This window comes from Nicotiana tomentosiformis, chromosome 8, assembly GCF_000390325.3.
Source record: "Nicotiana tomentosiformis chromosome 8, ASM39032v3, whole genome shotgun sequence".
Taxonomy (NCBI): Eukaryota; Viridiplantae; Streptophyta; class Magnoliopsida; order Solanales; family Solanaceae; genus Nicotiana; species Nicotiana tomentosiformis.
In genome coordinates, this window is record NC_090819.1 from 115,627,894 (window position 1) to 115,699,982 (window position 72,089).

The 72,089-nt window shown below is 39.4% G+C and overlaps 3 protein-coding genes and 1 long non-coding RNA gene across 11 annotated transcripts; 3 read left to right on the top strand and 1 right to left on the bottom strand.

Moving 5' to 3' along the window:
• The first annotated feature begins 8,661 nt into the window (after nt 1-8,661).
• On the top strand, nt 8,662-19,516 carry LOC104111183 (SNF2 domain-containing protein CLASSY 4). 5 transcript variants are annotated; one of them, XM_009620827.3, is made up of 7 exons: nt 8,662-8,862; nt 8,937-9,027; nt 14,474-16,004; nt 16,235-16,357; nt 16,751-18,622; nt 18,734-18,859; nt 19,205-19,516. In XM_009620827.3, the coding sequence occupies exons 3-5, from the start codon at nt 14,490-14,492 to the stop codon at nt 18,578-18,580; spliced, it is 3,468 nt and encodes a 1,155-aa protein (XP_009619122.1). In that variant the 5' UTR covers nt 8,662-8,862; nt 8,937-9,027; nt 14,474-14,489; the 3' UTR covers nt 18,581-18,622; nt 18,734-18,859; nt 19,205-19,516. The 5 variants fall into 5 exon arrangements, with proteins under 5 accessions (XP_009619122.1, XP_009619119.1, XP_009619120.1 ...); XM_009620824.3 differs by having other exon boundaries at nt 14,479-16,004; XM_009620825.4 differs by lacking the exon at nt 8,662-8,862 and having other exon boundaries at nt 8,881-9,027; nt 14,479-16,004.
• Nucleotides 19,517-20,088: 572 nt separating this feature from the next.
• Nucleotides 20,089-30,796, top strand: LOC104111182 (eukaryotic translation initiation factor 4G-like). 4 transcript variants are annotated; one of them, XM_009620820.4, is made up of 11 exons: nt 20,090-20,447; nt 20,532-20,801; nt 22,295-22,404; nt 23,716-23,838; nt 24,122-24,189; nt 24,303-24,359; nt 24,903-25,695; nt 25,791-26,161; nt 26,233-29,303; nt 30,060-30,251; nt 30,318-30,796. In XM_009620820.4, the coding sequence occupies exons 2-11, from the start codon at nt 20,608-20,610 to the stop codon at nt 30,619-30,621; spliced, it is 5,283 nt and encodes a 1,760-aa protein (XP_009619115.1). In that variant the 5' UTR covers nt 20,090-20,447; nt 20,532-20,607; the 3' UTR covers nt 30,622-30,796. The 4 variants fall into 4 exon arrangements, with proteins under 4 accessions (XP_009619117.1, XP_009619115.1, XP_033515871.1 ...); XM_033659980.2 differs by having other exon boundaries at nt 23,737-23,838; XM_009620821.4 differs by having other exon boundaries at nt 20,553-20,801.
• A 13,975-nt stretch (nt 30,797-44,771) lies between these two features.
• Nucleotides 44,772-48,302, bottom strand: LOC104111181 (uncharacterized). Its single transcript, XR_001972236.3, has 3 exons — nt 48,210-48,302; nt 48,060-48,129; nt 44,772-45,698 (listed from the first exon to the last, which is right to left on the bottom strand). It is a non-coding gene; the product is annotated as an uncharacterized lncRNA (long non-coding RNA).
• A 13,334-nt stretch (nt 48,303-61,636) lies between these two features.
• LOC138898028 (uncharacterized) lies at nt 61,637-64,409 on the top strand. Its single transcript, XM_070184058.1, has 3 exons — nt 61,637-62,014; nt 62,228-62,388; nt 63,845-64,409. The coding sequence occupies exons 1-3, from the start codon at nt 61,637-61,639 to the stop codon at nt 64,407-64,409; spliced, it is 1,104 nt and encodes a 367-aa protein (XP_070040159.1).
• The last annotated feature ends 7,680 nt before the right edge of the window (nt 64,410-72,089 follow it).

Here is a 72,089-nt window from a genome sequence, read left to right on the forward strand (position 1 = left end):
TCGGATGACCCCTCCACTGTACTTTTACTGAAGCAATGCTCTTCGTTCTCAACTTTCTAACCTGTTTGTCCAAAATGACCATTGGTTCTTCAACATAAGATAGATCCTTGTCCAACTAGACTAAACTGAAGTCTAACACATGAGATGGATCATAGTGATACTTCCGGAGCATGAAAACATGAAACACTGGATGAATTGCAGTGAGACTAGGTGGTAGTGCAAGTCTGTAAGCCACCTTTACAATCCTTTCAAGTATCTCAAAAGGCCTAATATACCTAGGGCTCAACTTGCCCTTCTTCCTGAATCTCATAACACCCTTCATAGGCAAAACCCGAAGCAAGACCCGCTCACCAACCATGAATGCAACATTACGAACCTTTTGATTCGCATAACTCTTCTTTCTATATTGGGTTGTACGAAGTCGATCCTAAATTAATTTAACCTTTTCCAAAGCATCCTAAACCAAATCCATACCCAATAGTCTAGCCTCACTCGGCTCGAACCAACCAACTGGAGACCGGCACTGCCTCCCATATAAGGCCTCATACGGAGCCATCTGAATGCTTGACTGGTAGTTGTTGGTGTAAGCAAACTTTTCAAGTGGCAAGAACTGATCCCAAGCACCCCCAAAATCTATCACACACGCACGAAACATATCTTTTAATATCTGAATAGTACGCTCGGACTGTCCGTAAGTCTTTGGGTGAAATGTTATATTCAACTCTTCTCGAGTACCTAACTCATGTTGTACGGCTCTCCAGAACCTTGATGTAAACTGTGTACCCCGGGGCCCGGTCAGAAATGATAGATACTGGTACACCATGAAGCTTGACAATCTCGCGAATGTAAACCTGAGCTAGCTGCTGCGAAGAGTAAGTAGTAACCACAAGAATGAAATGAGCTGACTTGGTTAATCTATCCACAACTACCCAAACTGCATCGAGCTTCCTCTGAATCCGTGGGAGTCCAACAACAAAATCCATAGCAATCCACTCCCATTTTCATTCAGGAATCTCTAACTTCTGAAGCAATCCACCCGGTCATTGATGCTCATACTTCACATGTCGACAATTTAGGCACCGAGCTACATATTCCACTATTCTTTCTTCATCTGCCTCCACCAATAGTGTTGTCTCAAGTCCTAATACATCTTTGTAACACCCCGATAAATAGAGTACCGCGAACTGTGAGCCTCATAGAGAATCAACTCACGCAATCCATCTACATTTGGTACACGTAACCTGCCCTACATCCGTAATACACCGTTATCTCCAATAGTGACTTCATTGGCATCACCATGTTGAATTGTGTCCTCAAGGACAAGCAGATGGGGGTCATCATACTGACACTCTCTAATACGATCATAAAGAGAAGACTGAGAAACCACACAAGCCAAAACTCAGCTTGGCTCGGAATATCCAATCTAACAAACTGGTTTGGCCAAGGCCTGAACATCCAAGGCTAAAAGCCTCTCTGCTACCGGTAAATATGCTAAGTTGCCCAACTCCCCGCCTTACAACTCAAGGCATCAGCCACTATATTGGCCTTCCCGGGGTGATAGAGAATGGTGATATCATAATCCTTAAGCCACTCCAACCACCTCCGCTGTCGCAAGTTAAGATCTTTCTATTTAAACAAATGTTGTAGACTTCAGTGATCGGTATAAACCTCACAATGGACACCGTACAAATAATGCTGCCAAATCTTCAAGGCATGAACAATAGCTGCTAACTCAAGGTCGTGGACTGGATAATTCTTCGTATGTACCTTTTACTATCTGGACGCATAGGCAATCACCTACCATCTTGCATCAATACTGCGCTGAGACCAATGCGCGACGCATCATAATACACAGTATAAGACCCTGAACATGTAGGCAATACCAATACTAGGGCTATAATCAAAACAGTCTTGAGATTTTAAAAGCTCTCCTCATATTCCTCGGTCCACCTGAACGGAGCACCCTTCTGGGTCAATTTGGTTATAGGTGCAGCAATAGAAGAGAAACCCTCTACAAATCGGCGATAATACCCCGCCAGGCCAAGAAAACTCTGGATCTCCGTAGCTAAGGATGGTCTGGACCAACTCTGCACTGCTTCAATCTTCTTCGTATCTACCTTGATCCCCTCGCACGAAACTATATGACCCAAAAATCCTACTGAATCAAGCCATAATTCACACTTTGAAAATTTTGCATATAACTTCTTTTCTCTCAAAGTCTGAAGCACAGTCCTCGGGTGCTGCTCATGATCTTCCTGACTCCGGAAGTACACCAGAATATCGTCAATAAACACAATGACGAATGAGTCAAGATAGGACTGAAATACACTATTCATCAAATGCATGAATGTTGTTGGAGCGTTGGTCAGCCCAAAAGATATCACAAGGAATTCGTAATGACCATACCGAGTCCTGAAAGCAGTCTTCGGGATATCTGGCTCCCGAATCTTCAACTGGTGATAGCCTGAACGCAAGTCAATTTTAAAGAACGCCCTCGTACCCTGAAGCTGATCAAATAGGTCATAAATACGTGGCAATGGATACTTGTTCTTCACCGTAACCTTGTTCAACTAGCGGCAATCAATACATATCCGCATAGAACCATCCTTCTTCTTCATAAATAAGATAGTAGCACCCCAAGGTGATACACTGGGCCGAACAAAACCCTTATCAAGTAGCTCATGTAACTACTCTTTTAATTCTTTCATTTCTGTTGGGGCCATACGATATGGTGGAATAGAAATAGTCTGAATGCCCGGTAACAAATCAACGCCAAAGTCAATATCCAAATCGGGCAGCATGCTCGAAAGTCCCGCTGGGAATACATCTGAATACTCCCTTACTATCGGAACTGACTTTGCGTTAGGAGTATCAACACTAACATCTCTTACATAGACCAGATACGCATCACACCCCTTCTCAACTATTCATTGAGCCATAAGAAATGAAACAACCCTGCTAGGAACATAATCTAAGATACCTCTCCACTCTAGCCACGATAAACCTAGCATAGCCAATGTCACCGTCTTGGTGTAACAATCAAGGATAGCGTGATAGGGTGACAACCAGTCCATGCCCAAAATAATATCGAAATCAACCATACTGAGTAATAATAAATCCGGTCTGGTCTCAAAACCACTGATAACAATCAAACACGACCGATACATGTGGTCAACAATAATAGAATCACCCATGGGTGTAGATACATAAACAGAAGAACTCAAAGAATCACGAGATACACCTAAATACGGGGCAAAATAAGATAACACATAAGAATAAGTGGAGCCTGGATCAAACAAGATTGATGCATCCCTATGACAGACCGGAACAATACCTGTGATAATCGAATCGGATGCAACTGTCTCCGTCCTAGTAGGAAGGGCATAATATCTGGCATGGCATCCCCCTCTAGGGTGACCTCTACTTGTCCGACCTCCACCTCTAGCCGGCTGTGCAGGTGGAGTAGCAACTGGTGCACTAATCATGGCTTGAGAAGCCTGAGGGCCCTGTGGAATAGGTGAGGCCTGAGAGATATGTGGAGGCGCACCCCTCCTAAGTCTGGGGCAATCTTTCATTATATGACGAGTGTCACCACACTCAAAACAAGCCCCCGGAGGATGTGGCTTGGGCATGATCGACTGGACTGACAGCTGAAAACACCTTGTGCAGGAGGTACAGTAGATTTTAACGGCGCATAATATGGAACCTGAGGTCTGGGTGTAGACGGAATACCGCTAGAAGCTGAAAATGCTGAATGAATAGGACAGCCCATATAGCCTCTACCATGACAGGCTGCAGCTGGGGCACGAGAACTATTATATGTGCCAGAATCTTGGGGTCTCTTAGCTTCCCTCTCTTCTCTCTCCCGGATCCGCATACCCTCTAATCTCCTAGCAATTGATACCACATGCTAGCATGCAATGTCCATCTCCAGCTCTAGGGCCATACCGAATTTGATATTAGGGTGGAGCCCCTCAATAAATCGACGGACACGCTCTCTGACAGTAGCAACCAGGGCTGGTGCATGCCTAGCCAAATCACTGAATCAGACTGCATACTTCGATACTGTCATAGAGCCATGGCGCAACTGCTCAAACTCGGCGCCCCATGCATCTTTGAGACTCTGAGGAACATAATCCCTCAAGAACATATCTGAAAACTGATTCCAAGTGAGTGAAGTTACCTCAGACGGACTATCCAACTCGTATGCTTGCCACCATTGGTAGGCCGCTCCTCTAAGATGGAATGCCGTGAAAGAAACCCCACTAGAATCCACAATACCCATAGTATGGAGGATACATAGACATTCCTCAAGAAAACCCTGAGTATCCTCTGAAGCCAAACCGCTGAAAGTGGGAGGATGGTACTTCTTGTACCTCTCGAGCCTGAGCTGCTCTCCCTCTGAAACTGATGCCCTATCCTCGGGCCGAACTGGGACAACTGGCAATACTGGTATAACCTCTAGGGCATGGTCAACCTGGGCCTGTGGCTCTGGGGTACGGGCAGCGGGAGTCTATGCTCCTCCCTCGACCTGAGATGTGGCAGGAGAAAGTGGAATCAACCCTGCCTGAGCTAGAGTGCCAAACATGCTCCAAAATTGGGAAAGAGTCTCCTGAAGTGAAGGAGTAGTAACAGGCATCTCTGGTGCCTGCTCTCTAAGTGGAGCTACTGGTGGCTCTGCTGCAGTAGCTCATGCAACTACTCTGGCTGCACCACGTGGTCTTTCCCGACCTTTGCCCCAACCCCGACCTATTGCGGCTCCAACATGGGGCGCGGATGTCTGATCATCGGATCCAGTTATGCGTGTCCTCACCATTTGTGAGAGAATAGGAAGGCAATGGTTTAGAATTTCGAAGTCAACAAATGCGCATGATAAGGAATCAAAGAAGTGAACATTTTCCTAACAATTCCATAGCCTCCCGAAGATAAGTACAGACGTCTCCGTACCGATCCGCGAGACTCTACTAAACTTGCTTGTGACTCATAACACCTATGAACCTAGAGCTCTGATACCAACTTGTCACGATCCCAAATTCCCTCCGTAGGATGTCGTGATGGCACCTAGCCTCTAAGACTAGGTAAGCCTATCAATGCGGAATAACATAACATAAATCTGAAATAAATAAAACTGCAATATAATTTCAACTGCCAAAACCCGGTAGAAATAAGTCACAAGCTCCTAAGAATTTATTTTAAGTGTCTCTATACATCAGAATCTAAAGAGAATAAGGAAAATAACATAATAAGGATAGAAGGGGACTCCGAGGTCTATGGACGCTGGCAGATGGTACCTTGAAGTCTTCGTGTACGACTAGTTCACTGATGCCCGATCTGATAGGAAGTACCTGGAACTGCACAAAAGATGTGCAGAAGTGTAGTATGAGTATACCACAGCGGTACCCAGTAAGTGCCAAGCCTAACCTCGGTAGAGTAGTGACGAGGTCAGGCCAGGCCCTACTGAAAATAATAAAAGACAGGGTGAAAAGTTTAATAATAATAATATAATAATAATAATTAAAAAAAATGACAATGGGAATGAATCAAGTAAGAAGTATGTCATAATTTAACTACAGAGAATAAGGGCAAATAATACCTAGTGAAAGAAAAACATAAATTTACAACTTCAAGGAAAACACAAAATAACCAAAGGCAAATGCAGCCATAAAGAAATATCAACAAGGACACTCTAGAGGTACCACCTCGTAGTCCCAAATCATAAATAAATTCACAATATCTCATTTTCTTATATTACCGTGGGAGCCTTCACATTTAATTTTAAAGAAAACATTTTCCCGAAATAGCATCCCGCATTTTAGCCACCATTATTACACCGCATGACTTCTATTAGTTCCCCTACTAGCCACACGTATCAAGACACCCTTATCTCACCGCATGCATTTCAACACCCACACCTTATACCACCGCATGCGTATTAATATCACAATATATCATAATTTGCACCTCAAGTGCCCAAATATTTTAACTTGCCAAAATAAATCAACAACAATATTATTTCCACAATAAGGAGTTCACGGCTCAATCACAATGAATACAAAATCTCACAAAATATTCGGAAGTGAATAACTCAACAAAAATAATATTTCACAAATTTAATACCTTGCCTCAATACCAAATTTTTATTGTCAAATACTTCATATTAATAATAATCCAATTAGGAAATTTAACTTTCAAATAATGAGAAAAGAATAAAAGAAACAAAGTTTCAACTAAACAGGTAAAGTAATTAGCAGAAAAAATGTCAGGCAAATTTAAAATATAAAATAGATCAATGATGATAAATATAACTGGATAAAATAATTTAATTAATGTGTAACAGAGATCTACACAATGTAAAATCAGAGTTTTTCACATATAGCATGTGTACACACTCGTCACCTCACGTACACGACTTTCAACACATCACAATTATCATATATATACCAAATCCTAAGGAATATTTCCCCCACACAAGGTTAGACAAGTCACTTATCTCGAGCCGGGTAATTCTTTACTCCTCTATGCCTTTGCCTCGCGAATTAGCCTCTGAAAGCCTCGTATGTATTCACAATTAATTCGATTCAATCAATACAAATTATTGAAATTTATTCCATATGAAAATACATATTTTTCAACAAAATCCGAAATTTAACTCAAAAATCGTCCGTGGGACCCACATCTCGGAACCCAACAAAAGTTATAAAATATGAACGTCCATTCAACCACGAGTCCAACCATACCAAAATTACTAAATTCCGACATCAACTCGACCTCCAAATCGTAAATTCTTATTTTGAAATCCCTAGACCCAAATCCTCTAATTTCACCTCAAAAACATGTAATATAGTCGAAATACTCAATGATAATCCAATATTATTGACTAACAATGATCACAACTGACTTACCTCAAGTTTTTCCATGAATTCTCTCTGAAAATCGCCCCAAAATCGTGTTAGAAATGTCCAAAAATGACAAAAACTCGGAACCCTTTGTTTTTGTACACTGCCCAGAGGTTCTGCCTCTACGGAATTTTTAACTGCATCTGCGATTTCGATTTTGCGATGAATCTCCCGCTTTTGCGACAACCTTCGCTTCTGCGGACAAGGAGTCCACTTCTGTGGACTCGCTTCTGCGGTCCCAAGCGCACCTGCGATCCTTCGTCCACATCTGCGGTCGCGCAGATGCGGAAGTTTCCTCCGCACTTGCGGCCATTACTACACTCTCCCTTTTCCGCTTCTATGCTCCCACGCTCGCTTCTGTGAGCTCGCACCTGCGAGCCAAATTACGCAGGTGCGATTGCATCAGATGACAGAAAGTTTCGAGCTTTGTTCTAAGTCCAAATTTTGATCCGTTAACCATACGAAACTCACCCCGAGGCCCCCGGAACCTCAACCAAATACACCAGCAAGTCCTAAAACATCGACGAACTTAGTCGAAACCTCAAATCACATCAAACAATGCTAAAAATACGAATCATACCTCAATTCAAGCCTAACGAAACTAAGAAATTTCAACTTCTACATTCGATGTCGAAACCTACCAAATCAAGTCCGATTGACCTCAAATTTTGCACAGATGTCATAAATGACATAACAGACCTATTCAAATTTTCAGAATCGGATTCCGACCCTGATATCATAAAGTCAACTCCCCGGTCAAACTTCCAAGCTTAAATTTCTATTTTAGCCATTTCAAGCCTAATTTAACTATGAGCTTTCAAATAATTTTTCGGACACGCTCTTAAGTTCAAAATCACCATACAGGGCTATTGGAATCATCAAAACTCTATTCTTGGGTTATTTACATATAAGTCAACATCCAGTGAACAATTTTCAACTTAAGTTTTCATCCTTGAGAGTAAGTGTCTTAATTTATTTTGAAACCTCACCAGACCCGAACTGACTACCCCGACAAGCCACAATACAACTATAAAGTATAAAATGAGCAGTAAATGGGGGAACGGAGTTACAACTCTCAAAACGACTGGCTGAGTCGTTACAATATGACTAATGAGAAGTTGTATCAAACTAACCTCTCTATTATCCAATTAATATGCCGAACACCATCCCTTACTTGTAGGAGTTTAAGTTCTATGCACAAGTAATGTAAAATATATCCATATAATCAGGTCACGTAAATGGTAATTATAGGTAACTCCATTTTAAAGCATTAATTGGTAACTTAAAATAAATAGCAAGTAACTTGTTATAAGATGTTAAATTGCATGTTAGCAACTTAAATCCTTATTTACATATTAATCTTGATAATATCATTAACCGTAAGAAATATCTTTACACCATCAGTGTTGTTTAACCACTTACAATATGTTAGCTACCTTATTATCAAATTATTAATTACTCCGTAATACTTATCGTAGAAATTTTTCGATAATTATTTTATAAATAATTTAATTGTATAAATATTTTTTACACTATCGACAAATATTGCACGTGTGATGTACATTGTAAGAATATACACGATGATAAAGTATGAGAAATAGGATTCAAGTTACTAATAATTAGTGCAAAATGTAGACATTGAAAATGAAGGATAAAATTCCAATTAGTCACTTACCAATAACAAAAATGAAGAAGCAAAGTTAGGCGCATTATTCCTCAATAATGAAACCATCAACAGGTAAATTTACCCTCAATGTTATCGAAATGTCTTTGTCCTGTGTTAGGACTAAGGAATCCAACTTTATCTTCATCCCAAAACCCACCACATTAACCCAAAACAAAGAGTGTATTAATTTGTTTTTTACTACTATTCACTTTTCGGTAAGAAATCCTTAGGTAAATTTTCTATGTTGAAATTGGAATGTATATAATTGGAAGAAACCTCCCCTGTGGCTCTTTATAAAAGGTACATTACTTTATTTTATGTTTCTTTCTCATTGACTAGTTTTCTTCTTCTTCTTACAATCTCTGAACTTTCAGTCCAAACTCCGGTGAACTTTCAGTCCAAACTCTGCCGCGTAAAGTGGGGGTGATCGCCGCCGGGAACCCTTCGCTTGTCTTCAAATCATCGGTAAGATAAATTATCTTTACTGAACTTTTTCCTCTTTTTTATTTTTTTTATTTTTTATATATATTTTTTTTCCTGCCCTATCATTGTTGGATTATATGCTTCTGTCTCTGTGGGCCCAAATGGGGTGGACCTCTTTGTCTTCTTTGTTGCTTTTTCTATTCATTTATTATTACTCCATTATTATTATTTTTTGTTTTTCCTTTTGTTGCATAGTGCTTTTTAAAAGATTATGTTTCTATTTGTAGTTCGTATTTATTTGTGTTGAGCTTTCTGAGGAGAGGAGAAGAGATGAGTTTTAAAAGTATTGATGAGTAACTATTAACTAATAATAAATGGTAAGTAATATAATAGACAAATTAAATTGTACTATGATGTAAAAATTCTTTGTATTGTAAAAAATATAGTAATTTAAAACTCTAATCTAATTACATGTAATGGCTAACTGGTACATTTCATAACTGGTATATATAAGGCAAAATCTATTTTTACCTCTATATATTAAGTTTTGAACCCTCTTGACAAAGTCCAAAGTGTAACTTAGTGGTTAAGGGGGTTCAAAATCTTTGAAAGGTCATAGGTTTAATTCCCACTAGCTACGATCTATTTTTTCTTGAACCCCTTCGTGGAGATCCTGCCTCCTGCCACTGCCCACTATATATATATAATTAAAGCTCCGTGCATTGGTATTTTCAAGGATTAATTATGCATGTTAGAAGCATTTTTTTAAGCTAAGTAAATTAATCGCGAAATGCCTGATTTTTTTTTATCACTTTAGGCGATGAAGTTATGAATTCCTTTTTTTTTTGGCTATAGAAATCTGAAAGTGATACTATGGGGTCGGGGAACAAGTTATATGACAGAATTATAATACGAGAATTAAATAATAGCGAGATTATTTAGTGACTGTATTTTTATTGGAATATGTTTGATTTATTGGACTAAAAATGGGATACACAAGGTATAATATAAATATGTGTTTGGTATATGCTAAATAAGTTCGGGGTTAACTTTTATTTTCAGTTTTAATTGGTTAATAGACTTTGGGGGAAGAGCCTCAGAGAAGGGCATTTTTGTCATTTTAGTTTTTATCCTAGGATTAATTAATTTTGAGATTATTATTCCACCCTCGATGTGAAATATAATAATACTCAATTATGAGATTAATTAAATCCGAGATTGCTAATTTCGAATTCAAAACTTCAAACAAATAAAATAATCCTTCATCTAATCCCAAAATTATTATATATTATCCTACGCACCAAACACTCCTAATAGACTAATGTGTCTACTATAGTTTTTGTACATGTGATACTTTTTTTTTTCTTTTATATCTTTTCAGTTTATATGTGACATTCACTTATATTGAGATTTTCAAAAGAAAGAAGATGAAGAAAGACAAATCTTTTTATTGAAAAGTAAACTCCATTTGTGTGCATATTTCTTTTTATAAATCGAAAAAGACTGAATAAATTACTTAAACTCTTTCATCAGCTAGATTGTGTAAATTTGCCAGGAGAAGAAATTTCATTTTCTTGAGCGGCATTTCCATTTGTGTGCATATCTTTAGACATGCACACAACGTAAGTATAGACAAATACACACACACATATATCCTATTAAAACGTACGCAATGCGTGCATCTTAATATGTATTTGCATGTACTCGACAGTTTTGTTATCTTATCTTAATACCATCTTAATTTTCATTGCGGAATACATCTTAAATTTCAATTCGAAGAAGTTAATACTTCATTGATTCTTCAAAATCTAATTTATATGTTTGTAATTGTTGTTTTCTAATATTTACTTAAGTGGATATGTTTGTAATAAGTGTCAATTAGCTACTCGGCACCTTGCATGAGGACTCATACAATCAGTTATTATATTATATTAGTTGGTCTCTCGGACTTTGCACAGGTACACAACTTAGGGGTCGTAGGTACGCAGGATAAATGATAATAATTTCGGGATTATTAACAAGATTATTTTATCCTAATTGAATATTTGAATTTTTGAATTCGAAAATTTCTTAGTACCACAATTGAATACTCCATTATTCTATCCAATATTGAGGGTGAGATAATAATCTTTGGATTAATTAATCCCGATGAAATACTAAAGCGAAGATTTCCTTCTCCAAGGCTCTTTTCTCAAAGTCTTTTAAATAATCTAAGGATAAAATTAAAAATAAAAGTTTATCCCAACTTATCTAGTATATACCAAACACATGTTTACTGTATATCTCGTAATATCCATTTTTAATCAAATAAATCAAATATCTTTTAATAAAAATATATTCATTAAATAATTCTGTTAATATCTAATTTTCATATTATAATCCATCATGGGTTTACTTGTTCCCTTGCCAAATAACCCCTTAAAGTATATACAGACTCATACATATATGTCCTATTAAGATGCACACATATGTATTTGAGTAATAAAAATTTGTGCGTTCTTATCTTTAGCATCATAAGTTAATTCAAAATGAAGAGTTAATACTCGGATTTATTTTCAAAATCTAACTTACTACAGTATGTCAATTTTTATTTGACTTTTGGTTCTATGGATATATTTGTAAGTATCACCTAGCGACTTGCACGTGCCATGCACGAGATCTTATTAAATTAGTTTTCTTTTGTACTTATGTGAGTTTATTTATGTAGATGATGTGGAGATTAATAACCTGTTTGGCTAAGCTTCTCCAATCCTAAAAGTATTTTTTTTCTTCAAAAAAGTATTTTTTTTGTTTGACCAAGCTTTTGGAAGAAAAAAAAAGTGTTTATGAGGAGAAGCAGAAGCAGAAAAAAGTAGTTTCTCTCAAAAAACACTTTTGAGAAAAATACACTTAGAAATAATTTTTAAAAGTTTGGTCAAATACTAATTGCTGCTTAAAAGTACTTTTCAAATTAGTTATTCAAACACAAATTGAGTCTCACCAAAAATACTTTTGAGAAAAAATACTTCTTAAAATAAGCTGATTTTTGCAGTTTGGCCAAACATGCTATAAATTTGTACTATTTGTTTGAGTAATTTGCTCATTCTCATCTTTCCTCATAAATTCAAAATTGAAGAACTAATACTAGGTGATTTCTTCCCATCTATCCAAGCCTTGGTGGATAGAGTTTTTACCTGATACCTGTTGCTGGTGGGAGGTGATAGGTATCCCGTGGAATTAGTCGATGTGCGCGCAAGCTGGCCCGGACACCACGGTTATATATATAAAAAAAAAAGAACTAATGCTTCATAGATTTTTCAAAATCTGTTTTAGTATATTTCAGATAATTATTCTCTGACTTTAATTAAGTGGATACATTTGTAATTAAGTATCAACTAGCTCCTCGCCTGTGCCCTTTCTTGAGATCTTATATAATTTTGCTGTAATTGAAGGGGTCGTTTAGTTACCTAGATAATGATACTAATCTTGACATAAATTTAGAAATTATATTTATTTTATATTTGATTGAGTATTGTTAAGGATTGAGATAATTTTATACCAAATCTTGATATTAGCTGTCCATATTGTATATGAATTACCAATATATTTCATTTTCCTTGACATCATTGTAACAAATTAATAGTATTGATTTGCACATGTAAAAGAACGAAAAATGAATAAAACAAATTAATATTTCATTTTCCTTGACTACGCATATTGAAAGTGATATTAACAGACTGATTTTCTATTATGGTCTTTGTGCACGTGACGCATTTTGCTCATCTCTTTTAATTTTTATTTTTTTCACTTTACACGTGAGATTCTGACTAGGATCAGATTTACATAGGGGAGCTAAAAAGCTTTAAAAGAAAAGAGCAATCCTTTCATTGGAAAAACAAAATTTAATTCTAAAGAAAAAGTTGACGTCCCTTAAAACTCAATTTTTAATTGAAAACAAATCCGAAATCACAAAAAAAATACTATTAACTTTATTTCATATCATTAATTCTTTTTTCTAATCTCTTTTTGAGTTTGTGTGTGTATATATATATATATATATATATATATATATATATATATATATATTATATTAGAAAAATATATAAATTTTATATATTTTTGTGACTATCGGGCTTAAATATTTTCAGCCGCGGACTAAAAATAATCTTTTGTCTTTTTTTTTTTTTTTTTTTTTTAATCTTTTTCCCTAGGTTAAAAATAAACACAAACCTTTTGGCTTTCGAAACAGATGGTCTATAACCTACCAAAAATGATTAAGCTACTCTACTCTGTAACCTACCAAAAATGATTAAGTTTCATTAGACTTTATTACTAGGGGGTGGGTGGTTTATTTTGTTGCGTGTTAACCCCCCATAATTATCAACTTTTTACAGCTGTAAAAAACAATAAATATAGGAGTAATGAACAAAGGAACCAAAACATTCCTTAAAAGCCCGTTTCAGTATATATGTATCTCTCTGCTTTTATACCTTTCCCTCTCTTTTCTGACTGTTTCTCTTCCTCTACAAAACCAAAAAACACCACCCACCCACCCGCCTCTCTATCTCCGCCTGTCTCACGCAAAAGTTTCTTCCCGAAAAAGTCTCTTTTCTGTTCTCTTTCTCTATCTCTCGTTCTATATTAGTGTATACATTCAAAGTCTATTTTATTGTATTAGTCCCTCAAGTTTTACTCTGTTTCAAGAACTCAAAAAGCTCTTGGTTCTTGATTTCTTCATTATACAAAAGTTCACTCTTTATCCAGGTGAGTGTCTCTTTGTAGTTTGTAAAATCTCCAAGTCTGTCTTTAATATACACTACTATATGCGTGACTGTTCTTTGATGGGGTTTTGGCTGGGTTTTAGTCTTTTCACTTTAAGAGCTTACCTATCGTATTGTATCGTATTGTTACTCTAAATATAATATTTATTTTGATTATTGCTTTAATTTTATTGTATCACATCGTTAAATTCATCGTTATGTAATGAGAAAAGTGTCACTTTATGAAACGACTGATTTGGTATAGTGGCGTCGTTTCTTTGCTTTTTTCTTGCATCTCGCCCTTCTTTATTATTAAATAATCATATTTTATTCTTTATCTTACTTTTTTATATAATAATTCTACTCTGTATCCTATTTTTTCTTAGTAATGTTACAAGTTTATTCTTTATATTGTTTGTGTGTTACATCATGAAACGTACGCCAAACGATACAATCTATCCAAACATTGTATTCATCAAACATACAATACAGTACAATACGATACATTATGAAACGACATGTAACATCAATCCAAACAAGCTGTAATTTATAACTTGTCTTATTTTAAAAATTACAAATCTCGCTTTTAATGGTGGCTTACATAGTGAAAAAAATTATGTACAACTGATGGTGAATACAACTTAAAGTGGTAGTTTTTGTATTTGTTCTAGTGTATTAGTGCTTGTGCATTTTGATCAAGAAAATTCTGTGTTTTTGATATTAGTATTTTTGATTGGTTTTGGTTCAAGTGTAGTATTCTGGAAGATGGATTCAAGGGCAGCCTCTTTTCCAAGGAGGAGGACTAGACAACAATGGGATAAATATTTCGTCGAGGTAATTGAGAAGAAGAGGTTGAGTCAAAGTGGTAATCCTCCTCAGTCTTCTAGTACTTGTTCTGTGAATATTGGAGATGATGTTACAGCTTCTGGTGATATGAGGGAATCATCTAGTGCAACAGGAAAACTGACTAAAGAAAACACAAGTTGTGGAGTTGACAACAGAAAAATTGGAAAATGGTCAGAAGGTGAAAGTATGGTAAGAAGTTTGGACAAAGGTAAAAAAAGGATGGACAATGGGAATAGAAAGCTCAGTCCAGGAACTTGTGAGTCCATGACGAAACAGATTTTCGTCCAGGAAATATCTGATGATGATGTTGATGAGGAGGAGGAGGAGGAGGACAGTGATCCTGTTGTTGTTATCACTGGGGAGTCTGCTGCGGCGTCTGCTTTAAATACTGGATCAGGTTCAGGATCTTGGTCCAATTGTGTTGGGTTAAGGAGTCCTATTGTCGCTACAGCAGATGAGGTTGTTTCATCTACCTCAAGTATGTGTAGGACACGGGGCCCTAGTGAGTTGCATAAATCAGAGGAGCCAACTGATTTTGAGGAATCAGAGGACGATTGTGTAAAATCACAAGAGTCTAGTGATGATACAACAGAATCTTCTGAGTCAGAGTCTGAAGCTTCTAGCGATGAGGATAATGATGACCCCGAAGATAAGGATTATCGGGTGAATGAGCCATCAAGTTCTAGCGAATCAGATGACAACATTGATGATGTGAGTTGTCATATAGAGCTTCAAGACAATGAAGAAGGAAAAGGATCTAATATAAGAATTGGTTTGGATGATGACATTGATGGAAGAAAGGAATCAGAAGATGATGATCCTGTAGAGCAACAAGAAAATGGAGAAGGAAAAGGGGAGTCAAATGAGGGGCTAATACCTCAGCTTGTTGTTGAGGGTGAAAAGCACAGGGGCCGAGCATATCTTCTTCGTCCACGCTCACTTTCTAAGTCAAAAAAGAGGAAGTTAAACCATGGAAATTGTAGTAGCCCCATTCTTCTCAGTGATGACGAGGAGTCTGAATCCCCATTTGAAGAGGGCACAGACGCTGATGACTCGACACGAGATGCTGCTCAAAAGGACAAGGTTGATGACTTGGTGAAAAAGGTTGCTGAAAAGGAAAAGGCTGATGACTCTGTGAAAAATGCTGCTCAAAAGGACAGAAAGACTCGGAAGAAGTGTATTCTTAAGGATCTCGACTTTGTGAAGTTTGTTGTTGATTCTATTATAAATGTTGATGATCATGATAAACTTGCTTCTCCTGAAGGGAAGGAACAGTTTCCTGTCAAAGAAACACTTCCGTTGATCTTCCGGTTTGAAGACGAGGATCCTCTCCTCCAGGAGAAAGAAGAATGGGAAAAAGAAATCGACAATTTATTTGCTGAAATGGACATGGGTATCTTAGAATCATGCATTGGCTTCACAAATCCATCTTTGGTGGGCTACTCTCTCAGTCAGATTCAATTATAAGTTTTAGCATTAAAATTTTCTGCTTTACCCGTCTAAATTTGTTATTATGTTTTGACAAACTGATAGGCAGCAATACTCTATGCTTATTGTTTTGAACTTCATTGAAATTCTAAATCCTTATTTCTCGTTTTTCATTTGTTCATATCCTAAAGTTAACAGCTTCTAACACTATGTAAAATCTCTTTTTGCTGATGCAGGGTGAGAAAGTTAGCGGCTGTCAGATGGGGAGCCACCATCTTATTTTAGATGAACAAATTGGACTCATCTGTAAAGTTTGTTCACATGTGCATCTGGAGAGCAAGTACATCTACCCTGCTTTTGTAAGTATATGAGTTTATCTGTCAAGCGCTATCCTTTTCAACTAGAAGCACCATTTACAAGATGTGTTGTTATCATGTAGCTGGATCTACATTGCAACCTTGACAGATTTGTAATAAGTTCTGGACTGTGGTTTTTTTTCCAAATATAGTTAGCTGCCACTTACTGTTTTCTCTTTCAATTATAAATTGACTTGCTAAAAATTTAGAGTATTAAATGGAACTAATTCAGTCTATTAGTTTGTGAGGTTTTGCTTAGTCCATAGAGCTATATTTATACTTGATAGCCTTGGTTACATATTCTTTTGCCATCCTTATGTTTGATTTTATACACTGTGCTCTCCTATATGTATTTTCACTCTTTTAATGTTTGTCTTGAACTTCTGTCATTTGCAGGCTGAGAGAACCCGCGGGAGGCATGAAAGAACGTATTTCGGAGAGTCGTCACCATTCTTCGATGTTGACGGGTTTAGATTTGATGATCCTTCTGCAGTCCATGATTCTGCTATTTATGTGGAAGGAACTGTGTGGGATTTAGTTCCTCTGCATGCCAAAGCAACAATGTATCCTCATCAACGTGAAGGATTTGAGTTCATGTGGAAAAATATTGCTGGAGATATATACCTTGAGAAGCTGAGCGAGCCTTTATCTGCTAGTAGGGGAGGATGCATAATCTCACATCCACCTGGAACCGGAAAAACCCGTCTGACCATAGTATTTCTTCAGGCATTTCTGAAGCAGTTTCCAAAGTGTCGGCCTGTAATCATAGCTCCGCCCAAGTTGCTGTCTAACTGGGAAGTCGAGTTCCAGAAATGGGAGGCGGACATTCCCTTCCACAACTTGAACAACAATGATTTCTCGTGCCAAGAAGATGAAGTCACGGTTGGTCTCTACCACTGTTTATCACGTGCCGGAAGAAAAAACAAACACCATATACGTATGGTGAAGCTGAAATCCTGGGCTAAAAGTAAGAGTGTATTGGGGATCAGCTATGACTTGTTCGAGAAGCTCACGGGAGAATATGGAGATGGTTATGCCAAAGAGATTAGAGAAATACTTCTAACATTACCTGGTCTTGTAGTCCTTGAAGAAGGGCATACTCCTCGGAATGAGCAAAGCCTTCTGTATAAAGCTATGACTAAGGTTGAAACGCAGAGGCGCATACTTTTGTCTGGAACTGTCTTCCAGAATAACTTTAAAGAGTTGTACAACACCCTCCGCGTAGTTAGTCCAAAGTTTGCTGCAGAATCTGAGCAGAAATGGGCTTCTCTTAGCAATTCTATTGACACGAATTCCCGAGCATTGGAAGAGCTTAGGGATATGATTGCACCACTAATCCATATATGTAGTGAAAATGTGAAGATGAAAAGCCTTCCGGGTATAAGGGACACACTGGTATACTTGAAGCCCACAGATCTGCAGAAGAAGTTGCTCAATATGATTCCAGAGTATCCAGGCTCATTTGACTTTCGAAATATGGTGTCTCTGATCTCTGTTCATCCTTCATTAGTGGCAAATAAGAAGGTGTTCTCTGACTTAGAAAGTCAGCTAAATGAAAGAGAATGTCGGTTGGATCCAAATACTGGAGTGAAAACAAAATTTGTCGTTGAACTAATCCGACTCTGTGATGGCATGAGAGAGAGGGTTATAGTATTCAGCCAGTTACTTGATCCTCTAAGACTGATCAAGGAGCAACTCAATTCTCTCTTTCACTGGACTTTAGGCCGAGAGATTCTATATATGGATGGGGAACTTGACGTAAAGCAGCGCCAGAAATCAATAAGTTCTCTTAATGATCCTAAGAGTGATGCGAAAGTGCTGCTCGCATCAATAACGGCCTGTTCGGAAGGAATAAATCTTATAGGGGCCTCACGAGTAGTTTTGCTTGATGTTCACTGGAATCCCTCGGTCGAACAGCAAGCCGTCAGTCGAGCCTACAGGAATGGTCAGACTAAATTTGTGCATGTTTACTGTCCAGTGGCATCGAAATGGGAGGTTAACAAGATCGAACAGCAGACGAGGAAAAAATATCATTCTGGTGTACTTTTGTCTAGGAATGAAGTGAATACTTGCAAGACAAATCCTTCTTGTTCTGTGCTTGAGGACAACATACTAGAATCCATGGTTCAGAATGAGAGTCTCCGTCATATTTTTGAAGAGCTACCTTATGAACCCCGTGCCTATGGCTTTAGTTCTTGTAACCAACCTTCAAAAGCGAGCATTTAGTTCAGTTTGGGAATTTCAGGAAGCTTCTCGTGCACAATGAAGGTACGCTTTCTTCTCGTTTGCTGGTAACTGAAGCAATCAGACTTGTTTTGTCTATTTCGTCAACTACCTGCTAAAATCCTTTTATCTCTTTCTTGTTATTCGCCTTGTCAGATTGCTTGGAGTGTTTTGGCGTATGCGAAGGACACTTTTTTGTAGGAGATACAGCTGAACGTCGAGGAATTTTTGAAGCCACCCTTCTCTGTTGTATTATATGACAGCTACACTAGCATACCATTGGTAAGCTTTTCCCTGAAAATGCTAAGTGGTGTATTCACAAGAACTGCTGTAATTAATTCCTCTAATCAATGATGCCAGAACATGGAAGAAGTCATTAGTAGTTACTACTAATTAGTGCCTTTATCAACTACTACTATTATCTGTAGAGAGAACCCTTAACCAAACTATTATGTACTATAGTTTCATTCGATACTTACTACGTTGTATTTTAGTTGTTTACACTGAATATAAACCTTAGGAATGGTGGTCTTTTAGTCATGAGAGAATTTTGGTTTTGAACATTTATACAGTTTGCAAGTGCAACGGGTGGATTATGTTTTCTTATTTATTTCCTTCTGGTTTCAGGCATTTTGGTGCAGTTTTTTGGTTTTAAAAAGAAAAAGAAAGCAAGAATGTGCAGATTCACACTTGGTTAATGAAGAAATGTTGATTCTCAAGTGGCAGATACAAGTATTAATGTTCTTGTAACTGTAGAAATAATGTATTGCCAGTCAAATTATTTGTTTCAGAGCTGTGAAACATCTCTTGCTTCTTTTTATCTATTAGCCTTGTATATGGTAAGCATATGCTTTAACACAATTGTATTTGGCTCAAGCCTTTTGGTAAATTGTACATAATATTATTCAAGTTGTAGATAGTAAATTGCCTTCATGCCTATTTGTATCCACTTTTCATTATATATACATTAAAATTTCAAAATTTATTTTCAAAATAATTAAGTGAATATTTTATTTGGCTGTGATCATAATGCCTTAACATTTAACTTACAAATTACTGAGAAGTGCCTAAAACTTGCCTTTTTTCACATGTAAATTACACATTATCTACACAGTAAGTGGAGTTTGCAATTTGATGATATTAGAAGGGATATAATAAAGGGAAAAAAAAATGTAAAATGGCAAAACCTCTTTTGATTAGGTGAGAGGCGATTCCTCAAATTATAGATTTTAAATTTTGTACAACTTTTTGGTTACAGAAATGACCAATTAAGGAAATAAAATATACACCCTCTTGTGATATAGAGATGATAACTTAAGAAAGTATTAATAATCTTAAGCCAAATTATTGTTTGATTGATCTGAAGAAACTCCGTCATCTGATCCCAAAATTAGGAAATAGATTTTGAAAGAGTCTCCTTATGTATAGCCTATATAGTTACTCTTTTTAACCTTACATATATATAGTTAACTCAGAATATAAAAATTAAATTCATTCCCTTGAAGCAAAATAAATAAATAAAATAAATAAGAGGAAAAGGAAAAAAATCAATAATCATGATCGAAAGCACTTCATTTCCCATATCATGAATAACTTCTTTTCCAAAATAAATAAAACTAATTTTTAATGTAATCTTAAAATTCACTTCTTCAAACTAGAAAAAAAAAAACATTTTCTGGCAAAATAAAAAGAAAAGGATCAAAGAGCATTTCACTATTTCTCGTTCTTCATTTTTCCCTTTTCGGCTTTTATTCTGCAGTTCCTTAACATTCCATAACCAAGTAAACACACACACACACACACTCCCTTAGATCTTCCGACTTGATCTGTTTTTTCACATTTCTTCCTTCTCAACGCATGGAAAATCTAGGTACATAATAATACATGGATTCTACATTTACGTACACTATATTTATTTTCCTGTTCATGATCAATTAATTGTTTTTTTTTATAGTGTGCATGTGATCTGCTGCAGATTGAAGAAGAAATACAGAGAGAGGAGTAAAAGGTTTCTATATAATATATGTTACATGCAGCGTAGGGGTGATCAGAAGAAAAGTGAATCACAGACAAATTATAGGAGAAATAGTAGTAGACTTAGTGGACGTTCAGGATCAGCTCAGCCTCAGTACCAAAGGGTTACCTCTGGAAAAGGCGGTGGTAGCTCTGTTCTACCTCCTCCTTCTCCCGATTCCTCTGTTTCCTCTTCTCCTACCACGCCAAGGTATGGGTTTTTACTACTTATACTCCCTTTGTCCCATTTTATACGGTGGGGTTCGGAGTACGAGGGCCGAAGTTCCTAACTTTTAGTGTGAATTTGGACTAGAGGCGGAGCCACAATTTGCCGTTTATGGGTTGCATCGAACTAATAACTCGTTTTAGTTACTGTGTTGGTAATTAAATTTTTATACATATTTAATAGATTTCCTAATACAAATCCAAAGTCTATGCAGAGGCGTAGCCAGAATTTAAAACTTATGGGTTCAGTATTTTAATTCTTTTAAGTTACTAGTTTCTAAATTAATAATTGTATAATTCAATAATTTTTTAAGACAAATACAGCGTTGGACAAAAGTTACTGGGTTCTGGAGAACCCGTAACCGAAGGGCTAGCTCCGCCCTGATTCGGACCCACATTTTCCAAGTTTTTTGAAACAAAATTTATACGTTTGAGAATTACTTAAGAAATACTATAATCACAATAATTGATAATTCTAAATGTTCATGGAAAAATCATGGTCAAAGAAAAACTTGTTTGACTCTTCAAATAATATTTATGTCACATAAAATGGCACAAAGGGATTAGTATATTTGTGGAATGAAAACAACCCGAAATAGAACAGAATGGATATAGAGGATTCATGCAATCGACCTCAACTAGTTCTGACCTGTTGTTGTGCTTAGAATACATAATGCTGATGCATTCTGATACATGTATGTTAAATAAACAAAGCTTTGCATTTTCTAATATGATAAACGAATACTAGTACAAGAAAATGTGACCCAAGTTAAGCAATAACCTAGATAGTATTTGCTTGGGAAGAAAAGGAAATATAACAAAGAAGTGTTAATTATCTCATGCATTCGATGAGTTTTCAGGATCTTCAGTTGCTCCAACTTCAGATAAATCTGTTGAGCCATCAGATGTAGTTGTCTGCTTAATCTCTTCTAGGAAATTGGAGATCAGTTACGTTTGATTAAGAAACAGAATTATGGAAAAGAAGTTTAAATTAGTCCTGAAATGTCTACTTAATCTGTTCTATAAAGTAGGATATCAGTTAAGTTTGATTTTGCTTATTCGCATCGAAAGCTTGATAGTTCCTGTGCAAGTGATCGGGCTTCCTATTTGTCCAAATTCATAATTCACTCAAAGCATAACCCCTAAATTACCAGTATCTCCTCATTGTTCCATGACACTTCGCTACATTGAAAGAATGAGTTGATTGGAGTTTAGTTTGAACTGCGCTTTGTTGTTGGTTTGAGTTCCCTCAGTAGAATGTTACTTTGTTATCGTAAGTTGTTGATCTATTTATCTTATTGAGCTATTTCACTTTTGAGGAGCTTCCTAGGGGGTAATCATCAACTGCACACGACATGCATCTGAATTTTTAGACATACTTGCATGCAACTTCTTAGTGTGTTCATGGACAAATTTATTTAATCGAGAAATTTTTTGGTTGAATAAAAGTTGACTTTTTATAATGATTTCTTATATTAGTTTCAAGAAGTCTGATGGAGAAACTGGTTCACTGAAAGTGACCGATGCTATTGCTGATCAGGAGTCTGTTGATCTGCAAAATGATGCCCCAACCAGAATCTCAGGATCAGGTTTTTGTATTTTCCTCTAACCATTAACTATTTATCTGGTTCATATTCCTTCCGAAAATTCCTTGATTTAATGGTTTGCTGCTTAATTGATTTTTTTGTCGACAATTAGCAAAATTCCTTCTAGCTTATCTGCATTGCATTATGGTTTACTGCAATGATCTTAGTTTGTTCGTATCATTTGAGATTTCACAGCTGTTTCCCTTCACCTCTGTCAATGAAAAAATTCCATGCATATTGGATTTCTTAACTTTTCGTATGTTTGACATTCTTAGTAGGCGTTTGGACATAAGAATTGTAAAATTCGAAAAAATGGTGAAAAAAATTTTCAAGTGAAAATGGTATTTGAAATTTAGAGTTGTGTTTGGACATAAATTTCAGTTTGGGTTGTTTTTGAAGTTTTGTGAGTGATTTGAGTGAAAATTTTGAAAAACAGCTTTTTGCAGTTTTTCAAATTTTCGAAAATTTCCAAAATGCATCTTCAAGTGAAAATTGGAAATTTTATGAACAAACGTTGATTTCGAAAAAAAGCGATTTTTTTTGGGAAAAATCTTCAACCAAATTTTATGTCCAAACGGGCCCTTAATGTTAGGAGTTTTTAGAACTCTAAAACAGCTCAAAGCATTTTGCATATTCTGGAGGGGTTAGTAAAAGTGATTCTTCGTAGAAATACTGGTAAACGATTGATTTTATAGAAGTCCAAACTGTTTCTGAGTATCTCCAGGTTAATAGGCAAAATGATGATGAGAAGCTTACATTGGTCTAGCAGACAGTAAAGGATCTAGAATCTAGATTTTTAGAATCTGCTTGTAGCAACTGCACATGGATCTATTGCATGAATTATGAAATTGGAAGCTAAATTACCAAAGGTGTGATACTACTGAAGCTTAAGGGAATAATCTCAAAGAAATCCAAGAATAAAAGAGATTTGCTGCCTGCAGTACGTAAAAATTGCAAAAATCAATGCTTGCTTATAAGTAAAACTTATCTGGGAAAATTGAACTTGTAATGGAATAAAGATGCATAAACTAAGCACGTCCAGCATGCTACTGCTTTTGTGGGCTCAATATGATGATCAGAGAGGCATAACTTTTTTCTCGTTTTCGTTCTTTTTGTGCTCTCTTTTATTTGTGTAAGTACTAGTTTTCATTTCTTTATTTTCTCAAGCGTAGTACCTCTCATCTGGTGTGTCCCTCATCATTTATATCAATAATTTGATAGAAAAAACAAATAGGTGATGTGATGCGATGCCTTTTTTCTCATTATTTCATGCGTTCAATGAGTTTTAAGGATCTTCAGTTGCTCCAACTTCAGATAAATTTATTGAGCCAACAGATACAGTCAGACACGACGATTACCAAATGGTTTCTAGTGATCTTTCTTCTCAACATGCATCTATAAACTTGGATCAATCAGCTCCCAAGACCCCCATGAAAGGTATTCTTGCTTTCATGTATGTCCTTAGTGATTAGACATTAAAGAATTTCCCAATGCAATTTTCTCTTGATGGATTCTGCCTCTGTCGGTAATTGGATGCTCAAGGGTGTGGAAATCACAGTAAAGATGGTAATGAATTGAACAGTTGGACATATATGATTATACCCGCTCCATAAATTGGCTTATGTATCTGCATTATTTGTTCTGTATTGATAAGGTTTTGAGTATTTCCAATGCTGTTTCATTTACTTGTGTTTCTATGAACTGTGTTTGCATATGGCAGATGACACTTCTAAGAAAGTATCTCTTCAGTTTGGAAGCTTTACGCCAGGTTTTGTGAATGGGATGCAGGTACCATATAACATGTCATTCATATATTCCATGTGCTTTACGAGAGGATAAGTTATCCTTTAACAAAAGGATTACATTTAACTTCTTGTTATAATTTTTGCTCTTAACTTTAGATTCCTCAAAGAACCAGCTCAGCACCGCCCAACATGGATGAGCAGAAGCGCCATCAGGTAGTGTAAGCTGCCTAGTAATTCTTTATGGTTTGGTTTCTCTGCAGATACTACATCAGGTTGGAATTGGCTAACTATTTCAATGTACCAAAAGCACTAAAAGTTCACTCAAATTATATAAAATTGCATGGAGAAACTTGAACAGCTCCTCCTCAAAATAGTTATTGTCCAAGATTTTAGCACTTTATTTCTGAGTGGAATAGATCAAGATAAAGTTTAACTCAAGTAATACATTTGCGCCACTATGAAGCTTCTCTTCCAATGTTGCTGTGGCTGATTGAAAAACCTGTGCTCATAATTTGGACATGTTTCTCCACATTGATAGAGAGAGCTGACTTGGAGATTGCATCGTCTAGCTGTATTTGTTATTGGTAACTGAAACTTGAGCTTGTTTAAAGTGAAAGGAATCATCTTTTCATTATTTTTTTCAGGAACAGCATTTGAAGTAATATTATGGTGCTTTTCAATTGCCAAAGTGATGTTCTGATTTGTATTTTAGGCGGAACGTTAATCATCTCCTTAAAGCAACATTCTGTTTTGCAGGCACGATCTAGTCCTTTCAGGCCACTGCAGCTTTTGTCTTCTTCTGCTTTACATCAGCCACAGCTGAGGGAGGACATTGGGAAGCCGACGAATAAAACTCCTGATCCTCAACATTTTCCTGAAAGAGATCTACCTGTTCATGTTTCACCTGCTCATCCTGTCAGTAACATGCAGAAGTTATCCTCTCTCCCTTTTCCTGGGGTTCCAGTCAATCCTCCTTTTATGCAGCCACATGGTCCTGTGCATTTCGGAGTGCCCGGAGCACAGGTTCAACATCAAGGAATGCCCTGTTCTTCGTTTCCGATGCCAATGCCACTACCAGTTGGAAATCCCAACATTAGGCATCCCCCATTTGTCCCTGGTCTTCAACCTCACCATATGCAGCTTCAGGGAGCTATGCATCAGGGTCAGATGATGAACTTCCCTCCTAAATTTGGTCATCAGCTAAGCTCTCAGTTTGGCAGCACGGGATTTGGGATTTCACCACAGTTTGGTCAGCATGTTAGGAACGTTAATCCTCGTCGATCTGTTAAAATTACTCATCCTGACACTAAAGAAGAGTTGAGACTAGATGAGAAGGTTGACATGAGGTTGGATGGTGGTTCATCTGGCTTGGCAATACATCATCTTGGGGGCTTACCATCACAGCCTATGCATTATGGTCCATCTCGTCCTATTAACTTTTTTCCACATGTTCAGCCAAGTCCAATTTTCTTACAAAATCCTACTTCGGTTCCTATAACAAACTCCCTTGTGGCTCCCTGTGCTCCAGCACTAGGATATAACTCTCCAGGTAGGCAAGATTACTAACTTTTGTTGGTGATTATGCTTTTAATATTGATATTATTTTTTCTGTCTGCAACTTTAAAACGTATGCGTGGTCTCCAGCTTCAGTTCATGTGGCCGTTAACCAAGCTCCTGGTTCTGTTGGAAGAGAGATTTTGACATCTTCATTTCCAATTGCCAAGAAGACAACGGAAAAAGAAAAAGCACAGCAACCAGCTTTGAGAGCTAGCTCTAATGAAGAGGAACCAAAGATTCTCTCAGAAACCTCTGTCGAGGTGTCAGAATCTGCCTCTAAGCCAACACCATTTGCTTCACCCTCTGATAAATCACTTGTTTCTGTTGATAGACCTCCTTCTAGTGGTGCTACATATGTAGAAAGCAATATTAACCATGTTCGAGGAGTCAGTGATATTGAGACTGAGTTGAAGAACCCTCCCAATAAAAGCCAATTGCATCCTCAACAACAGCGAGAGGTATGTGTACGTTTGCTGATTATTTCAAAATGCCTTAAGCATTCTCATAACTTTGTCATTCTCTGAATCAGGCTGGAAACCCGACGTCCATATCAAATCCTTCTCCACCAAATTCAGTAGACCGTATTTCAGAATGTCAAAATGCTGAAACTATAGAAACCCAAGCAACTTCAACACTATCAAAGACGCTTGGTGATGCTTCCATTTGTTCTGGAGCATCACAACGTAATGCAGATGAAGCTTCAGAACAATCTGGTGTGACAATTGATGAGGGGAATGTGATTGCTGGTAAGGGCATTAGACAAGGACAACTTACAACTAATCCATTTGGACGGCCTTCTCTGGGCATAAAAAATGAGGATACTTATAGCTCCATGACAGCGAAAGCAAGTGAACAAACTGAAAGAAACTCACATTTAGCAACGGAAAATGGTAGGAATGCATCAGATCAATTATCGAGTGCGGGTGGCTGTGAAACTAACAATGTGGTTTATAAGTTGTCACATTCTGCTGCCTTATCAGGTCGCAATATTTCTGATGTTATGGTGCCTGGGTGTGGTTCACCGAAATATTTAACTGAAGATAATGAATTAGGATCGATATCTCCTGAAACTAGACCTGCTGCTAAAACAAATAATAAAGATGTTTTGCTTTCTGGATCTGGAGCAAAGCATCATGAGGATTCTCATATTCCCACTTCACCATCATCTCCGTCATATACCAAAACAAGGGGAAAAGTCTCTGAGGAAACCAAAACAGAATATCGTCGCGTTCAAGGATCAGGTTCAAAGGATAAACCTTCAAATAAGGTGAAAAGTACAACCTCCAGGGGAAAGAAAAAGAGGAGAGAAATTCTTCAGAAAGCTGATGCGGCTGGGGACACGTTAGATCTTTATATGGCATTTAAGGGACCCAAGGAGAAACAACAGTCTTCTGTTTCTTCAGAAAGTGTTGAGAGTTGCACCAGTCTCACTGCAAGGAAGATATCATCGAGTTCCAACGAAGAAGATTTTTCCGCAAATGAAGATAAAAAGAGTACAGGTGAACCTAACAACTGGGAAGATGCTGCTATGTCAACTCCAAAGCTGGAAAATTCCGGTAACAACAAAATTGTTAATGATATGCTTAGGCATCCAAATGGTGGAAGTGCCACTACAGGCAAAATGAGATACTCAAGAGATTTCCTTCTTACCCTTTCTTCTCATTTTGCTGATCTTCCTGCTAATTTTGAAGTTCCATGGCATATGGTGGAGGCCCTTTTGAGTCCTAACGCCAGCATTTCAAAAGGGGTAGATTTTAACAAGAATGACCCGAATTCCTGTCCTGGTCAAACCAATACTAGAAGACAAGGTAGCTCTTCTTGGACTGAACACCGTCCTACTGGAATGGCGGATGATAGTAGGTGGGTCAATGAGCAATATATTGATATCAACCAAGGGGGCAGTGCTAATGGTCCTCGTTCAGGTCGAGGAAACCACAAGAATATGAGGAATCTACAAGGACAGCCACCTAGCCAATATGTATCTGTGTTTCCTGCTGGTGCAATGCTGCCATTGGCCTCTCATGGAGGAGTACAACATATTCGGTCCGATGCCAACCGTTGGCAGCGGGTTTCTGGCTCCCGAAAAGGATTAATGCCTTCTCCTCACTCTCCACTGCAAGTTATGCACAAAGCTGACAAGAAATATGAGATACGTAAAGTGACTGATGAGGAAGAGGCAAAACGACGACAGTTGAAAGCTATCCTCAACAAGCTAACTCCACAAAATTTTGAGAAGCTGTTTGAGCAAGTAAAGGAAGTTAATATTGACAGTGCTAACACTCTTGCTGGTGTGATTTCACAGATATTTGACAAAGCTCTAATGGAGCCAACATTTTGTGAGATGTACGCAAATTTCTGTTCTCATCTAGCTGGGGAACTTCCTGATTTTGTGGAGGACGATCAGAAAATAACCTTTAAGAGACTGCTCCTTGATAAATGCCAGGAGGAGTTCGAGAGAGGTGAAAGAGAAGAGGCGGAAGCCGACAGTATGGAAGAGGACGGAGAGATGAAGATGTCAGAGGGGAAGAGAGAGGAGAAGAGGTTACAAGCGCGAAGAAGGATGTTAGGGAACATAAGATTGATTGGAGAATTATACAAGAAGAAGATGCTTACAGAGAGGATAATGCATGAGTGCATCCAGAAATTGCTGGGGCAGTACCAGACTCCAGATGAAGAAGATATTGAGGCTCTCTGCAAACTTATGAGCACTATAGGAGATATGATCGACCACTCCAAGGCGAAGGATTACATGGATGCCTATTTTGACATGATGACGACAATGGCTAATAATACAGATTTGTCTTCTAGGGTGAGGTTTATGTTGATGGATATTATTGATTTGAGAAAAAATAAGTGGCAGCAAAGAAGAAAAGTAGAAGGCCCCAAAAAGATAGAGGAAGTGCGAAGGGATGCCGTTCAAGAACGTCGAGCTCAGGTCACCCGGTCCACTCGTGGTCCAAGCACTGTTTCTTCTTCTAGAAGAGGGCAGCCCGCAGATTTAGGTCCTCGGCCATCCATGTTTTCTCCTCCAGCTCCTCAAATGACTCCATTTCGTGGAATGACATCACAAAATCGCGGATTTGGAAACCAGGATTTCAGGTCAGAATCTAGACATCCACATGAGAGTAGGACATCATCTGCTGCCTTGCCACAGCGACCTGTTGATGATAAAACAATGAGCCTTGGTCCGCGGGGAAGCCCCGGAAGGGCAACGTCTTTCAGGGGCCCACCAATGCATTCTGGTGGTCCTGTGGCAGATGTACATGCTGGTTTTGGAGAATCCAGAAGACCGGCTGCTGGTTCAGGTGGGCGGAATCCAACATCCGGGTGGTCACCATACAACTCAAGACAAGAATCGACATCCAAATATGCTCCCGGGACAGCTGTGAAGCCTATTGCTTATGCTCAACCAAATCAACGTGAGCACGAACATTATGCAGAAAGAGAAGTAACAAATATAAATCCTTCAGGGAGATCTGCGGAACCACCAGCGGCAGCCCATCCGCATAGACCGTCTGCTGTGTCAAATTCACCAGGAATGATATGGTCTGAAGAACGTCTTAGAGAAATGTCGATTGGAGCTATTCGAGAATTTTACAGGTAAATTTTCTCTCTTCTATTGTTAGATTTGTCTATAACCTAATTGCTACTCCTTTCTTTTACGATGAATCCATAACAGAAACAGTGTTGAAAACTATACGTGACAAGTGAATTACTGACCATAAAATGTAAAAAAAAAAGGGCAGCCCGCTGCATTAAGCTCCGCTATGCGCGGGGTCCGGGGAAGGGTAGGACCACAAGGGTCTATTGTACGCAGCTCGAAAACGTAACAAGTGAATTACTGATCATAAAATGTAAATAAAGATTTTAACTTGAGGACTTTTTTCAGAATCTGCATCTTAGCAAGAAAGTAAAAGAACCATCTGAAGAAAAAGGTGCATATAAGACCTGCTAATTAATTACGAAGTTTTTGAAATATGGTTACTTTTATAGACTTTCCGCCTCAGTGTAATTAATGAGATGGAGTATTTGTTTGCACAGATCTGTAACGTGAAAGTTATTCTAGTAAGGAAAAGTACTCCTATGATTGTAGCTTCATATTCAACCAACTTTGTTAAGGAAACTTGTAGCGAAGAAAACCGTCAACTGCATTTACATAATGTATTTGACATGCTTCCTTCATTCTGTTTGACTACATGAGAGAAGATCCTTTCAGGGATTTCCCACTTTTAATTTGAAGGAAAAGAAAAATGATAAGCTTCCTATCTATTTTCTCATCTTAATATTCATTCAAGGAATCCTGCTCTTCCTATATTTCACTTTACAGCTATAATGCGTGTGATTTTCTGGTTCCAGTGCAGTTGATGAGGATGAAGTTGTTCTACGCATTAGAGAGTTGAACTCATCAAGCTTTCTTCCAATGATGTTATCGATATGGGTAAATGACTCATTTCAGAGGAAAGAAAGGGATAGAGATCTTCTTGCTCGGCTTCTTATCAGTCTTACGAAGTCCAAGGTGGTACCAGATATCAGTCAGCTCATTGAAGGGTAAGCAGCCAGTTTCTTTCCTAATTTCATCCGAGTCTTTGCTTATAGTTGGTTTTCTCTAAGCAGGTTTGAATCAGTTTTGGCTACTTTGGAGGATGAAGTTACTGATGCTCCAAAAGCACCTACATTTCTTGGTCACATTTTTGGTAGATTAATTAGTGAAAATGTGATATCTCTGAAAGAAGCAGGACATCTTATACGACATGCTGGTGAGGAGCCTGGTCATCTTCTGCAAACTGGATTGGGATATGAAGTTCTCGAAAGTACATTTAACCGTATAAGATCAGAGAAGGGAGAATCAGCCTTGAGAGATATCTGCAGTGCCTCCAGCACTCAGTTGGAAGATTTTAGACCGCCTGAGCTGTCATAAGGTGGCAACAATAACCTTTTGTTTTCGACGTGGTTAACATTATTTTACCTAAGAACAAATGCAGCAGGACAACTGAATATGCAGAATTTTTGGTGTAATGCTTAGACGTGTACAAGATGGTAAAATTTGTGAGATCAACTATTGTGAAGCATATACCAATTCAACTTACTGGGCTCCTAAGTGTTTTCTAAGATACTAGTAAATGTCCTTCTCCCTACGTTCCTTTTAGCCCTTGGCTATTATCTTCCCTCATTTTGGTCTATTATTTGTTAGGTCATATGTTTATGGTGCAGGTGACAAGTGACAACCAAGTCTCATTTCTGAATTTTATTCAATGAAACTACCTCTTTTTATTTTTATTGAACCTTGGCAAATAAGATTGGAAGCAAGTATAAGTCGGGACCGAAAGTGGGTACTGGAAATCAGGTGAGAAACCAAAAAAATAAATAATGTGATTTCAACCACATAATTAGAGTTTACTAATTAATTTGATATTCCTATATGTCTTGCTAGTAGGTAGTTGAAAGTTTCCCCGTTTATAGCTAGTAATATTAGTAACATTCATGTACCTTCATATTCTTAGATCTATATTACGTCATGTTCTTTAGTTCGCTTAAGTTATTGTATTTCCTTGTTACTCCATTTGTTTCAATTTAGATGACACACTTTCCGTATTAGTCCATTCCAAAAAGAATGACACATTTCTACAATTGGAAATAATTCAATTTGAAACTCTTCATTTTATCCATTTTACCCATCATGAGAAGCTTTTATAACCACACAAATGTCATGACCTCACAAAATTTTTACCCCTTAAGCTTTTAAGACCACAAGTTTCTAAAGTCTTTTTTTTCTTATTAAACTCTGTGCCGAGTCAAATTACCTCATCTAGATTGAAACAGAGGGAGTGCTATAACTTATTCTTTTATTCCTCTTTTTCTTCTCTCTTCCTTTTCTTTCTTTTTCTTCTTCTTTCTCACTTTTTCTGAGCCGAGAGTCTATTAGAAACGATCTTTCTACCTTCAACAGGTAGTGATAAGTCTTGCGTATACACTACCCTTCTCATACCCCATTTGTAAGAATACACTGAAATTATTGTTGTTGTTGTTGTCGTCGTCTTGCTGGTGAAAAGTAGCAGGTATTGAGTTAAAGATTCGAGGTGTACACAAGCCGGTGCGAACACCATCTTTATAGAAAAAATTGATACTCTATGCATTAAAGTATCTAACGTTATTAAATGTAGGTGTATATTCAGTATTTAGCCCCCCAAAAAAGTATATCCAATGTATGTTATTACTACTAGATGGTGATGGCCCGTGCCAATATTTATTTGCTTTGACATAAAAATGTAGAAAGAAAAGATTAAATAATGCAAGGGCAGAACATGACATACATGATCATTATCTATACAAATGTCATAACTGGTAAGCTTAAAACAAAGACTTTTATCTACTATTTATTTGTGCAAAATAGTATATTCTCTAGTATCATTCTAATACTATAGACATAATACCCTAGAAAATGTTTTCTTTTGCAAATACATCACAAGCACATGCATTTGAGTTCATCGTTAGTAAGAGGTTGTCAGCAGTCTAATCTTTGCCATTCCAAAAATCACCATGTGAGGAGAAGTGTTTAGCACCTATAAAAAGCAAGTAAACACCAATTAATTAAAAGAAGTCCAAAAATAGATGTATTATTCTTCATTGGAAGAAAAATGTTGTGAAGGGAAGTTGCAGCTTCCAAAATACCAATAGAGCAAGATAGCAGAAGAGGATGTAAACTTGTAAAGTAGAACAATCAGTATTCATATGGTATTTTCTCTTTGTATTCACCTATTTGCCTCTAAACAGATGGTATGACTTGAAGCACCTTTTGTTCTATTCTTCATATTACATTCACAAAGAATTTTGGTAGCAGAAATTTTTCACACATTTTTACTACTTCATCACATGCATTACATGTGTATTTCTAGATTCTCCTTACCTAGTATTGCTTGTTATGTATTCTTTTGGAATAATACAATTCCACTTGTGGTAAATATTTTTTACAATTTGTTAAATTCAAAACCCTTTATCAGCTTTCTCAACATATGCTTCTTTTTTTTCTGGAGGTTATTATAGTACTATTTTTCAAATTCATGTTCATCATATACATGAGCTTTTGGTCCCTTCACTTTATCTTCTGAATTGGAATATACTTAAACTGCCAAGTTTTTCCTTCTTTCTTTCACATTTGACCTTTTCTTGTTCACAGAAATTTCATCATTTTCATTTTTATTAGTCTATTCAAGTTAGGACTCACATCATCTTCAAATGTCGATGTAGCTATTCAAGAAATATAAGAAACTCAAATAGCTTACTAAGATAGGTTTTTTTTTTTTGGGGGGACAAAAGCTTGCTAAGATAAGAACTAAAGAGGTGAAATACACTTAAACATCCTCCTATATTTTTCAATTTCCCCATGTTTAGTTGGCCTAAATGTTTTGGAAAATATTTTCCTCATGAACTCATTTTCCTCGGAGAAAAATATTTTCTCTATCAAGAGAAGAGAAAATATTTTCCAAAACCCCTTCTCAACCTTCCCTACCCTATTCCCCATCCCCACCAACCCCTACCAACCCAACCCCACACCCCATCCCAACCCGCCCCAACCCCACCCTAAATAAAAATATTATTAATATTACTTTCTTTTCATGTTATAGATAAACTTTTTTTTCATTTCAACAAATGAGTATTTTTTTCATGATATAAAAAATTATTTTTTTTCATTTTAACAAAAAAATACTTTTTTTTATGTAGAAAAAATATTTTTTTTCATTTCAATAAAAAAAATATTTTTTTAATGATATAAAAAAATATTTTTTTATTTCAATAAAATGAGTATTTTTGTTTTTTCATAAATGAATATTTTTTTTTCAAGGATTGAAAAAGAATTGTAAAAGTAAGTGAAGGTAGAAAGTAGTAGCCCCGAGAAGAAGTCTAATTCAACAAATATTATTTTAAACTTCCGGTGTCTAAGCCTTTAACTTGACTTATTGACTTCTTTGGACATTGTTTGTCTATGCATAGGAAGAACTTAAAACATAAGTTCAAGATATATTTGTTTAGAATCATTGGATCATCATTTTAAATTTCAAACAGGACATCAATCGAATAAAGTGTCATAAAAGGAAAGCAGATCTCTACACTTCAAAACAAACAGTAGGCCAGTACTATAGGAAAAGAAACACCTAATAGATGCTATTATATTCCAATAAAACATGCTCTTAAGAATGGAATTGTTTACCCTAAAAATGGATAACAATTGAATTTATACGTGGTTTGAAAGACACGTGATTTTACTTGGCACAAACTGAGAAAATATAAATTGATATTGAAATTGACTGTAAAAAGAAATAAATGCAAACCAAATGAAAGGTATAGCTTTGGTCCTCGATTTAGGTCACCCTCGAACCAAGTAAAGATTCTACTGATATTGAAAGCTAAAAGAAGACAGTGTATTGCTTTGTATTGCGTGAATGTAATGCTCTTTTACAAATGATCAGATCCTCTTTATATTGTAGAGGAGTCCTACTTTAGTTATAACTCTAAATACAGTAAGAAATCCCATAATTTGCTAATTAATCGGTCTTATCTTGATACGTGCCGAGATTTCCGTCGTGATCCTTGATCGATTACGGATATTTTGGCTTTCCGTTACTTGACTAGGTAAACTCCCATCGGTCTTGCTCGAGCTCTATTTTGCTTGGTCTCGATCTTGGCCGATCTCGATCTTGATCGGTCTCTGGGTCACGAGCTCAGCAATCTAACTTCGTACTATGTCTCGATATAGCATGAGGCCGAACCTTGACCTATCACGTTCCTGTCTCGATCAGTCATCAAAAGGGCAAGCCCGTTTTGACCCTATAGAGATAGTCCCCTCGTTTCTCGGGAAGAAGGTGACGAGAAACGATATGAATTTCCGAACTCCGCCTCAATGAGTGATGACATCAGCGACGAGCCCGATCATGACGTAAGCGATGAAATGTCCCGTCGGTCCAATTACCAAGGCATTAAATGCCTATCAGTGGTTGGTCGACCATTCCAGTTCTGAACCGTCGCCTGCAGCCTATAAGAACCCTAGCCCTTTCTCATTCAAACTTTTACACTCAATGCTCTTCCTGCTCTTACCTTTCGAAAAAATCCCTTTGCTTCATAATTTCATACCTAAATTTCTTGAACTCTAATCAACCGCATATCATACCAATTCCCTTCTCTCTTGTTCTTTAATGGCTAAAACTTCCAAAACTGTGCCACAAAAGGAGGTTGCTTCTTCATCACGGCATGTCGGTGATGAGGCTGTGGCGGAGCCTCACCCTGAGGAATTCGTTCTGGTAGGGTGCTCAACTGTCACAGACTTTAAAATCGAGAAGACCTCCTCGGTGCAGGGCCGATGTGAACCTGTCTCGAGGTATATATGCACGATCACTAAAGACATCCTCAAAAAAGTTAAAGAGGAGTGTAACTGGGAAAATACGGATGTAGTAGTTCCTTCTCCTGAGGAATTAATCACCACTCATGTGGAGGGGTACCTAAGTGTTTACACTTACCCCTTCACGTTGGGTCCCTTAGACCCCATCATCGTCGCCTTCTGCAAGAGATACGATGTCACCCTAGGTCAAATCCATCCTTCTTTCTGGAGAATAGTGATTCTCCTCGATTCTTCACAAGCAAAATTGAGGGATGTCCCTTCACCCTCGATCATCTCATGCGCCTTTACAGTCCCCTGCTCTATCGAGGAGGACTGATCAAGCTTGCCCGCTGGGCCAGTAGGGCCTCATCCTCCAGCATAGACGAATCTCGGGATCGAGGCTGGATGGGGCAATTTGTCCTAATAAGGACTTCGAACCTGATCCCTGCTGAAGACATGCCGCTCCTTGAGAAGTGGAACATGAAACGTAAGTACACTTTACCTTGAACGTTTAATTTGCCTTTTCGCTTCCTATCTTCTTTCCTTATCTTTGTTTTGGTGTTGCAGTTGTGGCCCAAATGTCGGACCCAATTCTGGAATTAAAGAAATGGGTCGAGGGCCTGGTGTCACAGAGACCCTACTCCGAACGTTCCTGGATGGAGTTGTCAAAGGGTCGTTAGGAGGCCCATAATCATGGTAAGATTCTGTCTCGGAATGCTTATGGTTCTGGCCTTTTCTCAAACTCACTTGTCTTTTTGTTTTCTTTTTCTTTTGTAGGTCTCGGGAAAGATGTTGCAATGAGACCCCTTTATGGTGATGAAGAAGTCATTCCCCAACCACCAGCTCCAAAGCATCCCAAGGAGAAAAAGAGAAAAATAGCTCTGAGTTCACCGGGCTCGAAAAAGAAAAAAATGGAGAGGAGGCCCCGCAAGCCCAGGTGGACACCAGTGTCATATCCTCGAACTCAATTCGCCAATTAAGGGATGAGTCTGAAGAAGAATAAGAGGAAAATTCCAAGTTGGTGGCCCGTGTGCGGGCTAGTGCTTCAATACAAAAGCCCTCATAACCGGAGGAGGCTGGTGGGGGAGCTTTGGCGAAGTTCCTGAACCAGCAAGAGTAGAGGCCACTCCGTCCCCAGCTAAGGCTATCGAAAGAGAGACCGGGGGCGAGGCTTCCCGAGCGGCAGAAGAGGTCCCGAGGGACGAGCTCGGGGTGATCGATATTTCGGGATCCCCTCAGGTTTCGGATGCTATGATCTGTTAGGCAGACTGCTAAAAGTCGCTCTTACGAGGGTCTTCAGGGGGGACCGATATCCATGGCTTCTTGGACGGGATTGAATCGGCTGCCTCCGAGGATGTCATCGGGTTTGACGATTTACTGGTGCCGAAGAAAGTACCATCATCGGGCGCTACTGGATCTTCATCGAGCCCGAAACTGGTGGACCGATTCCTGACCCCGAGTGCTAACCCAGGCCGCAGGCGGAACATAGCGCTTACTGTCCTAGAGGATTCTCGGGTCTTCTCTCCCCCCATAGGAAATGTTAGCTATCTGAGAGGCTTGGTAACCGAGAAGGACCAGGCCATGATGAATGATGTGGGGGTGCTTGCCTGTTTAATGAGGCTCAACACACTCTGAATCGGGTAATTTCGAGAGTCTCTTCCTTATATCTTTTAAACCTAAAATTGTAGGTTATTCTAACATCTTCTTCCTTGCTTGCAGGCTTCAGTGTTGCATCATAAGGCTTTCCTCAGAATTCGTGAGGAGCGCGAGGCTGAGGTTTGGGACCTCACTGAGAAAAGTGATACCTACAGGCTTCTTAGTGAGGCTTCAAGCCGATTTAGTTGCGGCTCGGGATAACCAAACTGATATGGCCAAGCAGGTATTCCGAGTACTTCACGATAGTGAAGATGAGTTAGAGATAATGACTAGCGATCCAATTCTGCAGGTCCGGCAGAGGCTCGAGCAGATCGGACGGCTCCAAAAGCAGGTGGACGAGATACAGGCCGAGGCTGAAGCATTCAAGAAGAACATGGATATCCTAGCCTCGAAAAAGGAGACCGTCCAAGCACAATTGGAGTCGGCTGAGACCCAGCTCCAAGCTTCTAAAGAGAAAGCCTCGGTGTAGGCCGAGAAGATCAAGGAGCTTCAGTCTCAGCTAGACTTGGTCATTTCTAATAAAGCAAGCTTGGCCAACGAACTCGAAGTAGCCAGATCTAAGGTGGCCACGGCCGGCATCAAAGCTGATGATAAAGTAGCCCAGTTTAAAGTCGACGTCGAGGTCATCCAAGCCAAGGCCAAGAGCATGGTAGATTATGCAAAATGGCAAGCTCGGAGGAAAGCCCTTGAGGAAGATCATGCTCAGGGCTTCGATATTATAGCCGAGATCGAAAAAGCCAAAGCGGAAGAAGTTCGGGCCCGGAAGCAGGCATTCCCTGAGGAAGACTCCGATAGCCTAAGTGAATCCGAAGATGGGGAAGATCCCGAGGATGGAGAGGCGACCTCCGATGAAGACCAAGCCACTTAGGACTTTGTATTTTTTTTGTTCTTCTTTTTGCACTTTTTCTGAGGCCGTTTTGGTCGTTATAAATTTTTGTACTAGGCCGATTTGGCCTTTGTAAAAACTTATTCTGTATAAATATAAGGCTTTCTTTTTCCCTTTCGGCTTTTAAAATTTTCCTTTTCTTTGTTATTTGCATTCACAAAGGTTGAAATGCCTTAGCATGAAACAATAAGGTTGTGTTCGAGGGTTCGAACAAACCTTGCCTTTTATTGCCTTTCTGGGTTAAGGCGTAATTGGGGTTCGATGTTATCGAAGTTTTTTATTTCGAAAATGTCTTAAGTTTGAGACTTTGTCGAGGGTAGTCTTTAGAACCGGTTGTGAAAGAATTTTTTCTTTTTTGAAGGCCTATTTTTATTACGGATTTCGGACTGCTCCGAGCCGTGTTAAATTGGCCGTAGCCTTTTAGTTCAAGACCTGCCCATTGGGCTTGTTTTCCCATTTTATCCGGGCTTGCCCGAGATAATAGTCCCTGAGTGGGGCGGTCGTGGCCTTTAGAAATTGGGGAGTTTCCTATTAGGTCTTTTGCCTCCGAGGCCCGATGACTTGGGTTGTTTGAGTTAGACGACAGTCCCCGAGTGAGGGAGTGGTAGTTCGTATTCCGGTTAAGTATTGCCCTTGGGCTCGTTACGAAGCTCTTTAAGAGATGTAAAGAGGAAAATATTTTAAGCATAAGATGTTTGCAAGGAAAGTACTTCTCTTTATTCTTGATCAAAACAGTCATACATGCGTACATGTTTATACCAGGGCTCGAACAATCTACATGGGCACGGTTCATTTTGACCGTTTGGCCCTTACAATAAATCCTATCTATCGATACCCTCCTTTTATGAAGTAGTTTCCTCGCTAGAGTTGATATTCAAAGATAACGCATATCCGAGGGTAGCTCCCCCCAGTATCCGAGGTTGATTGTAAAAGAACCTCGGATATTGTTGAATTGACCTTTGATGCCGATTCGTAATCGGGCTTGATTCTAAGTTAGCACGATTCACCGTTGCCTCATTAAAAACCTCGCCGAAAAATCCATTTGGGACAATACCGGTCTAAGAGAAAAAAGAGTGCAACACATGCTTTCATACCTAAAGACTTCGTTCCGTTCGCCGAAAAATCCATCGTCGATTCTTATTGACCACCTGCAAGTGTTAGTTTGAAAAAAGGGAAATAGAAAGGGGGTGTATCTTAATAGTAATACCGTTTTAGGTTAGATATGTTCCAATTGCTCGGTAGATGTTCTCCATTCATCATTCTAGGTTTGTAGGACCCTTTTTTCGGTGACCTCGAGAATCTGATACGGTCCTTCCCAGTTCGGACCCAATTTTCCTTCGTTTGGATTTCAGGTGTTAAGGGTGGCTTTTCTTAGCACCAAGTCCCCGACGTTAAAATATTGAAGATTGGTTCTTCGATTATAGTATCTCTCGATCCGTTGTTTTTGGGAGGCCAATCGGACAAGGGTGGCTTCACGCCTTTTATCCAATAATTCTAGGCTCGTATTCATGGCCTCTTCATTTGACTCATTTGTTGCGTATCGGAACCTGATACTCGGCTCTCTGACCTTGACCGGTATTAGAGCTTCGGTGCCATAAACTAATGAGAACAGGGTAGCCCCGGTATTGGACTTCGATGTTGTGCGGTATGCCCAAAGAACTTCGGGTTGAATTTCCTTCCACTCCTTTGGCGTCAGTTAGCCTCTTCTTAAGATTTTGGATGATGGTTTTGTTGGTCGATTCAGCTTGCCCGTTCCCGCTGGGATGATAAGTCATTGATAATATTCTTTTGATCTTGTGATCCTCGAGAAATTTGGCCACTTTGCTGCCGATGAACTGTTTTCCATTATCACATACAATCTCGGAGGGCATCCCGAATCGGCATATGATGTGATCCCAAATGAAGTCGATGACTTCCTTCTCCCTAACTTTCTCGAAGGCTTGTGTTTCAACCTAATTAGAAAAATAATCAGTCATAAATAAAATAAATTGAGCTTTACCTGGTGCCCATGGAAGAGGGCCAACGATGTCCATTCCCCACTTCATGAATGGCCATGGGGATAAGACTGAATGGAGTAGTTCCCCGGGTTGGTGAATCATCGGTACATGCCTTTGGCACTTGTCGTATTTTTGAACAAACGCTTTCGCATTTTTTTCCATGTCGATCCAGTAGTATCCGGCTCTGATTGCTTTGTGGACCAATGATTCGGCACCAAAATGATTTCCGCAAGTGCCCTCGTGAACTTTCCTCAAAACATATTCAGTATCTCCCGGTCCCAGACATATTGCTAGTGGACCATCGAACATCCTTCTGAACAAGGTTTCGTCTTCAGACAAGGTGAATCATGCTGCCTTTGTGCGTAGGGCTCTCGATTCTTTTGGATCTAAAAGAAGCTTCTCGTTCTTCAAATATTCTATGTATTTGTTTCTCCAATCCTAGGTCAAACTTGTGAAGTTTATATCGGTGTGGCCTTCTTCGGCCACTGACCTCATAAGCTGCATGACAGCCCTCGAATTGAGTTTGTTGTCTTCAACCGATGACCCTAAGTTTGCGAGGGCATCAGCCTCACTATTCTGATCTCGAGGCACATGTTGCAAAGTCCATTCCTTGAACCGGTGTAAAGTTACTTGTAGCTTATCTAGGTATCTTTGCATTCGTTCTTCTCTAACTTCAAAAGTTCCGTTAACCTGATTCACCATGGGAGGGAGTCACATTTGTCTTTGATCACCTCCGCTCCCAAGACTTTGGCTAGTTCGAGACCTGCAATCATGGTCTCATATTCGGCCTCGTTGTTAGTCAATTTTACAGTTCTAATAGATTATCTAACCACGTTACCTGCGGATGGTTATAGCACGATGCCGATTCCGTACCCCTTTGCGTTCAAAGCACTATTCATAAAGAGGGTCCAGATTCCTAAGGATGTACCTGAGTTTACTAATAGTTCTCTTTCAACCTTGGGTACTAGGGCTGGTGTGAAGTCAGCCACGAAGTCTACCAATATTTGAGACTTAATGGTTGTTCGAGGTCAATATTCAATATCATATCCGCTAATTTTTATGGCTCATTTGTCCAACCGTCCCGAAAGCTCGGGCTTATGCAAAATATTTCGAAGTGGATAAGTTGTTACAACATATATGGGGTGACATTGAAAGTATGGTTTTAGTTTCCTAGAGGTGCTTATCAAAGCGAGCGCCAATTTTTCTAGGTGGGGATACCTAGTTTCGGCCTCACCTAAGGTTTGACTAACATAATAGATAGGGAATTGCGTACCTCATTCCTCTCGGACCAGGACTCCACTTACCGCTAGCTCCGATAATGCCAGATACAAGTAAAGTTGTTCGTCTACCCTCGGCGTGTTAAGCAGCGGCGGGACCGATAAGTACCGTTTAAGCTCCTCCAGGGCCTATTGGCATTTCTCGAGTCCACGTGAAGTTATTCTTTTTCTTTAGCAACAAGAAGAATCGATGACTCTTATCGGAGGACCTCGAGATGAATCGCCCCGGGGCGGCTATGCGCGCGGTTAATCTTTGCACAGTCTTTACGTTGTCTACTATCGTAATGTTCTCGATAGATTTGATCTTGTCGGGGTTGATTTTGATTCCTCGGTTGGATACCATAAAACCGAGAAATTTGCTTGACCCAACCCCAAATGCGCATTTTTCTGGGTTCAGCTTCATGTTTTATTTCTTCAGTATACTGAAAGTTTCCTGCAAATGCTTCAAATGGTCCTCTGCTCGCAGGGACTTACCTAGCATGTCATCAATATAAACATCCATAGATTTCCCTATTTGTTCTTCGAACATTCGATTTAATAGGCGTTGATTGGTGGCATCAGCATTTTTAATCCGAATGGAAATGCATTACATCACTAAGTACCATACTTAGTGATGAACGAGATCTTTTCCTGATCTTCCGTGTTCATCTGTATTTGGTTGTACCCCGAATAGGCATCGAGAAAACTGAGGATCTCGTGTCGGCCGTGGCATCGATCATGCGATCGATATTAGGCATAGGAAAAGAATCCTTTGGGAATGCTTTATTTAGATCTTTGTAATCTACACACATTCTAAGTTTGTTTCCCTTCTTGGGGACTACTACTGCGTTTGCTAACCATTCGAGATATTTTATTTCCCAGATGGACCCTATTTTAAGAAGTTTGGTTACCTCGTCTTTGACGAAATCATGTTTGACCTCGGACTGGGGTCTTCTTTATTGCTTCACCGGATGGAACTTTGGGTCCATGCTTAGTTTATGGGTGGTGATTTCCAGTGGGATCCCTATCATATTGAGATGGGACCAAGCAAAGCAATCCATGTTAGCTTTAAGGAATTAAATAAGTTTTCTCCTGAGCTCGGGAGTTAGCCCCGTACCCAGGTATACCTTTCGTTCGGGCTGATGTTCGATCAGTATGACTTGTTCCAGCTCTTCAACCATTAACTTGGTGGCGTCGGAATCATCGGGTACTATGAAGGATCGAGGGACTCCATAATCATCATCTTTATCAGTTCCCTGCTTCTCTAGTTGGGTCGAGGCCGGCATCTGTAGTTGCTATTTTGCCTCATGTTTTCCCTTCGAATTTGACCCTTTCGTTGATGAGAGTGATGATATCGGTATCACTTCGTCGACGGCAAACATTTCCTTGGCGGCGGGTTGCTCCCCATAGACTATTTTGACTCTCTCTGGTGTTGGGAATTGTAGAACCCGGTGAAGGGTCGAGGGCACTGCCCTCATATTATCGATCCACGGCCTCCCGAATAGGACGTTATACCTCATATCGCCCTCGATCACATGGAACTTCATCTCTTGGATGGTCCCGACCACGTTCACTGGCAAAGTTATATCGCCTTTGGTGGTTGCACATGCCATGTTGAAGCCGTTTAGTACTCAGGTCGAGGGCACAACCTGATCCTGTAGGCCGAGTTATTCTACGACCCTCGATCGAATGATGTTGGTCGAGCTACCTGGATCAATTAAAACAAGTTTAACTTGAGTCTTATTCATAAGTACAGATATTACCAGTGCATCTTTATGGGGATTCATGATCCCTTCTGCGTCCTCGTCGTTGAAAGATTAGGTTCCTTTTGGTATGTAATCCCGAGTTCACTTCTCCCTCGTGATCGATACCTTGGTGCATTTTAATACTGGTTCTTGGGGAATATCGACCCCTCCAACAATCATGTGAATGACGTGTTGCGGTTCTTCTTGCTCATTCTATCTGTTGGGATCTCTATTTCTAAAGTGATTCTTGGATCGATCACTTAAGAATTCCTGAAGGTGCCCATCATTGAACAACCGGGCTACTTCCTCCCTCAGATGTCTGTAATCTTCTGTTCTATGGCCATGTGTGCCATGATACTTGCACATTTGGTTGGGATTTCTCTGGGCTGGATCAGTCTGCAGAGGTCGAGGCCATCTAGTATCCTTGATACGTACGATAGCCGATACGATGGCGGATGCATCAACACTGAAGTTATATTCTGACAGTCGTGGTGCTTCTTTGGGCCCAGCATTCCTGTCGAAACCATTATTTCTCATGATCCCTCGAGAGCTCTAGCCTCGATTATTTCTCCTTTCTCCTCGAACAGGGTTGCGCCCAGGTTTGTTGCCTCTACGATCTCAATTATATGGCTGGTAACGATCCCTGTTCGACCGTGGTTCTCAATCGATGTCCCTTTTGACTCTGTCGACGGGCCTGATAGGATAAACAGACCCGGAATGAGTCCCCAGCTGGTCGTCTTCGACTCTAATCTTCAATTGGTACCGATTATGCACATCGGCCCAGGTAATAGCTGGGTATTCAATCAAGTTCTGCTTCAACTGCTGTGAAGCCACTGAGCTTCTTACATTTAGTCCTTGAGTGAAGGCTTGAACGGCCCAATCATCAGTGACCGGTGGTAGATCTATTAATTCCATTTGGAACCGAGACACAAACTCTCTGAGCATCTCGTTATCTTTCTGCTTTACCTTGAAGAGGTCCGACTTTCTAGTCTCGACCTTTATGGCTCTGGCATGTGCTTTAACGAAAGAATATACAAGCATGGAAAAAGAATCAATGGAGTTGGGTGGCAAATTATGGTACCATATGATCTCTCTCTTTGACAGGGTCTCCCCAAATTTCTTCAATAATACGGACTCGATCTCACCGTCCTCCAGATCATTCCCCATAATTGCATATGTGTAAGAAGTGACATGCTCGTTGGGGTCAGTTGTTCCATTATACTTGGGAGCTTCTAGCATGCGAAACTTCTTGGGAATCGGTTTAGGAGCCGCGCTCGGGGGGAAGGGCTTCTGTACGACCTTTTTTGAATCCAAACCCTTCAATATCGGTGGTACCCCCGGGATTTGATCAACTCTAGAATTATAGGTTTCCACCTTCTTGTCATTTTGTTCAATCTTCTTTTCCCCCGATTCAACTCGCTTTGTTAGTTCTTCGAGCATTTTCATGATTGCGGGATTAGTCCCTGATTCATTTTCGTTCGATCTCCTTGACACCGATTCGACCCTGTGAACAACATCCTAGGACGGCTCTGGCTCAATCCTGCTTGGTGTGTGGTTCTGGTTTTGGAGTTGTGCTATTGCAGCTTGTTGAGCCTGCAACATCTCGAATATCACCCTAAGGCTGATTCTGCCTTCTTCACCACCCTGTGTGCTCTGACCGGCCGATCGAACATCTCTACGGACGCTACTCTCGGGATCGACGACCAAATTTGCATTAATGGCAACATGGAAGCTGATGTTGATTGGGTCTACGGTCGGAACTCCAACGAGGGTGGAGGTACTTCATTCCCTGGGGCGGCTATGTTGTCATTTTTGTCATGGTTACCGAGGTCATTATCCATGTGTACGGGTGCTGCTTGACAGTTTGACATGTTGATCCTGGAATCAAAGATACTCACAAGAACAACTGTAAAATAGTATGGGTTACGAAGGTTAGTACCAGGAAATCACTATTATCCTTAGCCCCCTGTAAGCGCCAAACTGTTTATCCTAAAAACGGATAACAATTGAATTTATACGTAGTTTTAAGGACACGTGATTTTACTTGACACAAACTGAGAATATATAAATTGATATTGAAATTGATTGTAAAAAGAAATAAATGAAAACCAAATGAAATGTATAGCTTTGGTCCTCGAGTTAGGTCACCCTCGAACCAAGTGAAGATTCTACTGATATATATGAACAGAGCAACAGAATATTGAAAGCTAAAAGAAGACAGTGTATTGCTTTGTATTACGTGAATATAATGCTCTTTTACAAATTACCAGACCCTCTTTATATAGTAGGGGATTCCTACTTTAGTTACAACTCTAAATACAGTAAGAAATCCCATGATTGGATAAATACCGAAGCTTGACCTATCACATTCCAGTCTCGATCAGTCATCAAAAGGCAAGCCCGTTTTGACCGTATACAGGATATGAGAAGGCGTCGGTAATGGTTAGATAAAACAAACAGGAGAGGGGAAGAAACAAACAGTAATTACCACAAAATATAAGAGAACTTGCCATTTTCAGAGCAAAGTTGCGAAATACTCTAACTACCTCAATTTTCGAGTTAAAATAATTACTCCGCAAATAAAAAAAAATACAAAAAACGGACATTGATGCTTCCACATGGGAGAAACTTTCTCTAGTGAAATCAACTAAAATTAATCATGAAGAAGGATGAGAAAAAAAAAACAATGAAAAAGCTTAGAGAAAACGTCGTAGGTTTTGTGAAGACAATTCTCGTCACTCAATTTTCAGAGCTGAGTCAACTGATTCAGTTACTTTTTATTTCCAATGCACTTGGAGTCTTTGATTCTTCATGAATACAATTTTTTCCGCAAGTATTTCTAATGCTTGCATATAAAAGGATATGTTTAAGGTCTTAAGTCTCAAAATATATAGAATGAAAACATTTTTGATCGTATTTATGTATTAGTTCTAAGGTTCCAATGTCATTCAGCCAATTGGTCGAACATATGGCATGGAATTTTAAGAAAATATATGAAAGAGTGATATGAGTTAACCATCCCAAAGCAGTTAGGGCAAAGTCGTCAGCAACCCTTCATCAATTTCACATAACCATCAAAATAGTCCTAAATAAGAAGAAAATAAAAGATATCTATCAAAATCTCATCACCAAGACACGAGTAAAACAAATAAAGGAAAAAAGAGAACATAGGCCAAAAACACAAAAAGCGAAACTGAAAAAACCAACACATATCATCAAAATCCCAACACCAAGAAACTCCACAGAATTCACATATATGATAAACCCTAAAACCAAAGAGCAAATGGAAAAATGTAGAAATCAAATAAAAGCTAATGGCCAGAGCGAAGAAGAAACTAAGGAAAAGCTGGAATAGAGCAATAATCGAGCAGAAAAACTTAAGATCAAACTCAAATTTCAACTCAAAAAAGGATTATCACTCGGTTTTTGCCGTTTCTCGGTTCTACACTTTGATTATGGTGAATTGTTGTTGTACTTCTTTTTCTCCATGCATGCCTAGAAAAAATCATATTGGAAAATTAAGTAGAAAGAGAGAGAAAAGGGAAGAGATGCAAACATATAACAATTATAACTTTTTATACTTAAACCTTCAACTTTGGACTAACTGTGTCAACGTGAGAACTGAGCTACACTACACAAAACGGCAGGTCAGGTCCTTGATTAAGAAAAGTAATCAAGGACACATAGAAGGTGGTGGAAAATTAAAGATATTTTTCAGGTTTTCAAACTGACTTTGCTTAAAAAAAAATTAAAGGATAATGTTCTCTTAAGCACAGGCTTCATATCATGCAAATTGTATAACATCATTAATTTTCGTGGAACATTCATATCAAGAAAATTGTATAGTACCATTATTTTTTATGAAACATTTATCAGAGGATGGAATAAAAGTTTTACTGGAGTCTCAAATTTTTTTTAATGTTTGGTTGTAAAGATGGTATTAACACTAATAAATTAAACTTAACGGTGTAGATCTTTCTCCATTAAATGACTTTAAATTTTGTAAATAACCTATTTAGACTAATTCTAACATGTCTAAATAACACCCACTTTAAAAAAATTTAAAAAAAATTCAAAATTTGAACATACTTATTTAAGTGTCTTTAAGAATTTCGGTTCGGTATTCGGTTTATCAATTGTGTATACCAAATACCGTACCAAATTATTTCGGTACGATTCGATATTTTTTATTTTGGTTCGGTATGGTTTTGGTACGATTTCAATTTAATAATCGCTAAATAAGCAAAACTAACAATTAAGGACTAAGGAGTGCAACAGTGCACAATTCAAACTAACTTGGTCAGTCCTCTTTGACAACGTTGTCGCTAACAGTAAGCTGTTAAGAACCATTATTTCCTTTGACAATTCACAATTTACAATTCTAAGGAGTGCAGTTGACGCCTAACAATTTCTTTCACAATTCACAATTCAGTGATCACAATTCTCCGTGCAGTTTAAGGTCTAAAGAGTAAGCACAATTCAAGGCAAGAAACAGAAACTGTCTGGACGCTAAAAACAATGATACAACATGGATAAACAGAAACTGCCTTCATTCTTCACAGTACACATTGCACAATTTACAATTCTGCCTAACTCACACAGTGCAACAGAATTAAACAAAAAATAGAGATTCTAACAGAAAATTATCAAAGACATGTGAAACTAAAAAAGTCCCTCAGCGAGTTCCATCAGAAAATGATATCGACAAATTTTTCAGAGACGTGTCAAGATCAAAGTAATAGTTACTAAGCAAGAATAACTAGAATAATTACTCAAGCAATTGCAGTGTTTCAACAATTAGACATGGCTCTTTTATATTCAATCCTGCAGATTCTGCAGTTTCTAGTTCTAAGGGATTAAAAGTTGAACTAAGAGCATACAAGCTGTTCCAGAACATCCACGTAAGATCATAGCTAATGAAAAGAATTTTCAAGTTCCAAATATGCAATCATACTAAAGTATATAAGAAAGTTGTCAAGACCAGTACACGGGAAATACATAGAGTTGAAGTTGCAGGAGAAAATTCAGACCACGTGACTTTTATAATACAAGGCTATAAACATTATGTTTTATTATGACATTTAACTGTTTAAGCTATTAAATTGTTCATCTCAATCAGAATAGTATGCAGTAAAAGACGAGGCTCAGGCTGCTTCATGGAGGCCTTAAGCCTTCACAAATCATTATATACAGCCACTTTCTTGGGTACTATTAAGACGCTAGTAATTATATATATACATTTATCAGCAAAAATAAAATAAAAACTAGGAACAAGATGCCAACATACTATTAGTAATAGTGGAGCCACATCCACCATTATCAACTTCAGGCGAACAATTTCACCAACATAAGATAAGAACACTATGAAGTATTTTAGTCTCAACAGATATATGACCTATATTGCAATCAAGTTCTGAGCAAACCAAAATTCATAAGCAGATAGTACCTCTTTGAGGTCACTGCCAAATTCTTTGACAGTAGATATAGCCACAGTGGCAGCTTCATCAAAAGGATATCTGTAAAGCACAAAAAAATGAAGATTAAGTAGGGGTAACTATCCATAGCTGCTAAGATTATATATTGTTATTATTCTCACAGCAAAGGTCTTCTCGCTGAAAGAAACTATCGTCATTTCTGACTTTGTCTTTCTTCCTTTCTAAATTCTAATTCCCTAATTGGCTAATCCCTAATTGAAAGAATCAGATAAGTGAAAAACTAGAGAGTAGGGCCTTATTGGGTTGGGCTGGGGCGCTAGGCAATGGGCATTAGATATACAACTTGGGCTGGGCATTATAGCTATAGGTTCAACTTAAAATTCAGTATTTCGGTATACCGAAATTTCAAGATCCTAATACCGAGTACCGTACCAATATACCAATATACCAAAATACCGAAAATATAATACCGAATTAGATCGAAATACCAAAAAAATGAAACCGAAATACCGAATTAATTCGGTCCATTTCGAAATTTGATTTTTCGGATTTTATGCCCATCCCTAACCAGGGGACCCCAGAATAACATAAATCTCAAATCTCATATCACAATACTAAGAGCAAACTCTACTGCCACAAATAACTACAACACATCAAATATGTTGCGACGTACAATTCGATCCCAAGTTTCAACACAATATCTTTTACAACGTACAATCCATTCCCAAATCAATATCATATCATTTCATATTCGGTTGCGGCGTGCAACCCGATCCTCCAATATCAATTTCTTTCAATACCGTTGTAGCGTGCAACCCGATCCCCCAATATCAATTTCTCAACATAAACTATTCAACACCACTATTTCCGAAATATCAACACAAATGAGAGATGAAACATGCGAAACAGTAAGGAACTACCCAAACAAATGGAGAATATCCAATACTTCACAATCCCAAACATTGATAAAATAATAATACCAAAATAGCTAGATGGCTCACATAAACATAATGACATAATCAAGTACTTCAAGTAATATAAGAATAGTAAAAGCAAGTAGAACATGAGACAACGAAGATATATAATTAATACAATTAGAAGCATGTAGTAGTAAGCAGATATTGGGTGAGAGATGTGCAAAGAAGACATGGAAGTAACTAGCCCAATCCCACATGCTTTAACCCTACGACGGTGCATATACACTCATCACCTCGCATATATGTCGTTTCCTCACATAATTCACATAACAAGTAGACCAACAAATATTAATTCCCTCAAAGAAAAGTTAGGCACAACACTTGCCTCTTTTTGCAATCAAATCAACACCCAACCACGGTGTTTCCTTTAGAAGCCTAAAAAATAGTCAAATCTAGCCAAATAGAGTTCAAACAATTCAAAATAAGCTTTAGAAACTACCTATTTGATTACTTTTTGGAGTATGGTGGCTAAGACTAAGATTGACTATCTCCTCCTTAGGAGATGTGATTGTAAGGTGTTCCCCAGTTAGAACCTCGCGACATAACATAGGATCCTGGTGAGGGACGTCGGTATCTTGATAAGGAGGAAGAAGAGGTTTGTACGAGGTCAACCAATGATTAGGTGGGGAGCTTTGACTAAGGAAAATGCACAAGAGTTAGAGGGGCGGATGACGGCTGACGGCTATGGGAGACTGAAAGAGTAGTGGGGATACTAGCGTTATATGGATGGCAATATCGTACTATATAAGAGAGGCGGCGAGAGAGGTGTTAGGGGTATGGAAGGATTACTCTGGCGGGCACCGAGGTGACTAGTGGTGGAATAACGTGGTCCAAGATAAAGTGGAAGCAAAAGAAAGCGGCATACCTTAAGTTAGTGGAGAGCACCGATGAGTAGTAGAGGAGAGGGAACGGAGAAAGATATAAGGAAGATAGGAAGGAGGCAAAATTAGCGGTTATGGAGGCTAAGACTGTTATGTTTGGTCAGCTGTATAAGGAACCGGGGGAAAAAGGTGTAGACAAGAAGTTATTTCGGCTGGCTAAAACGAGAGAGAGGAAACTTGTGACATGGATCAAGTGAGGTACATCAAAGACGAGGAAGGTCGAGTATTGATAGAAGAGGCCCAGATTAAGCAAATATGGCAGTCTTACTTTCATAAACATCTAAATGAAGAGGGGGACAGAAATATTGTGCTACGAGAATTGGGGTACTCTGAGAGTCACCAAGACTTTAGGTACTGTAGGCGTATTAAGGTTGAGTAGGTCATGGGAGCGTTGCGTAAGATGAGTCGGGGTAAAGCGACCGGACCAGACAAGATTCTGGTAGAATTTTGGAGGTATGTGGGTAGAGCATGCTTGGAGTGGCTGATTGGGTTGTTTAATGTTATTTTCAGGATGAAGAGGATGCTAGATAAGTGGAGGTGGAGTATGATGATTCCGTTGTACAAGAACAAAGGTATATCCAGAATTGTAACAACTATAAGGGTATCAAGTTACTAAGTCATACAATGAAAGTTTGGGAGAGGGTGGTGGAAGGGAGGGTAAGGAAGGCGGTGTCTATATCAGAAAACCAATTTTGGTTCATGCCGGGTCGTTCTACTACGGAAGCTATCCACCTTATCAGGTGGTTGGTGGAACAGTACAAGGATAGGAAGAGGGATTTGCATATGGTATTTATTGACCTAGAGAAGGTATATGACAAGGTCCCTAGGGACGTTCTTTGGAGATTCATGTAGGTAAAAGGTGTGTCGGTAGCTTATATTAAGGTTATAAAGGATATGTATGATGGATCTAAGACTCGGGTTAGTACCATCGGAGGTGACTCAGAGTTTTTCCGGTGGTCATGGGGTTACACCAAGGATCTGTGCTTATCCCGTTCTCATTTACCCTGGCGATGGACGCACTGACACAACATATTTAAGGGGAGGTGTCATGGTGTATGTTGTTCACTGATGATATAGTTCTGATTGATGAGATGAGATGCGGCGTTAATGAGAGACTGGAGGTATGGAGGCAAGCCCTAGAGTCTGAAGGCTTAAGCTTGAGTAGGACTAAGATGATATTTTGGAGTGTAAGTTCAACAACGTGATAAGGGAAGCGGACGTAGAAGTGAGGCTTGACTCACAAGTCATCCCCAAGAGAGAAAGCTTTAAGTACTGAGGGTCAATTATCCAGGGAGATAGAGAGATCGACGAGGATGTTATGCACTGTACATGGGTGGGGTAGATGAAATAGAGATTAGCGTTTGGAGTCATGTGTGACAAGAGTGCGCCAGCAAAACTTAAAGGTAAGTTTTGTAGAGAGGTGGTTAGACCGGTCATGTTATATGGGGCTGAGTGTTATCCAATCAAAAATTCGCATATCTAGAAGATAAAAGTAGTATAAATGAGGATGGTAAGATGGATGTATGGACACACTACGCTGGATAAGATTAAGAATGAAGATATTTGAGATATGGTGGGTGTGGCTCACATGGACGACAAGATACGGGAAGCGATGCTTAGATGGTTTGAGAACGTGCGGAGGAGAAGCATAGATGCCTTGGTAAAGAGGTGTGAGCGGTTGTATTTGGAAGGTATGAGAAGAGGTAGAGGTTGGCCTAAGAAGTATTGGGGCGAGGTGATCAGGAAGGACATGACGCAACTCCAGATTTATGAGGACATAGCTCTTTATAGGAAGGTACGGAGGTCGTGCATTAGTGTTTTAAGTTAGGGGATAGTCAAGCATTTTTTTCTCTTTGTACCGTCTAGTCTGATAGTGTTTTGTCTAGTACTGCTAGCGGTTTATGTTGTGTTTCACACTTTTTGCATAGTATTTGTGTTATTGCCCTTCCATTTATTTTGCTGTCTCTCAAGATGTTGATATTATTTTTTTGATTTCTGTTGTTGTTACGGATCTTTTGTATTTGAGACGAGGATCTCCCGGAAACAACCTTTCTACCCCTCCGAGGTAGGGGTAAGGTCTGCGTATACTCTACTCTCCCCAAACCCCACTAGTGGGATTCGACTAGGTTGTTGTTGTACTTTAGAAACTACCTACGAGTGAAAAAGATTCGATCTGTAATTAATTTGGAAAAAATCAACCCCGGGCTCGCTTGGTCAAAACCCAAGATTCAGACCAAAACCCGATTACCCATTCACCCCCAAGCCCGTTTATGTAATTTGTTTCGAAATTTGACCATAATTCGAGGTTTAAATCTTAATTTTGTAAAATCCCTAAATTCTACCCAAATCCCTAATTTCGACCGTGAAATTTATAAATTAAAAGTTAAAATGTTAAAAACCACTAACCACTGAAGTGGGGATGAAAGTCTCTTCACAATCACCTCTAGGCTTTCAAATGTGGTGAAAAATGACCAAATCCCGACTTTCAGCACTTTACATATTTGGGTGCCAGGTGTTCTACGCGTTCGCGAAGCACCTGACGCGTTCGCGATGAGCATTGGGCAATCGACATTCGCGTTCGCGAGGTCTTCATCGCGTTCGCAAAGGATTATTATCCAGCCTGCCTTCGCGTTCGCGTTCTCATCCCCAGGACCACGTTCGTGATGAAGACCACAACCATTCCCCATAGGTCACCCCCAAAGCATCGTGTTCGTGAGATGCATGTCACGTTCGCGAAGGGTAAGACCTTCATTGCTTTGCATTCGCGGCCTGACCTCACGTTCACAAAGAAGAACCAGCCCCTGGCTGAAGTTTCCACTTTGCGATCGCGAAGTACAAGACACGAGTAACAGCAGTTTACAAGTTCAAAATGATCCGAAGCCTATACGAAACTTACCTGATCCCCTCTGACTCCAAACCAAACATGCACACAAGTGTAATAACATCATATGAACTTTCTCGCGCGATAAAAACACCAAAATACCATCTAGAACCATGAATCGAACATCAAAACACATGAAATTCAAAAAGAAACTCAATAGCAGCTAGAAACACAACCAAGCGTCTGATTATCATCAAACCAACTTGGAATTGCACCAATTTTTGCAGACAAGTTTCAAATAAGAAAACGGACCTATTCCATTTCCCAAAACCAAAAATCTGAATCTGATAACTATAAAGTCAACCTATAGTCAAACCTAGGAAGTTTCCAAACATTCAAATTGCTAACTTTCGGCAAAACGAGACAAATCAACATATGAACTCCGAATTCAATTACGGGCATACACCCAAGTCCAATATGAACCTACTCGAATCATCAAATTACTGATCCGGGATTGTTTACCCAAAATGTTGACCATAGTCCACTCAAGTTGTTTGTAAAGCCAAAAATCATATTTTTTTCAAACGTTTACGTAAAAAAATTTAAAAAATGACCGGGACCACGCACGCAAATCAAAAAGTATCAAATGAAGCTAATAGAGGTCTCGGAATACGAAAATAAGGGATAGTACTCAAAATGACCTATCAGGTCGTCACATTCTCCACCTCTAAAAGAAACATTCGTCCTCGAACCGACATAGAAAAGTACCTGGACTAGTAAAAATGTGTGGGTATCTACTTCGCATATTGGAATCAAATTCCCACATAGCTGCCTCGATCGACTGACCTCTCCATTGTACTTTCACAGAAGGAAAACTCTTAGATCTCAACTTTCAAACCTGTCGGGCTAAAATAGCAACTGGCTCCTCCTCATATGCCAAATTTTCATCAAGTTGCACCGTGCTGAAGTCCAAAACATGTGAGCTGTCCTCATGGTACTTTCGAAGCATGGAAACATGGAATACCAGATGTACTCCTGCTAGGCTAGGAGGCAATGCAAGCTTGTAAGAAACCTCCCCAACTCTCTCCAAGATCTCGAACGAGCCAATAAATCTCGGGCTTAACTTGCCTTTTTTCCTAATAGAATCACACCATTCATAGGCGACACTCGGAGAAGAACTTTCTCACCTACCATATAAGCTATGTCCTGAACCTTCCGATCTGCATAACTCTTCTGTCTGTACTAAATTGTACGAAGTCGTTCCTAAATCACCTTAACATTTTCCATAGCATCACATACCAAATCAATGCCCAAAAACCTAGCCTCTTCGAGCTCAAACCAACCGATCGGTGAATGACATCGCCTCCCATATAAGGCCTCACATGGTGCCATCTGAACACTCAACTGGTAACCGTTGTTGTTGGCAAAATCTGCTAGAGGTAAGAACTGGTCCCATGAACCTCTGAAATCCATAACACAAGCACATAACTTGTCCTCCAAGATTTGAGTAGTGCGCTCGGACTGTCCGTCCGTCTGAGGATGAAACGCTATGCTTAGCTCAACCCGCGTGCCCAACTTATGATGCACGGCTCCCAAAAATACGATGTGAACTACGTGTCTCGGTCAAAAATAACGTAAATGGTCATGCCATGTAGGCGGATAATCTTCTGAATGTAAATCTGAGTCCACCTATTTGAAGAATAGGAAATCGCCACGGGAATGAAGTGTGCGGTCTTAGTCAGTCGGTCCACAATAACCCAAACTGTGTCATATTTCCTCAGGGTCCATGGCAAGCCTATCACAAAATCCATACTGATGCGCTCCTACTTCCACTCCGGTATCTCCAATCTCAAAGTCAATCCACCTGGTTTTTTATGTTCATACTTTATCTTTTGACAATTCAAACATTGATATACGTAAGCAACAATGTCTTTCTTCATCCTACGCCACCAATAGTGTTGTTTCAAGTCACGGTACATCTTTGTGACACCTGGGTGAATGGAATAGCACAAACGGTGAGTCTTCTCAAGGATCAAATCTCTCAACCCCTCAACATTTGGAACACAAATCTGGCCCCGAAGCCATATAACACCATCATCACCGATCACCACCTCCTTAGCACCACTCTGTTGCACCGTATCCTTCAATACAAACAAGTTAGGATCATCAAACTAGCGAGCCTTGATACGCTCTAACAATGACGACTGTGCTGCAACCAAGCAAGAACTCGATTGGACTCTGAAACATCTAATCTCACAAACCAAATGGCCAAAGTCTGAACATTCATGGCAAATGGCCTCTCTACTACCGGTAAATATGCCAAACTACCCATGCTCTCCGCCTTTCTACTCAATGCATCGGCCACTACATTGGCCTTCCCTAGATAATATAATATGGTGATATCATAGTATTTCTGCAACTCTAACCATATCCACTTCCACAAATTAAGGTCTTTCTGCTTGAACAGGTGTTGGAGACAACGATGGTCGGTATAGACCTTACAATGAATGCCGTACAGATAGTGCCTCAAAATCTTCAGCACGTGAACAATGGCTGCTAACTCTAAATCATGAACATGGTAATTCTTCTCATTCAAATACCCAGACGCATAAGCAATCACCCTACCATCCTGCATTAATATCGTGCCAAGCCCAATACACGATGCATCACAATACACGGTGTAGGATCCCAAACCTGAAGGCAATACCAACATTGGAGCTATAGTCAATACAGTCTAGGGCTTCTGAAAGCTCTGCTTACACTCGTTGGACCATCTGAAAAGAGTACCCTTCTAATTTAAGTTGGTCAATGGGGCTAAGATAGATGAAAACCCCTCCACGAACCAACTATAATAACCCACCAAACCCAAGAAGCTCCGAATATCTATAGCTGATGTAGGTCTAGGCCAGTTCTAAGCTGCCTCAATCTTCTTAGGATCTACTTTAATTCCCTCGGAAGATACAACGTGGCCCAAAAAGGCAACCAAATCCAACCAGAACTCACACTTTAAAATTTTGGCATATTATTGACGATCCCTCAGAGTTTGAAGCACAATCTAATGATGTTGCTCATACTCCTCTTGACTGCGAGAGTAAACCAAAATATCATCAATAAAAATGATCACAAAAGAATCCAAATAGGGCTTGAACACCTGGTTCATCAAATCCATAAATGTTGCTCGGTCATTAGTCAAGCTAAATGACATCATACGAACTCATAATGACCATACCGAGTCCGAAAAGCTGTCTTAGAGACATCTGATTCCCTAATCATCAACTGATGGTAGTCAGATCTTAAATCAATCTTGGAAAACACCTTGGCATCTTAAAGCTGATCAAATAAGTCATCAATCATTGGGAAAGGATATTTGTTCTTGATAGTGACCTTGTTCAACTACCGATAATCTATACACATCCTTATTTTCCATTTTTCGTCTTCACGAACAACACCGGTGCACCCCCAAGGAGAGATACTCGATCTAATGAATCCCTTTTCAAGCAAATCCTGCAACTGCTCCTTCAATTCCTTCAACTCAACTAGGACCATACAAAATAGTGCAGTAGAAATGGGTTGAGTACCCGAAACTAGATCAATGTAGAAGTTTATAACTATCGGGTAGCATCTCCAGCAAATCTGTAGAAACACCTCTGGGAACTCGAGCACAACTGGTACTGAATCCATAGAAAGAACCTCTGCACTAGGATCGCGGATATAGCCCAAATATTCTAGACATCCCTTCTCGACCATAGTTGAGCCTTCACATAAGAAATGACCCTACTAGTAAAATGGCCAGGATTCCCTATCCAGTCTAATTGAGGCAACCCCGGCATGGTTAAAGACATAGTTTGGCGTGACAGTCCAAAATAGTGTGATAAAGTGACAGCCAATCCATGCCCAAGATAACATCACAGTTCACCATATCAAGAAGTAGAAGGTCTATCCTGGTCTCATAGCTCTCGATAGAAACCACACACGAGAGATAAACACGAGCAAGAGCACTCAAAGAATCATGAGGCATAACGAGATATGAAGCAAAATAGGATGACACGTATGAATAAGTAGAGCGTAGATCATAATAAAAATTAGGCATCGCTATGGCAAACCGGAACAATACCTATTATGACGACATCAGATGACTCTGCTTCAGGTCTAGCGAGGAATGCATAAAAATGGGGCCGAACCCCACCACTCTGACCGCTGCCTCTCGGACGACCCCAAACTGGCTGATCTCCACCTCTAACGGCCTGACCACTACCTCTAGAAGCCTGACCCCTGCCTCTAGATAGTTGTGCAGGCAGTGGAGTAACCGGTACTGAAATCATGACACGAGTATCCTGTTGTGGTTTGTTGCTCATCAACCTAGGACAGTACGTCCTGATGTGACTTGCATCATCACACTCAAAGCAACCATGTGGTTGACCTAACTACTAAGTCTGAAATGATCCCTGATGATTCGAATGACCATTATATTAACTTTGTAGCGGTGGTGCACTAATAGGATCTAAAGGCATACTGAATGTTAGGTGCTCAGGACGAGACCCATAAGAACCATCACTGTCTGAAGCACCATGTTCTACCTGAAGTGCTGACTGAATCGACCTGTGAGGATGGCCTCTACCAAATGAACCTCTGCCTCCAGATGAGGCATCACTAATACCACCAACATGAATCATCTCAATCCGTCTAGCAATATCTACCGCCCGCTGGAAAGAAATATCACCCCCCGTCTTCTTGGCCATCTATAGCCTGATACCAAAAGTAAGACCATCAATGAATCTCCTCCCCCTCTCTTTGTCAGTAGGAATCAAGATAACTGCATGGCAAAATAGGTCCACAAATCTCGTTCGTACTGGGTAACAGTCATGCTACCCTACTATAGACGCTCGAACTGCCTGTGGTACTCCTCTATTAGAGTAAAAGGAATGAACTTCTCCAAAAATAGCTATTAAAACTGATCCCAAGTGAGTGAAGGTGATCTTGTTGGTCTGCCACGCTCAAAATCCTGCAACCACCTCTTGTTAGAATCGGTCATCTAAAATAATGCAAAGTCGACTTCATTGGACTCCATAATACCCATATTGCACAATACCTCGTGGAAACAGTCCAAATAATCTTGTGGGTCCTCAGAAGTTGTACCGCCAAAATGAATAGGAAAGAGCTTGATAAACTTATCCAATCTCATCAAGCCCTTAGAAGACATCATGGGCCTCTTCTTGGACTGTTTAGCAATAACAGGTTGAACTACTCCAACTGTTGGAACCGCTGGAGTCTGATACAGGGGAGCCATCTACTCCAGAGTGTGGGTGGCAGGAGTCTGGGCTCTAATAAATGTAGATTTTAACCACTTATTAGTACCTTCTTGCTTTAGTTTTTGTCCGAAAGTAATGATTTTTGTTTCCAAATCTAATAAAATTGTGTGAATTGCAGGCATGTTGGAGGATTGGAGCTCAATGAAGAAATCTAAATCAAAAAAGAGTATTCCAACTCAACAAGGCAAAAAGGAGAAATGCAAAGCAGAAGTGCAGTACGCAGAATTTAATCTGCGGCCGAAGATATGTGGTTGACAGAAATGGAAGTGCAGTCACAAATAAACCCTTGAAGCCTCAAAAGAGTTTAGTAGAAGCATGGTCCGCACACCAAATTGTGTGGCCGCAAAAGCTGGTCGCACTGACAAAGCCTGATAAGTTCAAAGAAGGTGTAGAAGACCAAGTGTGAGGCCTCTTGAGAATGCGGTCCACAACCAAATTGTGCGGCCTCAGAAGCTGAAGTGCAGCTGCAGAGATAGTTTTGCAGTCGAAGATTTCCTCCTATTGCAAGAGTAGAAGAAACATACGGCTCGTACATGAAATTGTGCGCCCGCAAAACCTCCTAAAGGGTATTTTTCAGCAAAATTCTGGACTCTATAAAAAGACGGAAAACACTCTTTAGGGCAACTTTTGTATTCCTAATAGCTGTAGTGGTTATATTTTGCCTTTTTGGGAAAGTTGTGATCAGAATTAGAGACGACCCACTATTTTTATCTTTTAATTGTAGTTTATGTCTTTAATTACTTCTTTTATTTTGTTTTCTATGTCTTCAAGCATGAGTAGCTAGATTTTATCTAGGTTTGTGACTCAACCCTAGTGTGTAAAAATTATGGGTTGATAATATTAATGCTTGTTTATGATTGCGTGTTTGTTATTTAGCCTTTTATGTTTTATATCTAGAATTAATGGTTACAAACATTGATTCATGTCTATTTGACTTAGTTCTTACATGAGAAAGAGGAGCATAGTCTAGGAAAGCTTGGCTAACAAGAAATTGAGCTAGTTAAGGTTTTCACTAGTTTGATTAAAGGATTTGAACTAGAGGTAGGGAAAATCTGACTTGGCGATTGCTTAGATTGATACTCACTTGGACTTGAGAAAGCCTATTTGGGCATAAACACTTTATGACCGAGAGGTATTTAGTGGATACTTGAGAATTCAGAGTCATAATACACCCTGATCCACCCGGCAAACATTAACTTAGTATACCCATTAGGTTTACACCTAGGTGAAGATTATATCCCTAGGCTTTCCCTTAATTTATTTAAAATACCAAAAATATTTCATTCTCTAGTTGTTATTACTTAGTCTAATTTCTTAGTTGTTAACTTAGATAACAATCATCCACATTGTTTGAAATTATAATTAAGCTATTTCACGTTCTCTACTTGAGTATTTACCTTAATATCGATCTTAAACTCTCTATGGAATTCAACCCCGACTCAAGTTGGGTAATATAATTGCAATGACCGTTTCCTACTTAATATTGAGTGTGGATTAGATGTGATCAATTTTTGGTATTGTTGCTGGGGAGCTTTTATGGTGTTAGCTAGATACTTGAGTTTGTTTCTTGAATATCTTCGTTTACTTTCGTGATTCTAATTTGTTGAAGTCATCGTAGGTACCAAATGGTGAACAACGAATATTGAAACTTGCCATTGGAAGAGGTGGATGGAGAAGAGGAACAACTTGATGAAAGCCTCAAGCTTCACAACAAAATTGCTGAGGTCGTGTTCAACAAGACAATGTTCTTTCACCTCCCCTACCTCCACCACCACCACAACCACAAGCGGCGTAACATCGGATTTTGCCCAATGAAAGTTATGCAAGTGCCATAGTCCCCCCTCGCATTAGGGCGGGAAACTTTTAAATTACCAATGTGATGCATAGTTTACTCGAACAACGAGATTATTTCACTAGGGCGCCTAGTCAAACTGCTTATAAGCATTTGAAGGGTTTTGTGGATACATGTTGGGGAGCAAACAAACAAATGTTTTGGAAGATGCTTTGAGTCTAAGGCTTTTTCCCTTCTCACTAAGGGTAAGGCATTGGATTGGTTGGAACGCTTGCCTAATTATCTATCCATACTTGGGATGATTTGGCGGCGAAGTTTATTTTGAAGTTTTTCTCTCCCCGGGCACATGGCTACTCTTTCGGATGGAATATTAGCTTTCAAGCAACATCCCAATGAACCTTTGCATGAAATTTGGGAGAGGTGTCCTAAAATGGTGAAGGAGTGCCCAAATAATGATATGACCAACAACATGATCCAACAAACTTTCTACTGTGGTACTAATGTTATGAACCAATGTGTGGTCAATCAGTTGGCCGAAAAAAACTTTGTGACAACACATTATGCAGAGGCATGTGAGATTCTCGATGAGATGGCGAAAACTTCTTCGGCTTAGCAATCCCGCTAATGTTTCCCAATATGACCCAACAATGATCCATCTTCATAAAGTATTGCAAGACCATGTGCAAGCTATTGTCTAATTGACAACAACCATGACTCAACTTGATAAGGCCCAACTTCATCAAGTACAAGCTCCTAAGAAATTTCATGTTATGGAGCATAAATGTTTTGGCCAACAAGAAGAGGACCAAGGGTCCACAATTTCAATCCCGAGTGGAGAATTATGCACAAATGATGGTAGATTTGATCAAGATGATTTCTCTCAAGAACAAGAAAATGAGGTACAATTTGTGAACAATTACCAAGGACAAAGGAGAAATTTCCAAGGCTTCAATCAAAATCAATGGCGTTCTCAAAATAACCAAGAAAATTGGGGAGGAAATAATCAAGGGAATTGGGGAAACAATAACAATCATGGAAATCAAGGATCGGGTTTTCAAATGCCCCCAATGTACCAACAATCTAGCAACCCACATCCTTATCCTTCCCATGGTTCGAGTTCTTCAAACAATGAAATAGGCCGTATTGAGAACATGTTCAAGCAAATGATGCAAGAGACGGGAGTGCATCCACCTCAAACGAAAGACAACTTATGGATGATGAGCAAGTGATCCAAGAGGAGGAAATCTCAAGCAATGATGTTCAAGTACAAGATGAAATTCGAATTGATATTGATGATAGTGTGGAGAAGACCTAAGAAGAGGTGAACTCGTCTAAGGAACACATTATTGACATACCGGAATCAGTAGTGCAAAAGGTTAAGGCACCCTTGCCAAATCCACCCACTCCTTACCCTCAAAGGCTTGCTAAGCAAAATGGTGCAAATAAATTCAAGAAGTTTATTCATATGATGAAAGGTCTCTCTCTTTTAATGCGACATTGGTAGAAGTTTTTGAACAAATGCCCGATTATGCCAAGTTTATGAAAGATCTTATGACCAATAAGATGTCGATGAATTTTAAAATTATCAAGGTTACTCGTCAAGTGAGTGCGTTTGTTCATTCTATGGATCCTAAGTTAGAGGATCCCGGTGCTTTCACGATTCCTTTACTATTGGGAGTGCCGATTTTTCTAAAAATATTTGTGATCACGCGGCGAATATAAATTTGATGCCCTACTCAGTATTTTAAACTTTGGGAATTAGGAAACCAAGACCCACGTCTATGAGGTTTCAAATGGTCGATCGTACCATGAAGAGGCCATTGGGAGTGATTAAGGATGTGTTGGTCCGGGTTGATAAGTTTATTCTTCCGGAGGACTTTGTTATTCTAGATTGTGAGGTTGATTATGAAGTTCTTATTATTCTTGGGAGGCCTTTCCTTGCTACGGATAAGGCCCTTTGTGATGTGGAAGCCGGAGAACTCACTTTCCGGGTTGGTGATGAACAAGTGGTATTCCATGTGTGCAAGTCTATGAGGCAACCAAATAGCAATGAAATGTGTTCTTTTGTGGACTTGGTGACCGACGTTATGATTGATGACACAAGTGCTACAATCGATGTTGGTGATATGTTAGAAGTCGAGAAGCTCCACTTGGATTATGATGAGATGGATGGTTTGATGGAATGTGTGAATTCTTTGCAAGGAACGGGGTCTTGTGATTATGCACCTCGGAAGCTATCTTTGGATCTTGAGAATAGGAAAACTCCTCCTACAAAACCTTCTATAGAATAGCCACTTACTTCGGAGTTGAAACCGTTGTCACCACACCTTCAGTATGAATTTCTTAGCCCTTGTTCTAATTTATCGGTTATTCTTTCCTCTTGTTTGACTAACGTGCAGGTTGATACCACATTGGCGGTATTGCAAAAGAGGAAGAAGGCTTTTAGGTGGACTTTGGCGGACATTCGGAGTATAAGCCCCACATTTTGCATGCATAAGATCAAGTTGGAGGATGGTGCTAAACCGTCCGTTGAAGATCAAAGAAGACTCAATGAAGCTATGTAAGAAGTGGTCAAAAAGGAGATTATCAAGTGGTTGGATGTCGGGGGTTTTCTACCACATTTCTGATAGTTCATGGACCTGTCCTAAAGAAGGGGGCATGAAGGTTGTTACCAATGAGAAAAATGAGTTGATTTCTACAAGAACGGTCACCGGTTGGACAGTTTGTATGGATTATCATAACCTCAACAAAGTCATAAGGAGGGATCACTTTCCTCTTCCTTTCATAGATCAAATGCTCGATAGATTGGCTGGTCGTGCTTTCTATTATTTTCTTGATGGGTACTCGGACTATATCCAAATTCTTATTGCTCTGAAAGATCAAGAGAAAATCACCTTTACATGTTCTTATGATACCTTTGCTTTCAAACAGATGCCTTTTGGTTTGTGCAATGCATTGGGGACTTTTCAATGGTGTATGATGGCTATTTTCACGGACATGGTAGAAGACTGCCTTGAGGTCTTCATGGATGACTTTTAGGTGGTTGGAGATTCTTTTGATGAGTGTCTTGCATATTTGGGCAAAATGTTGGCTAGATGTGTGGAAACTAATTTGGTGCTCAATTTGGAGAAATGTCATTTCATGGTTGAGGAAGGCATAAGATCTGAAAGAATGGTATTGAAGTTGAAAAGGCAAATATTAAGGTTATTTCTAAGATTCCACCCCCTCTTCGGTGAAGGGTGTGCGAAATTTCTTGGGCCATATGGTTTTTACCGGCGTTTTATCAAAGATATTTCTAAAGTGGTGAACCCATTGTGAAAGCTCCTTGAGAAGGATGCTACGTTTCATTTCAATGATGATTGTATGAGAGCTTTTGAGCAATTGAAACTCAAAGTTGACAACTAATCCTATCATTACCTCCCCAAATTGGAGTTTGTCGTTCGATCTCATGTGTGATGCGAGTGATGTAGCGGTTGGGGTTGTTTTGGGGCAACGTGTCAACAAAGTCTTTCATCTGATATACTATGCTAGTAAGACCATGAATAGTGTCTAAGTGAATTATACCGTTATGGAGAAAGAGCTCCTTGCGATTATGTTTGTTATTGAGAAGTTTCGCCCATACATGATGGGTGCCAAAGTTATTGTCCACACGGATCATGCGGCACTCGCTATCTTATGAGCAAAAAGGAATCTAAAGCTCAATTGATGTGATTGGTACTTCTGTTGCAAGAATTTGATGTTGACATCCAAGACAAAAGGGGTAGTGAAAATCAAGTGGCAAACCACTTGTCTCGTTTGGCAGAGTAGGGGTGGCCTTGAAATCAATGACTCTTTCCCTTATGAGCAACTTTTGGCACTTTAAATGAAAGAGGTATTGTGGTTCGCGATTTGGTAAATTTTTTTGTGAGTGGTATCATTCCGGATGAGTTCTCTTCAAATCAAAGAAAGAAGCTCAAAAGGGATTGTAAAGACTACTATTAGGAAGAGTCATACCTTTTCCGGATTTGCACATATAGGGTGATTAAGAGGTGTGTGCCAGAAGAAGAGAAATGTGATATTCTTGGGGCTTGTCATTCTTCGTCATATGGTGGTTATCATGGTAGATCAAGATCGGCAGCTAAAGTCTTAAGTTGTGGTTTTTATTGTCCTACTCTCTACAAAGATGCAAATGACTTGGTGAAAATATGTGATGAATGTCAACGGGCCGATAAAATTTCAAAGAAACACGAGATGCCTCTTACAACCATCTTGGGAATTGATATTTTTGATGTTTGGGGCATTGATTTTATGGGCCCTTTTGTGAGCTCTTGTGGAAACACCTACATTTTGGTCACGGTAGATTATATATCTAAATGGGTTTGGGCCGTTGTCTTACCCAATAATGAGGCTAGAAGTGTAGTGGATTTCTTGAAGAAGAATATTTTTACAAGATTTGGTACTCCATGTGCAATCAAAAGCAATGGGGATTCACATTTTTGCAACAAGGCTTTTGAAACTTTACTCAGCAAGTATAGTGTTACTCACAAAGTGACAACTCCCTATCACCCACAAGCTAGTGGTCAAGTGGAAGTCTCCAATTAGGAGATAGAGAGTATTTTGTCCAATACGGTGAATGCAAATCGGACGGATTGGTCCAATAAGCTTGATGATGCATTATGGGCATATCGAACGGCTTACAAAATACCTACTGGAATGTCCCCATACCGGTTAGGGTTCATGAAAGTTTTTCATCTTTCGGTAGAATTAGAGCACAAGGCAATGTAGGACTTAAAGAAATTGAATCTTGATTGGGATGTAGCCGCTAACTTGCTGGTTACACACTTTAATAAATTGGATGAGTTCTGGTACCATGCTTATGAGAGTTCATCCTTATACAAAGAAAACATGAATACCTTCATGACAAGTATATTTAGAACAAGGAGTTCAAGGTCGGTGATCTAGTGTTGTTATTAACTCAAGGTTGAAGATGTTTCCCGGAAATCTTAAGTCAAAGTGGAGTGGTCCGTTTGAAATATTTGGTGTGACGCCTTTCGATGCATTGGATTTGAAGAACAAGAACAATGAAATATTTTGAGTCAATGGCCACCGGGTGAAGCGCTACTTGGGAAAATTTGGAGAGAGCCACGTGGTAGTGGTTATTTACTTCACTTGAGGATGCTATGACATTGCGTCATGCCACGACATTAAATAATGCGCTTCTTGGGAGGAAACCCAAGTTCTTTTCCTTTTTCCCTTTTTAGTTAGATGTTATTGATGTTTCTAATTTAATTTAAAGTGTGCTGCAAGGATGAGTGTTTGATTAGAAATGGGAGACAAGGTTGTGTCGTCAAAGCCAGAAATTATGGACCACACTTTTTCCTTGTGTGACTGCAGAAACTCTTGTGCGGATGCAGATTTCATCTGCGAACCGCACTTGCAAGAGAAATCTTAGATGTCAAATGAAAGGTTCTATGAACTTTTCACCTGTTAGTGCAGAGCAAAAATGCGTAGGTTTGTGAATTTTGCAGTCAAACTTGATATTGTACGGACCTCACAATTGGGTGGACCATTGAAGGCCAAGTAATAGAGTGTGACCCGCACTTGAAATTATGCGGTCACGCTCGACTCTCTAACCCACATTAATCTATGAGTATAAATAGAACATGAGCCTTCTTTTTAAACTTTTCACACTTTTGAAATTTACTGTTACTCTGAGAGATTACCTGAGGACTTTGCACTTTCAATCATATACCACCATTTGTACTCACCTGGATCTAGCACATTTACACTATCTAGTATGCTTCATTTCATGTTAATTTTAGTTCCTTTTTATTTTTGAATTTATTTTTCTTTTTTAACTTCTTTTTAGGCCATTTGTTACTGTATTCCTTCAATGTATCCATGTGGTGTAGTTTTGTACTGGTAATTGATAAAGCATGCTAGATTAGGTTGGGTTAATTCAGTTTCATGTCCATATCATGTTGCTAAGTAGAATTGAACAAAAAATTTGCATGACCTAGGTGAAATAGACATGTCTCGCTTGTCTTCTTGAATGTGCGGACCGCACTTGGAATCGTGCGGTCTTCAATCTGCTAATTAGGCAACTGGGTAGATGTTATTTTTACAATCGCACTTTAATTGTGCAAACCCCAGAATTTCTTGGGAGTCCGCAAAATTTGTACGTATTACTAATCAGAGGCATACCCATGAACATCTCAAGAATGGACCGCACTTATAATTATACGGGCTGCAGATGAATTTTGATGCCACATAACTGCCTTCGCACTGTCAATCAGATAGGGATCACCTAAGCCCCTAGCACATCTCTGCTGAAGTGCGGCCACACTTGGAATTGTGCGGTCAGCATTTCTTTTTTGCGGATCGCGCTTTAAATTATGGGGACCGCACTTCCCCAATTTCTACTGCATGCTTAACCAACTAAATCCTTACTGCTTTAATGTTGCCCTCACATACTTATATGAGTCTTAAATGATTTATTATGAATTTCAACTAACAATTCTCTATGCATATACAGACAATTGTATGATTATGAGGTCGAGGTGAATCTACCAAAGGGATAGGAGAATCTTCAAGGGGTAGAGGCAGAGGAGACTTGCCCCCAAGTGTGCAGAAAGTAATTTCAAAGGAAACAACAGTATGCCGAGGAAGGGGTAGAGATCTCTCAGAGTCTAGCTCATATGCCCCGTATAGGGAAGCCTACGAGGGGAATTCTGTATTATTATCGGAGGAGCATACTAAATAACAATCTAGCCCACATAGGCAGTCTGAGCCTCTAGATGTGCCTTCTACATCCCACATCACATCCCAGGGTTCGGCGAGTGATAGTCATGAGTCCTATGTAACCGCCCAAGGTACTGATTCCGATGATGTCCCGGATGACGGGAGAGAGGGAGAAGGTGCGCAGGCAGGCTTGGCAAGATTAAAGAAGAAGATTATCTGGGAAGATAGATTTCTGAGTCGGCGAGCATTTTCTGATTTTCGAATGTGGTGGACGGAGAGGTTCTTAACTCATGAGCGGAAGTTCCTCCTCAAAGATCTTGACAAATACAACCCTGCAATTCAAGAGCAGTTTACCAAAATAAAGGGGTGGATGTTGTTTACTGAGAAACGGGTGGATGTAAATGAGCATATTTTCCGGAAATTCAATGCCACACAGTGCATATTCTCAAAGGGACAAAGAATACCAAAGTGCACAACTTGAAAGTGAAGTTTGATAAGCATACTCTGAATGCATACTTCGGGTTTGATGATGTAGAGCCGAAAAAGTATTTAGAGAAGTTGGCTCTCAAAGAAGAGGCTAGGCCGTGACTTGCAGAGATTCTAGCGCCGGGACCTACTCCTCCTTGGATTTCTACTGGGGTACCGATCCTCTGGAACACTCAGAGTTCCGAGGCCATGGGGTGGCAAACCTTTGTATGTAGCAGGTTGAACCCATGCCTGAATGAGAACAACCTGCCCATTCCCCATGCTATATTAGTGGTTTTTATTATGGTCGGGTACCCGGTCAATGTGGGTGCCCTGATGTCAACAAATATCTCCCTCGTGGCACAGCAGGGTAACACCTCTTACCCCTGTCCCAGCAATATTAATGAGTATCTCACAGATTCCAAGGTGGAGTCCAGGCCATTTGACATCAAGGTCAAGCCGACAGGGCCATTTGAGTGGTACAAACTATAGCATCCAAGGAACCCGAAGAAGAGTGCTCAGCCTTCTACTAGTGTTGGCCCGTATGTTGAGCCCGTAGTTGTAGCTTCTGATCCGTCTGATATTCCATCTACTTCGGCTAAGCCTCCTACTAGTGCAACAGCTACTATGGCCGAGCCATCACACCCAGCTCCTACAACAGTGCCTACCCCAGTTCTGAGGCCGGTGCCCATGCCTACAGGCCCATTATCTACTTTGCGAGTCCCCCATACACTAGCAAGTCTCAACAACTGTATGCAGGCAGCTACTTCAAACTGTCTGATATATACAGTAAAGTTGCAGTGCAGTCATCTACACAGGCACCCCTAGATTCTTCTGAGATAGATAAGAAGCTTAGCAAAGTCCTGGACAACCAAAATGTCATCATGGATACATTGGTATAGCACAGTGTTGTGATTGAGCGGTTCACCAAGCAAATGAGGAAAATGAGGAAGTCCCAAGCCAGCAAGAAGTCAGTTGATGAGCTTTGAGCTGAGGTGACCCGGATATCTAAGGCCGGAGACTTCCCCTTTGACATGCTATTAGACCCCGCCCAGCCTCACCCAACTCCTTCTTCCCATAATATTCTCACTGCTCAGACTGAGGAGTCGTGCCTTGCCTCTGACACTGCTGAGGCGGTGCGTACTATGTTCACTTCTCAGGCCGCTTCCACACTTGATGATGATATTCAGTTAACTGACCCAGCTGCGACTGATGTTGCGGGTGGCATAGTGATGACGGAGGACACTTAGGGAGTTTCTTCTCCCTCTCCACTTTTTACTCTTATTTTGTTAAACATTGGGGACAATGCTTATTTTTATTCGGGGGTGGAGCATATTTGATGATTTGATACATTTGACTACTTTGAATATAATAATTGGATGGTTCTACTTTTTATTTATCTTTAGTAGTTGTTACTTTCATTAGCTTCTTTAGTTGTTTATCTTTAATTGCATTTGTTTTAGTAGCTTTTGTGTTTTTCTTAGTAGGGCTACTAATAAGCCTTTGATTTTCTTAATGCCACGGTTCTTTTCAAAGGTGGTATTTTGTGTGAACTGGGTGACTCTTCCCGAGGATGGATAGTGTGACAACTTTCTTAAGGGAATACGTCTGCTTCATGTTTAGGTAATAGTAGTAGTAAGTAGTAATGAATAAAAGCCCTAAGTCATTCTCTAAAAAGAGCAATTCATGCTTCATTTGGTACCAACACACTTAACTGCATGCTTATGGTTTAAAATAAGGTTTTGGAAGAAAATAGCTCTAGTTTAGTGACTTTGAGGTTCTTGAGTTGACTTTAATAATCATTAGGTGGTTGAATGGACCATAGTGATCTTTAACTTGACTGTAAATGTTGTGGGCTTTAGACTCTATCCCCTTTTACGGTCTAGTTGCATGAGAGGTGAGGTGACTTTTTATTGCTAGTCGAAGTACTTGAGTGGATAATCTAGAACTTGCCCCTAATGTGTTTCAAGGAGAAATTATAGGTTTGCTTGGTTTGAAAAATGATTGTAGTCTTTTCTTGGACCGTTTTAGCTTTCGATTGCCACCTTATGATTGTTATCCCTCGTCAACCCCTTTGATACTTTTAGCCTTTCTCTGTTGGTAACCATGCTATAAACCTTTACCCGTTTTGATCATAATCCTTTCTTGGCATCTAAACCCTACTTAACACTCATATGTAATAAGTGTCTCAAAGCCTAAGTTTAGGGGGAAATTTGAGTAATCTAAAAGAGGCATCAAGGCACTAAAAAGAGAAAAAGAAATTATCTCCATGAAAAGAGAAATCAAGAAAATAAAGAACCAAAAAAGAGAATAAAATGGAGATTGATCAAATTGAGGAAGATGCAATTGTATGAGCATCAAGGGAGAAAAGAATGAAATGAACAATAAAGAGTTATGGCAAGTCTCTCTAACCCCCAAGAAAAAGAAAAGCCTCTAAGGGTTTAGCAAATGTGAGTCAAGAAATGAAAAAAATGGAGTGCTTAAGGAACGATCTAACCATTTATCCCATATATTATGTCGCACCCCTTTTTCTCGCGAAATCAGGTTTCGACGTATAACAACTCTTTTAAATGGGTATTAAAAGAGAAGAGTCTCCACCTAACAATTTTAAGGTGCATTAGGGCACCTATCATGCAAATAACTCTATTTGACTAGTCAACGTCACCAAATATCGGGTAAGAGCTCAAATTACCTCGGAGAGAATGTGTTAGGCACTCTTCGAGGTCCACAACTGTGGGTCTCGGTCGAACTTAAAGCTATGTGGATTAGACTAGGTAATCAGATAAACAAAGAAATATAAAAGTCGAAGAGGTTCATTATAACACAAATGAGAATTGGTACAAATCTTTAAGGACTACAATGATACAACTACAATGTTCTATGTTAAACGACTAAGTGTGACTAGCAAGTATATAAAGGAGTGGGGGTCCTAAGTTTATTAGCCTAAAGGATCACCCCATGCAACATAAATAATACTTCGCAACTCCTTTTAGATAAGAGTTGCTCGTATTATTCAGCGAGCATGTGTACGGTCAAAACCGATTAAGTCAGTCGTGCGGACTGGTCGAGGTGATAATACTTCGATCAAAGGGTATCCGCATGACGACGGGCGAGGTCCGAAGCAAGAGCGTTGAGCTTCGAGCTCTAAGACCGATCAACGACAAGCTCGGTATCATTATCGAGCTCATATCCAAATCGAACTACGAGGCAAAGCGGAGATTATCGAAGATGCATAGACCGACCAACTCTCACCCCGAATATTGAGACTCCAAGTCAGAGTCGCGCTCGAACCAAGGCCGAGGGCTTGATCCAATATCGAGATCGAGCTGGTATCGAGCTCACAGATAAGAGCCGTTGCAACCGCACTAGTGGAGAGAATCTTGGCAGGAATCGAGGAAAAGACAATTCATCATGGGTTCTCCACTATATATTTTTTATAGATAAAGTAGGATCCCTCTACTATAAATGGGGGAATCCTTGTAAGCATAAGGCATAGATTACAAAAAAGACAACTTCAGAGAGATTAACACTTTTGGGCTCATTTACTTTGCCTTGTTCATCAATATTTCCTTTTTCTCTGCCTTATATTTTATTCCATCTGTCAAAGAATATATATATTTCTATTTCACTCTACAATTCGTACCAAGTTATATCACGTATCCTTAGAACCATATACAAATTTAACTCTATCTATTTTTTTGGGTAAACAGTTTGGCGTCCACCGTGGGGCTAAGGATAACAGTGGTTATTTGATACGAATCTGCAAAAACACACTGTTGTGTTTTGTGCTTGTTTCCGAAAATATCTTGGATTTCGGATTAGCAATGACTAACTACCAGTCAAATGGCCACACCGATCGACAACAAAGTCGGTCTTCAAGATAAGAACAATAACTTGACACCCAGTACCGAAAGACCACTTGTCAACATCGTTGGAGGCCGAATCGGAGCACCGATAGATATCAATTCGTATGTGGCCATTGAGGTGAACCTACATTCTAAACCCGAAAATAACATTCATGGAGGCACTCGATCTGCAGCTCGAGATACCCATAACGTCGAGGAAAACGGCATCAGCTTGCATATGATTTTCGAAATGTTGCAAGCTCAACAAGCAGCAATAACTCAGTTGCAGAGCCAACCCAGCTACAAAGTAGGCCGGAGCCCAATCCATCTCGAGAAATCTCCCACAGAACAGAGCCAACCATAGTGAAGTCAAATGAGCAAGAATCAGGGACTGCTCCCGAAATTGCTAAATTGCTCGAAGAACTCACAAAGCGAGTCGAAGCCAACGATAAAAAAGTATAAACATATAACTCCAGGGTCGATAAGATCCCGGGACCTCAACCAATGATAAAAGGGTTGGATTCAAAAAAATCTGTGTAAAAGCCTTTCCCCCCAAGCGCGGCTCCTAAACCGATCCCAAAGAAGTTTCGCATGCCCGATATTCCTAAATATAATGGAACGACCGATCCCAACGAACATGTCACCTCTTACACATGTGCCATCAAAGGTAACGATCTAGAGAACGATGAGATCGAATCTGTATTATTGAAAAAATTCGGTGAAACCCTGACAAAGGGAGAAATGATATAGCATCATAATTTACCATCTAACTCTATCGATTCTTTTGCTTTACTTGCAGATACTTTTGTAAAAGCACATGCTTGGGCCATAAAGGTCGAGACCAAGAAGTCAGACCTATTCAAGGTAAGACAAAAAGATAACGAGACGCTAAGAGAATTCGTATCTCGTTTCCAAATGGAACGAATGGATCTACCTCCAGTCACAGACGATTGGGATGTTCAAGCTTTCACTCAAGGACTAAACGAATGAAGCTCGACGGCTTCACGGCGGCTGAAGCATAACCTGATCGAGTACCCAGCTATTACTTGGGCCGATACGCATAATCAGTATCAATCCAAAATAAGAATCGAAGACGATCAGTTGGGTTCTGGGTCTGTTATTAAAAGGGTTGCTAACCGAGAACAGAGATCGATCAAAATCAATACCGGCCCTATAATGGAATTCCTACGAGCTCGGTGTGATAAACGGCTAAAATGATACTACTACTAAG

Excerpts from the sequence above, each read along its gene's own strand:
- LOC104111183 (XM_009620823.3), top strand. The coding sequence starts at position 13,386 with ATGAACAAAGGAACCAAAACATTCCTTAAAAGCCCGTTTCAGTATATA. Across the intron at positions 13,729-14,478 it reads AAAGTTCACTCTTTATCCAG|TATTCTGGAAGATGGATTCA; the intron begins GTGAGTGTCTCT and ends GTTCAAGTGTAG. Across the intron at positions 16,358-16,750 it reads AGTACATCTACCCTGCTTTT|GCTGAGAGAACCCGCGGGAG; the intron begins GTAAGTATATGA and ends TGTCATTTGCAG.
- LOC104111182 (XM_009620820.4), top strand. The coding sequence starts at position 20,608 with ATGCAGCGTAGGGGTGATCAGAAGAAAAGTGAATCACAGACAAATTAT. Across the intron at positions 24,190-24,302 it reads GTTTTGTGAATGGGATGCAG|ATTCCTCAAAGAACCAGCTC; the intron begins GTACCATATAAC and ends TCTTAACTTTAG. Across the intron at positions 29,304-30,059 it reads GCTATTCGAGAATTTTACAG|TGCAGTTGATGAGGATGAAG; the intron begins GTAAATTTTCTC and ends TTCTGGTTCCAG.
- LOC138898028 (XM_070184058.1), top strand. The coding sequence starts at position 61,637 with ATGAAGAGGCCATTGGGAGTGATTAAGGATGTGTTGGTCCGGGTTGAT. Across the intron at positions 62,015-62,227 it reads TGGATGGTTTGATGGAATGT|GTTGATACCACATTGGCGGT; the intron begins GTGAATTCTTTG and ends ACTAACGTGCAG. Across the intron at positions 62,389-63,844 it reads AGAAGACTCAATGAAGCTAT|GGTGATTAAGAGGTGTGTGC; the intron begins GTAAGAAGTGGT and ends TTGCACATATAG.